This window comes from Petromyzon marinus, chromosome 15 (genome assembly GCF_048934315.1).
Source record: "Petromyzon marinus isolate PM22_M1 ecotype Great Lakes invasive population chromosome 15, UKy_Petmar_22M1.pri1.0, whole genome shotgun sequence".
Taxonomy (NCBI): Eukaryota; Metazoa; Chordata; class Hyperoartia; order Petromyzontiformes; family Petromyzontidae; genus Petromyzon; species Petromyzon marinus.
This window is the reverse complement of record NC_133681.1, coordinates 8,463,460-8,535,548: the sequence shown is the minus strand read 5'-3', so window position 1 is coordinate 8,535,548 and position 72,089 is coordinate 8,463,460.

Here is a 72,089-nt window from a genome sequence, read left to right as displayed (position 1 = left end):
TCCTGTTTCGGTCTTAAATATATATTTAAAAAAAAAAACTCTAATGTGGATACAGCGATTTTCTACATCGCAAAGCTATCCATGAGCTCCAACACATTGCGTTAAACTTTAAAACACGTGCAATGTACCAGTGGTGCATTCCTCAAGCACCGAGGAGGTTTCAAACAAGGTGTTTTTTTTATTTTTAAAGCGAGTCCCAGAGGTCAGGCTGTGATCGTTGGCATTCGTGGGTGCTACATGTGCACCGTTCTCCATTGGTTCTCGAACTCTTTGCAAATGCAGCCCAGCAGCAGGACTGCAAATGTCTTACTGGATAATTACTTTTGCATGCGCACAGAAGTTATGGGAAATAAAAAAAAGCAGCTTATTCACAAGATCCCAAACCGTGGTTGTCACGTGTTAAAACGCCAATGGTTTTGCAAATATTAACCCTTCTCTCTTTATTCAAAACAAGAAGACCATGTTTCTCAAGAAAGGAAACAATGTTCCAAATGTCCCTTGAAAAAAGTCAAAGTGATTCAACGCTCAAGCAAGCATGGCTCAGTGTTCCTCTGTTGCAGCCCCTGACACTAGCGGAGGCCAGTTTATCCATGAGTTTCGAGATTTATTTAGTTTGACCAGGTGAGAACTCAAGAAACGAGGATAGCATCACTTGCAAAACGTGACCCGGGTCACCAAAATGGTATATATAAAAAAAAAACCAAATCCAACCAACGAAGCAAATATAAATCAGGACAAACACATTACATGGCCACTGTTGAATTCCCATAAAGTAGTCTTTATTTTATCAAGTCCCAGAGTGGCCACGGTTTGCTGGCCCCAAAACCCAGATATGAACTTACAAATTTTGATTGCGAGTTGTGGCCTCTTATACACGGTATCAGCCAGGCAGATCCAAATATATCTGGTCTGAACAATATACATGCCGTGCTATTGCAAACGTTAAAACCAACAGTTTCCATATTTAACCGGACGGATCCAGCACTGGCCACCATTAAAAAAAAGTTTCTTACAGTCACATAAGACGAGCAAATAACTTGGCTGACGCTGCAGTCGCGTGCCGCGAGTTGGACTCTACGTAAGGGACCGGTGATGTCCTCATCGAGTCACATCCTATGCTGACGTCGGTTACAACTTTGGACTCTGTAAAGCAAGCCAGCACGCTGCACTGTTCACCGTCATTCGTTCCCTATTACGGCGCATTAGCTTGGTTTACAAACAAAACAGCGTGCAAAGCACACGGTATTGTGTTCCCAAACAAGGGCCCGACGAGAGCGTGTCTGTTGAAAATGAGGCGTTTAGACCAGCATTGTGGGTGAGGGGAGGTAGCGTGTTGCACAGCGACGGTGCGATGAAAGCCACATTCATTACATGGACAGAACGCATGGGGCAAACTCACACTCGTGTTCTTGCTTACGCTTTAAACATATTTTGGCAGCACACAATGGAGGTGCTACATCTTGTTTGCGTTGTGTACTTGATAACTACGAGTTTATAAGTCATCAGATAGTTTTGTGTTTATGGTGGTTCCAATTTTTTTTTACAAAAACAATAAAAAAATCATGAAATATGATCCAGCGACATGTTAGGGAGGGCTACATTTTACTTGGTTAAAGGGTTAGGCCTCAGCCTGACTTTCCAGAAGCAGTCTGAAAATGTGCACCACACTTATCAAAAGCAGCTTTGTGTTTTTAATCATGCGACCTATAGGATCCGTGAATGTTTAAATTGTGTTCCCTAGACATGCACGTAACATGTGATTGCATGGAAAGGGACGCTTAACAGATGTGAATTATATCTCAGTCTAGTTACAGGATTTTTCCTACTTTATATTGAATTGTATCTCGATCACGGTTTATTATTTTATACCTAACAACACATCTCAAGGTGCCAGTAAAAATAGGTATTTCAGAAAGGTACCCAGTAAGGAAGTTATTACAGACCAAATAACATTTTCAAAGACAACACGGTATTAAAGATATACACAACAAAGAAAAAAACACTCAATTGAAAACTAAAACGTCTTTGAGTCTTTTCTATTTAGCATCATATTCTGTGAGGACTAACCCAACGAATTGAGTGAACAAAACTCTGATGCCATATTTAGAGTTTTACAACAATCAGAATGTCCGAGTGAGAACATTGTAGATCAAAGGTAAAAAAAAGAAATATATTTTTGCCTCTTAGTTTGGAAGCGCCCAAAATATACAAAAAATATTTTTTCATATGGTTCAAGTTAAAGCAGGGATTGAACTACATTTGTGCAACATTTCAGAATTCTCGCTTTTCTTAAATACCATTAGAATTTAAACCACTCAGTCTATCTCTCTGTTGCCATACAGTATACGTTAATATATGAGCACACCTTACATGAGCGCAGTCCTCAAATAAGCAACATGTGTCCACATGACTCCCGTGGGCGAAAGGCAATGGGCAACTTCTGATGCAAGGGGACTGCGGCTAATATAAGCACTCCCAGTTTTGCTCCCTCCCAATGGCTGTGTTTATATCCAGGCTCTGCTGTATCACCTCGACAGTATGTATTTATGGATGGCCCAGTGTGTTCTCTTCACAATATATCGGTTGCAAGTTGAAATCTTGGTCTGGGATTGAATAAGCTCAGCACCCTTCCAGGATTATTGCAATGCATTGTGGACAGTGGTACATTGGAGGGACCACCAAAACAATGCTTAGATTCCCACTCTTGCTCAGTGCTGCTAATTGCATTGAGAGATCCTAACTTTACTGCTAATTGCATAGGGAGATGCTGGCTTTGCTTACTTTACAATGTGATGGATATCCTTGCATATTTCTTGACAACTTATTGATTCATGACAGTCACACGATGACATTTAAAATCTTCACTCGTGCATGCAAAACACTAGTTACTACAGCACTGCAAGGGAAAACACATGTATAGGAATTCCCTAGTCTAGAATTAGCACCAAGGAGCAAATAATGCTTCGTAAAGATGTTGCAAAAGACACCACATTCTCTTATACAATATAGTATAATATAGAATTTGTTAGTGCTTATAATAGACAATACATAATTTAAAGTTACATTTAATGATATGTTGATTCGTGTATACAGGTGTACTACATGTATGTATGATGTTTAAAACTGATTTATGAAAATATAAATGTTCAAGCACGGATATGACATACTAAATGACGATGATGATGATGTTTCATCAGGGATGAGCAGAGGGACTTTGGTGAGAGAATTAACTTTTTTTTAATATGCTAAATACTGAATGGCAATCACATTTTTATTGTGTATACGAAAAACCGAGCAAGAAAGCACGTGCGTCCTTTAACCATCACAGGTTGGTGAAGAAGGAAACCCAGACTCAGCTAGGATTTTACTCACCACTGACGTTAGCCATGGCCACGAATCAAACTCTCAGGTGACCAGATCGAGAGCGCAGTTTGTGCGAACCACTTTGGCGCTTGCTCTTCTCCCGTGGAGAGCACACTGGACCGCCGACCGTGAGATTAAACAGCGGACCTCTCTGTGGTGGTGCACACCTCTCCTCCGGCACTCTGGAGACGACCTGCACGCTGTAGAAGGCACAGCACGCAGCAAAGCTACAAGGTGCTCGCGACAGTACGGCAAGTAGGTCCATGACTTACGTGTGCAGATTGTGAAGCACTGCGCAAATACGTGCCACGGAATGTTTCCAGTCACTCCCGCGTCTTCCTGCATCAGACTACTCAATGTGCATTATTAGAACAACAACAACAACCAAGAAACGTCAATAGTGCAACTGTATATTCTTAGTTCTTTCGGTAAAGTCACGTTGAAGGGAAGCAATAAAATAATAAAATATATATAAAACAATAAAAATTCTCACGACGTTTCGACCATAACACAAACGGTCGTCATCACACCTCACACCTGATGACGACCGTTTGTGTTATGGTCGAAACGTCGTGAGAATTTTTATTGTTTTATATATATTTTATTGTTTCCCTTCAACGTGACTTTACCGAAAGAACTAAGAATATGAATTACTGCAGTCACGAAAGCTTTAAATCAAAATTTAGTGCAACTGTCTCCACGGTTTAAGACATTTTTTTTTGGGGGGGGGGGGGGGGGCAGTGCTTATATCAATTTCAAATGCTGCAGATTTTTTTAAAGCTATTTTTTCCAGGGCAGAAAGGCGAGAAGAAAGGTAGGTTGAGTAATGTGCGTGCAGTGCGCCTCAGACACTGCAGCGACATCGCAACGCGCTGACACACGCAGCGGCTTCATTTGCTGGCTGACGTGCAAGAGATGTTTGACACGTGTTGAAAGCTGGTGCAGAACGGGTAATTAGAGCACAATTACAAGCCTCGCCTCTCTCATCAGACAGTCGCACTGCCATGGGCAGAGGTGAGACCTGCGGAGGGAGGATTAAAGTCACTTCCCCATAGCAGGTGCGCTCGAAACGAGTTACAGAGACTGCAAAGTACGGCACCTTCTGCCATCTTACATAAAGAGTGCACTAATAGAGTTCTGGCTCTGTGCACACCTGCCGAGGGGAATTTGTCAACCTGAGATCTTTACCTGCTTCTTCTATAATTAAAGCAATGGGGAAATAAGTAATGTATGGCATGGTAGATGGGGCAAGGAACGTGGGCGTTGTGAATTGAGTGGTAGAAAAAGAGCTCGAGACATAATCAGCAATCGATGGATGTAAGGGATGGCACACGTGGAGGGGGGCAGGATAAGTGACACGGGCATCGGAGTGGCACCCACCACGGTTGGCAAGCCAGGTGGGGCGGACTCCTCACGCGAGTTGTCGAGACACTGTGACAGTGAACTTTGGAGGCCAAGTGTTGACTTTACAACAGCTGTGGGGCGAAGCAAAATGAAGCAATGGTGATGTGTGATTGCATCGGTGGCACTCTCCATGATTAAACCCCTTGATATTGACCTTCCTTTGCTCAGATTGCGTTTGGAACTCCCTTCCTTCATTTGTGTTACCGGCCTTTCTCGTATAAAATAATTTGCATTACTTTTTATTTTATTTTAGAAGGAAAGGCCCACTGAGCTATATAGTTAAGCGATCTGGCCACAAATGATAGCTCAACGAAGTGGCTTATCACGTTGACATTTATAGCAGCCAAATGCTCCTAAACGCGTGTTTATAACTGCGGAGGAAAAACCTGGAGGCACCGGAGAAACATCCACGCGACCACGGGCAGAACATGCAAACTCCAAATATACAGCAGGCGTCAGGGTCTGGATCGAACCCAGAGCCTCCTGTATACCAGGTGAGGGAGATAACATCTCGCCACGTAATGCCAAAGGCTCACCACCTCTCACCCATTGTTCCGACTCCATCGCTGTTGCTGCCACACTGCAGTATAACCAAATGGCGTGTGTATGCCAACTGTGATGCAAAATATGTTAGGGTCACCTCAATTGAAAGCGCACTGGTATCATGGTCTAAATGTCAGGCTGCATCGAGCAGGTGCGGGAATTGTATAGTGTTATCAACATTCAAGTTCCTACCAGTTTCTGCCAGGAGACAAGCAGATTTATTTGACTTATGATGAGATTTAAATCACTGTGGTGTGCATAGTTGATGCCTAGGCACCAAATAAGGTTACATAAGACGATTAAAGAAAAATAAAGGAATATTGGGTTGAGGCAGCAGAAGAGGAATTCACCCAAGCTTGCAGAAAGAAAACCTCAGAAATCAGGGGCCTGACTATAAAAGTGCCTCAAATCTGCCAGGCATGCGGATTGACTGAGGCTCTTAAGCTGTGCCATGCAACACGTGTGCCCTAGCGAGATCGCAACGCTTGACGCTCAGCAGTGCTCGCTAGGGATTACGTAATCCCCCCCCCCAGCTACGAATGTGTTGCACTTCTTTCGCACTGTACGTAGTTAAACGTGCTAATCAAGAGTCACGGAGGAAGGGACAGCCAATCAGCTGCCAGGAAGACCACCCTCACCTAACATGGCGGCAGTGTCGTCCCTGTGCAACATGGCCACATTCACACAATTGCCCCCATACATTCAGCCAGGCTGCGGAAAGCTGCATATTTATATTATGTTGTAAAAAAAAAAATTAACGCGAGTGATTGTCTTTGAATTTATTTAGGTGAGTGTGCGAGAGTGAATGTACGTCATTGTTCGAGTCTTACTTTGCATGGGAATGTCTTTGCATATGTGTCTTTGTGTGTGTTTGTGTGCTGTGCAGCCCTTACTTAGTATGTGCTTTACTAACAGTCTGCTAGAAGGCTAAATTAGGATTATTTTTTTTGTCTTTGTCTATTTATGAAAGTGCGTGTCTGTGTGGGGAGAGTGTCTGTATGCGATTGTGCACGCGTGTGGCTTGTGTTTGCGAGAGTGTGTGGCTGTATGCATTTGTGTCTGAGTATGTTTTGTCGAGGATGTGTGTTTTGTGAGCGCTCGCCGTGGACGGGCGTGGGACAATGGTTGGGACAATGGTTGACCCAATGGTGGTGTCGACCGTCGCCGGGTCCTCGTGGAATTGACCCAATTTCTCTTGCGGACATCCAAAATGTCTAAATCTGCATAGGTCGTTGGGTACTCGGCACTCACGGCATGAATCAAAGAGCGCAGCAGTTCCCTTCGAGCAATTCGTGTGATCGCAGTGGTGGCGGAGAAACGATGAAGGTGACAAGATTAACAATGGGGCAGTTGTTGGCATCATCTGTGAGAGTAAACAACAACTATGCACTGAATCCTATCTGGAAGAGCCACAGAGAGAGCTCCATCTGAAAGATCACAGCGCTAGATCAGCCTCAGCTGGGCTTGCGCAAGTTCCATTTTGGCGAGTGTCTATGACTACCAATGAAGAGATATGGGAGACAGAATCGATTATTTTTTACTTACTATTTTCAATTTTACCAGGTTAGGCCCACTGAGCTCTATAGCTCTTTTTCAGAAGCGACCCGGCCACAAATGATAGCTGTAACGAAGTGGCTTATCACGTGGAAAGTTCTAACAGTCGAATGCTCTCAACACATATCTCTAAACGTGGAGGGAAAACCCGGAGGAATTGCAGAAAAGTCCACGCGACCATGGGGAGAACATGTAAAATTCAATATAAACAGGAGTCAGGGTCGGGATCGAACCCCACGACCTCATGTATACCAGGCGAGGTAGTTAACGTCTCACCACCGTGACCCCACTTTCTTCCCCACTTCACTCACGCACGTGAGCACATGGTCGCTATACTTTATTAAATGGAGACTCTGAGAAAGGCTTCCGTTTCCAAGCAACTGTGAAAAAATAAATACATGCAGAACCGTGTTTGGGCAAATGTGGGGAATTGTTCCCTTTGGATTAAAACAGACATGGTTTGCAGATTGTTATTCTTGGGATAATGAGCCCACATTGCTAAAAACACGATGTTGTAAAGATGTCACACAGTGCGGTCAATCTGTGTATGGTCGGTGTATATTTGTTACATTGGCTTATCAATAATGCCAAAAATTAGTTACAGAGTTCCGCAGATTATTTTTTTTCAATGTTATTTTTGTTTATGTTTCAATATTACAGGACGAATGCTAATAACACTGCTTCTTTATAAGCACATTATTATGCATTTGTCGATGTTATGTCAATACCATTTTTCCAGGTTACATTTCATTCAGGGAAATAGCATGCAAGTTTGAAAAACCATTACTACAACAATTATAAAAAAACATAAATCTGAAAGGAAATTACATACATGCTGTATCTTGAAATATTTACGTGAACAGCTAGGCACACTAAAAAACACTGTGAGTGTACAGCCGTCCATCGCATAACGTGCAACATGCGTTCATGAAAAAGTGTTCGTAAGTGGAATCACGCTCTATGAAGCCTATTTATTTTAGCCCTGGATTTCCAAAATAATACGAACAATAATAGTATTGACATTACAAAATATACTTAAAAAGCAGTTTAACAACACATCATAGTTAAGATTAAAAAGATCGCCACTTACAAGGATTACTTAAGTAGGAGTAACTTCAGGGCTCCACTGCTTTCGCCTTTCACCTTGTCACTCATTTTAAATAATGCTCAGTTCTGGAAGGGGGATGTAAAATTACTTTGAAGTTCTTTTTTTTTCCTTCGAAAAAAGAAAGAGCAACCGAAGCGTGCAGCGGCAGCACGCAATGCAAACAAATGTAGATCTGAGGTGGCTGCGTCCAGCCCGTGACACCGGGCGCTGCCCTGATGCGGTGCCGTTATCAGATTGAGTTTGCAGTTGGTTAATCTGTGAAATATTATTATGACTTGACATTTTTTATCGTCGAATTTTTTTTCTTCTACTTTTCTTTTTGTTGTTGTATTTTCTTGAGCGCTTAACTGTGAAACGCATAGCGTTAAGTGTGAAATATGTCCCTAAAAAGATGAATCGCTTAACTGCGAATTCGCGCTGGGGGGCGGGAGGAGGGGGTGTTAAGGCGAGGGACGCCTGTATTATACAACCATGAAGACAAATACAGCCCGGTTGGTTACGTACGGTGTGAAAGAAGTTCAACACACATATAGTAATACAGACTACTGGGCAGAGTGTCGCCAGTGAGTACCAATTAAGGCCAGAAGGGAACCCACACCACTATGCCTACCTGCCTGCCTTTCTTTCCTCCAATGCTGAACTTTACGCACCCTGCGCCAGGTATTAATTTAAGGCTTCGTCAACATAAGGAGGGTTCAGGACAGGTTCAGATACCGCCTGACACTGACTTTACTCTGGCCAACAATTGAACTCAGGTCACCAAGTTCATCGGGCCGCGCACTCACCGCCGCAACCCAATTATATATATAGACACGCGCGAGCATTCTACTTAACAATTACTGTACATATGTAATTATGGCCCTCCGTGTATCAGTATGAACTCTTGGCGCAAATAAGTGCTGTTAGTGAGCGCTTATTAAGGCCAGCTTTGCACACCATTGCCAGCACCAAGCTCAGCTGGTTTAGACTCCTCAATGGTGATATTTTCTCGACTGCGCTAGGGATGCGATGCGGGCTGGCTTTGTATACAAGGGAGGGCTTTGGCCAGGTTAGGGTGCCAAATGCCGCTTGTACCGTGCACACCCAGGAACTGATTTTTCAGTGCAATATGCTGCCCGCTGCCAGTGGTGGAAATTACACAACCCCAGAGCAGAGGCCAGCGTATCCAAAGACGGGCTACTGTCGACCTCGTACAAATCAAGACACCACTTTATAGACATCACAGGGATGATCGGTCGAGTCATCTCCCCTGAGCGGAATTTTGGACGACCTTGAGAGTATGAATCGAGCTCTCTAACCACTTCCAGAAATTCCATTCACACCCGTTAAATACACAAATACTTACACGTATAAGCGCACACACGCACACAACCTCACATCCTCTCTATGTTCGAGGTTCTCACACAGTAAATCAAATATTTGGGTACAATTACATAACAACCAATTGGAATTAACAAACGTGGCCATTAAGGGCTAATTGAATAATACGAAAACAAAGGAGGAAAGTGGACGCAGCGCTTTGTTTCGCCAACAGCAGCCGTGTTAAACATTTAGCCGGCTCCAGCAGTGGTGAGCTAATGCCCACATGCAATAGAAATCCGCGGAAGCGCCCACCCCTTTTTAAGTGACCACGGTCCCCCCCCCAAACAAGCGGTGATTTGGGGCTTCCCTGCGTTTTCAGCGGCCTTGGTAATGACCGCTCCTCTGCGCCGGGCCCGCCGGGCGGCACTGTTTATTGTGCGGTGAAGCCTCGGAGGACAAAGCAGTTGATTGAGCGGCATTAAAAGCCACCTCCGGAATGCTGTCCCCGCGCGCAATTACATGAAATGAAGCCGTTATTTGGCCCACATGACATCATCTCTCTCGGCCCCGGCATGCTTGCACCTGGTACAGCCACCTAATTAAAGGGTTTCAAACACTGGTGGCTTTCCAAGACGGGGTGCCAATACTGCGGCAGAGCCAATTGGGGGCGCGTGGGGAGCTTTGTTGCAACCTTTCGGGGCTCAGGAGTTGTTTGGTCGGCTGGGGGCAATGGTCCAACTCATTCCTGCGTGATTCGGGGGCACGCGCATTTTGGTTCTTTCTGGCCGTGCAGTAGCAAAGAAGTCAGCATGCCACTGTATTCAGATTACCCGTGCCATTTGCCCTACTGCCCCGATCCAACGGTTAATTCATTGCTGCTCGATATACCGACAATGGAAACTGCATATACAAACGCACATAGGTATGCGTAGGCATGCATTTCTCACTGAATGTTTTCTGAGTCGCTGGTATAGAGTTGAGAAGGTACCTGACTAGTAGTAGAGACTGTGGAGACTGGAGAAGCAAATTCTGTTAGCGATGATCTCAGAACAAAAGGTGAGTATGGCCACAATGATGCATTGCTGCTGTTGTCGCTCTAATTCTGATGTACTTCTTTAAGACTGGTTGGCACAGGATATGTTCTTATACTGGGTCACTGGGTTTGCCGTGGAGTCCATGATCAACTCCACTATTGTTTCCCCACACGAAGACACAAATACCCATATACGTATACATAAATATGCAGTAAGGAAGTGGCAAATATCCCGGTCAAGACCCTTATATATATATAAAAAAAAAATTTGAGCCTTGGACTCTAAACAGGAATGTCCTGGATAGACACCGAACAGCATTGCAATGAAGAGCATTATTATTGTTCTATAAATTATGTGAGTGCTGCCATTGCAGGCCACTCGACTGACACTCACAGTGGTGCAAGTTCAAATCCTGGTAGGGGGTTGACTTGACCTATTATCCTTACTGCCGTCCTATGGATAAACTGATCCCTGCTTCTGGAATGTGGCTTTAGATCGCTTGTTTTAAAGTGAAAAGAGACACATTGATTCAATTGATTTATATGAATGTATATTGCAGGCGCACATACATGCGAACACAATCGCTATGACAAATATCCCTCATTAACCATTAAAACTGCAATGGCAAGTAGAGTTGGTGAGCACCTATGAAGATGAACACCGAACAAAGGGCGTTGGTATGGCCATCACTTCACCAAGCTTCCTGCAATTCCCTGATTTCAACGTACCACTGACAGCATCGTGTACCCATTTTAAGAAAAGTCAACCCAGGGGTGCTCCATGCAAGACTCAGATATCAATATTCACGTGTGTTGTACATAGCCATGCGTGGAACCTTGATCAGGAGCATTGCGTGGGTTGCTATCCTACGTATGGCAATGCATGCATCAGCACACACGTGCACGCTTGACAAAGATATTAGGTCACGGGGCAGGTTGACTCCTATCAGAGTTAATCTTTGCCACCACAAGCTCTAGTTTCCTATCTGCTGAGACAGACATTGGTTGAAAGCTGTTGAATGCAAGATATTTCATGCAATGGTATTTCCACCCGATGCCAACTCAACTTGACACATTCAATTGCATGGGGAATTTATCCTGCTGTTTCACAAATGGGTCGTTGTGAATCACACTGTGGCAAGTCCTTAAAAATGTGAACATAAGTAAAGAAATCATAAAAATTCAACAGTGCCTTCTTAATGAAATGCACACTTTTTAAAGGAATGTTTACAATCAAAAAAATTTGAGCGCAAAACAAGTGGTCATCTTTGTCGGCTTATAACTTCGTGTTTATAATATCAGTATTGTAATATTTCCCATACCCATTACGGCTTTCAGTGGCTGCTTCCATGGTGAACTTACTCGATAACGTTGAAAGGTAAAGGTGCAGTGCTGAAATTGCTTGTTCACAGTCACTGTTGGTAGAAGGGCCTCCTCTACAGGACCTTAAGGGAGCCTCTCTAAAGGATGTATTGGTCTACTCTTCCACATTGGCCAGACATATTTGAAGAGGTGGGAGTACCCACATTTTACCCCGCCACATAACCAGCCGATCGACGAACTGGGGCAACTGAAGTGGTAGATTTAAGAAAATATAAGTTTATATATATACAAAAAAAAACATCAAATGTACGTATCCAAATGCTACAGCTTATCACAGTTCACGTCAAGTAAACGCCTCATTGCTCAGGCAATGGGTCAGTCATTATCGCCATTGGCAACCCTGAGCCGGTGGTAGACATTACACATCTCCATGTCGAAGGGCCAGTTCCTATTTGGGATAAATACTGAGTCGCACCTACAGGACCTCAACCTACTGGACCACTCCACCCCCGATCGATGACCTGGCGTTCTGTCAACGCTATTGCGGTCAGAAGCCCACAATGTCTGGGAATTGTGTATTGATAATCGCAAATGAGTGCCGAATGAACGACCAATTTCTATATCACTCCCCCAGTGATGTTAAGCCATGGCCAGGAATCAAACTCATGTTACTGGGGTTCATAGTGTAATGCAATGCGTCGAACCACTGCATCATCGCTGCCCACCACCCCGCCCCTCCCCAACTCGAGAAATATTTTGTTTATATTTAAATATGAATATTGGACTGCACTTACGCTCACACACAAGAATGCGTGCATCATTTGTGAGAAAATATGCTCGTGTCGGGTGACATGTCCCACAGTCATCTCTCTGTGCGTGCACAGATCGGCCCTTTCCTGTGCACGCACGTGCGTGTGTGTGTGTGGGGAGAGTGGTGACACAGATTCACACACTTTGTTTACAATCACAGCAACATGGGAGAGAATGAAAGCCATGTATAAATGTCGCTGCAAAGTGGTGCATCCCCAGCTGTTCTCGGCCTCCCCCAAGTTCACTCAACCTTGAATATTTGCCTGGTGCGGTGGGTTAACGTCAACGATAGAGAGAATAAAAATCAGACAGAACATGATGCTAACCATACCACCTTTAATAGGTGTTCACTCACAGCACTCCCCCCTGCAGTCTATTGGGCTACAATGTGATTCTGTATTTTTATGAACTATGCAAAAGTTAATGCCAGAGCATCTGACTTTAGTCACACTCAAAAGCAATGCTTAGCACATCATAGTCAGGAAACCGCAGCAGGTCACATTTTCCTCCCATCAACAACATATGTTTGGAACTAGCCTACTGTCTTGGGGTCAGCGCAGGACCTGTGAGAACAAAAACACGCGATTAATTTGTTTTAGGGGTCAACATTTTCCTCTCAAGGGACATTGACAAACATTGCACACTTGCGAAGTAAAACTTCGTTTGCTCCTTTCCTATTCGCGATCGTCCGTGCATTCGTGTGTAGATGTTGGGACGTTTTTGGCTTTCGGTGATCACTGCTGGGTACACACGTATGAATTATGATGCGTAAATTCCATAGATGAAGAATTCTCGGAGGGGGGGGGAGGGGTGTAAGGCACCACCACCAGCCCAAAGTTATCCAATTAATCTGGCTGGAAATCTCTGCCGCATGCTGAATTCTGAATTAATGATGTAAGTTCGTGGCAACAGAGTACGCACAAGCAGCCTTCTTATTTCATGAAAGCAATTAAACCCAACACATAAACGATGGTGTCTTCAAGTTTACTTTGTGCAGATGTCGTAAATTATTTTCAACTGACAACCAATCTCATGCCTCTGCCCCCATCAGGAATTGCCGATAATTTATTGCAATGCACGCAAGCCGTGTACATTAAAACTAGAATTCCCTACAACCTAAAACAGAATTTATAGCAGAGCTGAGGATTTTTTTGTGAGAATCATAAAGACAGATTGCTCATCTGTGTGTGAATGTGTATTATAATAATGTTGGCAAGAGGGCTTTAAAGCTAGTTTTGTTGCAGTGAAGGCAAGGCAGCCGTTTGTATCCGTGTTGTCTCATTACAACCAAATAATAAATACTCACATGTGGGGCATATAACGACGCATCAGTTCACCAAATTAACGCGATTACTGCGCTGGCACAATGAGTGCACCAGAGCGTACATTTTATATCTGATTATTTATGACTCATACAAACTACACGCAGATGATATGCTCTTAGATTTTGACTCCTGATGGTAAGTGATCCTTGAATTTGAATCGTGACCTTGAATTGTCACAATTCATTCAATTGATAACGAGGTTGGGTGTGAGGGGGGCAGAATGAATAGATACATTCCTGATGAATATGAAAAGTCAGAGGAAGTTAGGAACGTTTTAGGTGGAAGGAACTAAGTGTCTTCGAATCGACAATAACTGCGAAGTGGAGATCATTTTGGTTATTGGTCATGAGCCAGTGGTGGAAATTCCACACATCTATGATAAGGCCAAGTCGGTTTACAGAACAACCACATGCTACTCAATTTATAAGCATTATTACAAATTAATGAATACAATTGCCAGCGTGAGATGATTGGCTCAGTGTTCATAGCGCACTGAGCTCAGCGATATCCGGGTCCTAGACTCCCCTTCACCAAACTCACGCTGCTCAGGGTGGTGAAGTAATATATTTTATGACACGGCCTCCGAAGGCCTTGATTTACCACAGGATTGACAACAGGACTGTACATATACATATATTGCTGTTTGATGTGTTTTCTAATATATTTTAAAATTAGAATTCCATTCATGAAGCTCATATTGCGTGTGTTTGTGAGCGTACGATATACGATATTTATATATTGGCATATTCACATCCATCATGATTGTGGTTAGTGTGTTCCCAATGAGCCAGTTGCCATGGATTCGAAGGTTCAACTCCCACCACAGCTGCCTGGAAATTTCCGTGTTGCATTACTAATGTATATCCAAGTATGATGTAATGTTAGCCAGTGTTAATAATCCTGCCGTGTCATTCTCATGAGTAGGCCGATAAACGCCTGCACCAAATCCCAAAATTTGAAAATTACATAACAAAAAAATGGTTATAAAAGTCAGAGTAATTAAGCACATTTTTCGGTGATGCTGCTGCATTGGTAACGCTGCACAAGCAACATTTACTTAAAAAGTAACACATTCATCAATGACACTGCTTTAAATATATATGCAAATGACCAAAAAGTTGCATTTTTTTCTTTACAATAAAATTCGGTTAATCTTTGGGTGGAACACTGGACTTGCATTCAGAAGGTTACAATTTAGAATCCCATTTGGAGTTGACTCATCCCATCCTGTCACCTTCCGATGTCAATTTTGGATTTTTATTTCCCCATGGCTTCGGCTCTCCGATTTCACATTAGCAGGTTGAATTTCTCGCGCCAACGTGGCCACCTACGGACGCCAATCTCGACGTCGCGGTGGCTCTGCGATCTCACATCAACATTCTAATCTCTCACATTAACATCACTAGCCCCGCCCACTACGTTTATGACCCTAGGACTAGACCCTATACAAGTCTGCATTCAGCAGCTTTCCTCCTCTTTCCTCCTGATGACGAGCGCTTGTGTTGTGATCGAAAGGTTGCAAGTTTTTTTTGTTGATTTTATATTTATTATTTTTTTATTATTTTGTACCTATCTACGTGACTTTACCGAAAGTCCCAAAGAATTTGACTCTTTAGCCCTCGTGGGTAGATTAAATAATTATCACTACATAAGCATTCAACAGGGGTTTTTCATTTGGATAGACTGGCCCCTGCCATGGGAATGTGGAATTACCACTTTTAGCCCAGATAGGGAGTACTTCAACTTTTTTACTTTGATCTCTAACATTTTAAAGCCAAAACATTTTGTTCCGCCAATTAATTGGCATCACCTTATGCAGCTTGTTAAACGCACATATCCAGAATCATTCACAGATGTGCCCCAAAGTGCAAAAGAAGCAGGAATAACAGGAGGGGGGGGGGGGGGGGGTGGAAGTAAAGTTATGTGCTAGGAATTGCAATGCAATGCGGCCGAACATGGAATCATAAATAAAGCTATGCACCTGGCGACTGTGAAGCCTGGCAGCTAAGCTTTTCTGGGTGGGTGAAACCTGGGTGGGTCCACGGGTTCTCTTTTTGCTACCAGATGCAAGCGCACGTCTTTTTTTTTCTTCTCCACAGCGATTGAAGCATGTTCCTGCTGCGGTGGCGCGCGTTCGTCGTCCAAGCAGTGGGACAGGCAGCGTTGGTCAATCGTGCAGTATTTTTTTTTTATATATATATTGGTTCTTCTAGGCTCCCAATCCACGGGATGCCAGTGTTTGGCAGTTCAGAAAACGGGCTGCCGCTTCACCCGGGTGGTGGAGCGGTGCCCCCCTCATATCGAAAGGGTTTCCTCTGACTACTGCAGTTTCCTCCTACATGCGAATACTCACCAAAACACAGTCACGACTCGCATGGTGTGGAAATGATCTGCTCCTCAAGACGCCCGACAAAAAAAATCTCAAGACGCCTTACAAAAATGGAGGATGCGTGCATCACGGGCAACCATAGACAACAGGAAGCTATGTACACGCGTACAACGAGGGGCCCTTCATGGATAGGAGACAGCCATTGGAAAGGCTATGAAGGTGTTGAGGTGGGAGACTTTGAGAAAATGGACCAAAAGTCATAATGCAGGACCCTCCAGGGAAAGTCTCAAGACTTGGTGAGGTTGTCCTGGATTTTAACAAATATGTATATACCACAAGTGAGCTTTGATGTGGGACTATCTGAGAAGGCATTCATTCTCTGGGCGAGTGCCACTAAGTTGGCTTACGACACTTAGCCAACTGTATTCATCAAGTTGGCTCACTGGGCACATCACTGGGTGTGTATAGAAGATATAGATTACTCTGTTGAATGTTGTGGTGGTGATGGTTATGGGTGCAGTACATCAGAAAAATGGAGAGATCGTCATGCGTATGTCTAAAGAAAATTATAACATTTGTTTGAACGAATATGAATTCATGAATTGACGATTGGCCACTGCGGTGACGCAGTGCTTAGCGCTTTGCCCTACGAACCCGGTGAGTTTGTTTCCCAGCTACAGCTAACGTCAGTGGTGAGTGACGTCACAGCAATCCTGGGCCCCCATTCCAACATCCCGTGCTGTCCAGTGTTGTGAAGTGCGGTCAAACAACCCCCATGACCAACACAGCATGGAGTCCTTCATCTGGCAGTGGATTAGGGAAGTGATTCAAATTATCTTATTTTTACATTATTATTTGAAATGGAATGCTATCTGTATATGCGTGTATGCTAAGATGGTGAACAAACAGCAGTGCACAAGTTTTGTCTATCGTACCGTACGTCAGAGGCACATAAAATCAGAATCACTTTGTGGAGAATGTAAGAGTGATCCTATGAAGAGACTGTTCTCTTCCATGGGAATGTGGAATTCCTAATTCTGGGCCATGGCCACCAATGGATATGAGCACCATCCAAATTGTTGTCTAATAATGTTGACTTCACTTTGCTGGGATCACAACACAGTAGCGCAATATGCAACCCACTAGGCCATCAATGCACCCCACGATGTACACGCATGCATACACTTCTCATGGTTATAGTACAATCTATGTGAGAGAGTACCTTTTAGTGTCTACACAGCACATAAGATGGGTGGTATTGCCAGCATCACTCCTGTCCACGTTTGTCTCCCCACTAAAATATATTTACCTACTACACAAGATACTCATTTAAGGATAAATCGACCTATAAGTGACCCGGAACGGGTTTAGATAACACCAACCAACGGTGGCATCCACGGCAGGATTCTGTGATTGTAGCACTGTGCACAAATCACCGTTCTTCCACTCTACACAGCAAAACTGAAATCCTATACACAAAAGACAATGATCCCCCTTACAAGCATAACCACTGGTGTGGCAAGTGCTGTTAGTTGCATAACTATGGAGCGTACAGGCAGTGCAACAATATCCGTCTACGAACAGAATGGAAATCGGACAGAGGACCCCGTTTAATGATTTGCACCAAGGCGCAAACCAACCACGCTACACTACTTTGGTTCGTCGTCAGTCCCTGGGGGTACGAGGATGATGTCCATTAGGTTTGGTGGTGGCCCTTGAGGTGGTTGAGGAGTCCAATTCAGGATACACAGATAGTTGGGCATTGGAGGAAACGCGGTCCCAGATATACGTGGAATCCGCAGTGCCTGGTTGGCTTCCTTTTTTTGTTGGCGGCGATCCACTTTGGCATCGAGACGTTGGGTCTCCAAGTGGCCCGCTGCCTGGTGGACACAGCGGCGCCATCCTAGGCAGTTGCCAGCCTGCTCCTCACAGTCCTGAAGGCCAATGTTTCTTGCGCTTCAAGGAGGACTTGCAGGTGTCCTCGAGCCACTTCCTTTGTCCGCCCCTCGTCCACTGCTGCCCAATGGAGAGCTGTCAGCTTCTTCTTTGCCCAGAAACATCCGAGGTTCAAGAGCTTCCCGACCAGACGGTACTGGATGCCGACGCCGGATGGACGGCGACCGTCCACGAGGACGGTGACCATGACGATAAGGAAGGTGAATTATGGAGGGACGATCACTCAGCCCTGTTTGACACCCACTCGGATCTGTAGTGCATTCGTGTCAGATCCCCCACCCAGCACGGTGGTGGTCACGTTATCGTGGTCACAAACGTCTCCGGACAGCCAAGGCATTGGATGACACTCCAAAGTACTTCCCAGTTGATGGAGTCAAACGCCCTGGCTAGTTTGATGAATGTCAAGAATAGTTCTTGATGCTGCTCCCGACACTTTTGAATCACAAAGCAAACAAATTCCCCGTTGTATACAGGTTGTTGGGACAAGGGGGCTTTTCGCGAGCACCTTGGAATGCTGGCATGGTGCACGAGGGGGTGGTGCAGCCACCATCTAGACTGGGCACCTATGTCTTCCCAGTGCTGGTGGTGTTTGCACGCGACATCAGGTTCCTTCGGTAAAGTCACATAGAAAGAAAATAAATTAAATAGTAGAATACGACGTTTCGATTGCAACACAAGCAATCGTCATCAGGTAGAAAACAAACCTAGTGAACTTAGAAATACAATGCAATACAACACAGAGAGTCGGCTAACACAACAAGCCAGCACCTTGCCTGGTTGATTACGTTCTTCCAAAGATTGCTAAATTTGAGAGCGAGATAAAACACAGACACGGGGACAGACAGACACACAAGCAGAGAGAGACAACACAGAGGCACAGAGAGAGAAAACACAGAGAGAAACAGAGAGACACACAACATAGACATGCAGAGAGGTACTTATTTCAGGTACTTATTTAAGGCTGAGTTGACCTAGCAGACTCCCAGGACCAGTTCTGATATCACTTGCCGTGGTCAGGAATCAAACTCATAGTTGTGGGCTCACCGTGCAGCGCGCAAACCACGATGCTATTGAAGGTAGCCAGTTGTCTGGGTTTGACCCGGAGAGTCCGGGAATTGGCGTTTGTGTTGGGTTTCAGCAATAGATACCGAGATATGGTATCGGCAATGTGTTGAACTGTATTGCAGTACACCGCACAATTTCCATAACAGACCTAGTGCTGAATGAGAAACATGTTGGTCTACAGTTGAAATAAGAAATATTTTAAAATAACTTTTTTTTAAAAACACGCTATAATGAAATATACTCGTAATATAAGAACTCCACGACTCCAGGAAGTGGCCCCGAAGCTTGCTATAACGTAAGGGGACCGTGGCCAATTACAGCCAACGTCAGTTGACCGTGGACCCAAGCCGAAACATCTAACCTATTAAAAAGATGGTTTAAAAATACTTGTATTATTTAGATGATAGAATAAAGTATTGTCATCAGTATGACATAAGCATACCAAGTTTGCAGTCGATAACACATTGGGAAGTGGGTTAAAATTGAGTTACAAGATTTGAGGATACAACAACAACAGAGCGAGTTAAATAAAAGCGTGCAACAATATACAAAAGGTGGCAACGCGAACGCTACCGCACCCACTATTAATCAGACACACAAACATTGTTAACCGCATCAACCACCCATCACCACGTGCTCACTCCCTCTCGGTAGGAGTACCACGGCCTGGACATTCGCTAAAGGCCCCTGGGATTGCAAGTGCAGCGTCTGCCTGGGTGGTACTGTCTCCAGCAGCCTCCCCATAGCAAAACAAAACACAAAGGCATCTCCGCCCCATGACTGCTGTGTCGGCCCACATGCTGCTGTTTACCGCGCTGGCATTTACTGAGTGTTTTGTTTTCATTTAGCTCGGTTCGCGCTTGCTTGCACGTTGCGTGCATGCATATGCGCGCGCGCGGCGGTGCCCGGAGTGGGCTCGTGGCATTGTGACTGGTTCGCGGCACCGCACCACGATCTCGGTGACCCGAGTGGCTGACATCAGCTACAAAAGGCATATCTTGAAACCTGGTCCTGAGACATCTCGAGGTCAACTCAGCCATAAATGAGCACCCGCTGCGGGTTTGTAAACGTCAGCACTTGAGAGTACTGCCCGAGCCTGCGGTGCATTCAATGGACAGAGCAATCCAGAGCACTCCAGAATGATGTCTTTTTTTTTCTTCCTATTGCGAACAACCTGTTAGCCCAGAGCACACCGTAACAGGAGCCCTAACGGTCACAGGAGCCGCCTCACTGAGCGTTAGGTGGACGCGTCAAAATCCAGCCAAATCGGAGGCAGCGTGCCATCCTGCAAGAGCCTCGGCTCACGGACGCAATTGTGCACGCTCGTTGGCTGAGCGGGTCCGTGATGCCACACACCACTGCGAGGCGCTCGGCGTGTGAACAGCGTTCAATAAGAGCCGAGGTTCGCCTCCTGGAAGCGGCATGGCAGTGCGCTCTGCCAACTTGAACGCACTCCTGGTTGCTGGCGACGCCATCCCATTTGAGCGGCGTTACGGCCCGAGAAACAGGCGCTTGCTAACAGCACTTTCTCCAACATTTCTCGAACGTTGTTCAAGGTGCTTTGTTTTCGTGTGGGGAGGAGTGGTGCAGCGGTTCATGCACCTGCTGAGAATGTACACTGCTGGATGAAGGTCTCTCTACGCAGAGGGGGTAGTGGGGGTTTGTCGACCATACCTCACCATGCTAGTCAGCATAGGTAGCTGAAAGAGGGAAGCATGGATGGGTAGTTCAAGGATGTTTGTTTCTAAACCGTCTTCCGCATCTCACCACGACCCTGCACTCGACAACCACGGTACCGATGTACCAAGCGCTGTCCAAGATAATCGTCATCGTCATCATCACGATCCATGGACAGATAGCCTGTAGGTGCCCACTGCGCATTTTGTCATTTGTTTCCACTTTCTTCTGCCTTGTGCCAACATCCTCACGGAGTGCCGCCACGTCTCTCGGGCACCGATTCTCTAATGCCGCCGTCGTCAAGCCAGTCTTTGAATTTTACGATTGTTGTCCATCCTACACACGTGTCCGACTAGTGCCAGTTTCCTTCTCATCACTGTCCGCATCATCAGGTCTTCTTCTTTGTGCAACCTTCTCCTTCTACGTCGGTCACGCTTTGTGTCCGGCTTCGATGCAGCAGTATCCTTCTCTAGCAAATGCATTTCTAGTGCCAATATCCCATCTCGGTCAGTCTGTTTTAATGTCCAAGTCTCTCAGGCATACAAAGCTGTATTGGACACGCATGTTCTTAAGATGTTCATTTCGGTCTTGTAGCTGATTTGCTTGCTTCTCCAGATGTCACTGAATCCTGCCATTACTCATTGGTCCTTTGCGACGCTCACTCTTATGTCTTTCGTGCAGTCGTTGTCCCATGTTGGTAGACTCCCCAAATATACAATTTCCTTTACATTCACAATCGTGTTGCTTTATATTGTTACATATTTCTCCCGTATTTGTCTTTTCCACCTTAATCCTCAGTCCTGTCTCCTTTCCTGGCTTATTCAGCATTTGAACACTTCCCTGCAGTACTGCGCAATTTTCTTCCATCCAGGCTCAGGAAGTGGTTAATGCCGATGACCTGTGTTCAGTCTCCATGCATGAACACCGCCACTCGCAAATGGCGTCTGAATCTCTCCCTGGCCCTCCCTAGACAGATTCAGCCTACACTGAATGCTAGATCCTGTGCATAAACTATCAGCCATCGGGAGACAGGAGAGTAGAGTTTCTCAGTCGACCATCTCCACCGCTGTGCTGTGGCATTGATCGGTGTTCAAATGGCACCTGCCTCACCAGTAGCCCTCTCTCATGCCACTAGCCAGAAGGAGGAGGCACTGCCAATCGAGCGGCTTGTTTGATCATTGGTTTACAACGCCAGTCAGCGTGGGTTGGTGAACGGGGAGGCAGGGAGTGGATATGACTGCTTCAGATATAACTCACCAGGATTCGCAACGCATGTCGTCCCGTTCATAGCACAGCGCACACACCACTATACAGCACTCTGGTTCCCCCCCTAATCAGAGGCTAAGAGGGAGACATTTGTCTCTGTGTTGATGTACTCCGTGTGTGAACGGGGAGTTTTTGAGTTACGGTTTTCACACTGTGCTGTGGATCCCAGTGGCCTAAGTTTGATTTCTGGCCATGCACATCATCAATGCTATTTGATATTTGAATGTGCTCTGGGCCTCCCTTAGGTTAACTCAGACTTAAAATAGTCACGGGAATTTGTAGTATAAACAATAACAACGGGGATTTTAATTAGGCCTGACGTGGTTCTGGTCACAGCACACTTTTTCATTAGGCCAAAGTCATGTGTATATCGGTGCTCTATAGCAACATTTACTAAACCAGTATCATCATCACCATCATTGTTACCCATCGGCAATCTAATGCTGGATGAATAACTCCCCAAGAATCCATCATCTGTCCCGATCATGTGATTCAACAGTCCACCTAGCTCTTGCCCACGAGCTGATTCCATCATTCCATCTCGTTAGCAGACGTTCTCTCTTGGAAATGGCTCCATTCTATGGCTGCCACTCCATCACACTCTTAACCAATGGCCATCGTTCCTGAGAGCGACATGTCCTGACCGAGCCCACTTTTCTTAACAGTTTTGGATTATGTTTTTAACTGGGGTATGTTCTCGAATCCATGTGTTCGCCTTTCTGTCTCTCAGTTGTAACTCCAAGCATGCATTTTTCATTGCCGCTGTGAGAAGTTGTCAGTGTTTGTTTAATATGGTTTTTTTATGACCACGTTTTTGAACCATGTGCACAGCAGGCAATGCACAAACTACAATGGTGACTACATGCATATTGCAGCACAGCCATATGTATAAACTGGATGCACAATAAGAATATTACATTTCCACCACTGGCTTCGAGTTACATTGGGAGTTGATCATTGCCTCGTGCTCTCTTATGCAGACATACTTTTTTTTATAACCTTTTGACGTTCATGCATGCAACGCAATTTACGCATCTATACACACAGCGCACATTTATATCCACACACAACGAGCACTCATATTGTTATAGCACAGCACGAAAGCACTCAGTGCCCGCGAATGTAGCACTCACTTTGAAAGCTTCTTCCTTTCAAGTGGTGAGAGATGTTTTTTTTTTGCCTTTTCTCGCGGGTCACTCCATTCTGGCCATGGCTTTGGCAAGATGCCCCATTTCTGCGAGGGGAGTCGCGAGGCATTTATTGTTCGTAAGAGCTTAGAGCGGCTCAGCTTAACATCCCTGCAAGAAGAGACGCCTTGAGCGATCCAGTCTGCAAACAGCTTTCCTCTCTAAGCCAACTTCGCTGTGCACCTAATGCCACTGGAGGTGAGGAAGGGCGAGAGAACACGAGCAGAAATGTGTAGTGGTGCGCGTCTCCAAATACGCCCGTGCATTTTTTGTTTCTCTCGCCGCTGCCCATTCACCGAAACGAGTCAACAAATTTGTTTTCCGATGTGCCACTGCTGGCTGACCTGGCCGTGGCTTTTCACGAGAAGACTCTGCCAACCGCATTCCATTAAAACGTTGATTTTCCTTAAAGCAAGTTCTAATCTCTCAGGCACGCGTGTCGCCGCTAAACCCTCACCTGGTTGCCGTGTGTCGGGGTTTATTTTTTTTTAAGTTTACTGTTCACATGTTACATAAGTATAAAATGAATAGCGATACTACGCTGACAGCGATGCACAAGCAGAATGAACAAAACGTGAACAAAAGTTCACTTAAAGCTAGCGTGACTGCAGGAATTCATATTATTTGGGTCTTTCGGAAAAGTCACGAAGTTTTGATCACAACACAAGCGATCGCCATCAATGCTAAACAATGCTAAACGGATCTTGTTCAGGGCTGGCTTAGCCCTGATCTCAGAGAGAATAAGATTGCTCTGATTTGAACTAGATAATTTAGACAAGACTCTCCTGAAATCACACTTAACATTGATGGAAATGTCTACACCTCATTGGGAGCATGCAGATAACATCACAGCCTCTTCAGCCGCCTCAATGTCAGCTAAATGCAAAGATTACCTGATTCCCAAGTTCAACCTCCTTTCCAAGAAGAAGCCAGATCCACACTTTAAAAAGTTAGACGTTGACAAGATTGTTATTATTCAGAGGAACAGTCTAATTTCAGAGAGCCTAAAATCGGTTCTAGCTAAAGGGCTGAATTTTTGCAGCCACCCCAAAACACATCCCAGTTGATGATATCATTGCCCAAGTTTACGTAGCCCTTAAGGGTTTGGGAGAGATCACTGCAGACGTGGCAAGATTGGAAATCGCTGCAATCCTCAAAAACGCTAAGACACCTATCAGCAACATAAGTAAGGATGAGCGCTTTGAGCTGTCTCAATTAAAAAAAGAGAGAGATGACAGCGTCATCCTCTCAGCCGACAAGGGCAATGCCACAGTCATCATGGACAAAACCACATACAATATCAAAATTCTGGACCTACTTAAAGATGGTATTCTATGGGTCTTTCGATCGCAATAGAAGCAATCGTCTTCACCTGAAGACGATTGCTTGTGTTGCGATAAAAACGTGATATTTTTATTATTATTTTTCTATCTACGTGGCTTTGCTGAAAGGCCCATAGAATATGTATTCCTGCAGTCACGAAAGCTTTAAGCCAATATTTAATGATGGTAGCTTTACAAAAAATTCAAGAGATCCCACCAACAGCCTCGTTACGAAAACCAACAATATCATCACCGATTTGACATCTTTAATTGAACCAACAAAGCGGTTCTCCTTAAAACCCTTTACTGCTAGACCACCCAGATTGTATGGCTTACCAAAAATCCATAAAGAGGGCACGCCCCTTCGTTTTATCGTCTCCACTATTGACTCACCCACCTACAAACTGCCCAGGTTTATGTCTGAGACCTTACAACCATTCACTGGTAAGACCACCTCAGCTGTACTTAACTCAGTTCACTTGGTATCGTTAATTAAGGACATCTCACTATCTCCAGGTGATTTTCTTGTTAGTTTCGATGAAGTCTCCTTGTTTAACCAAGTTCCTGTGCCTGACACCATTGCAATAATTGAAGACTTAGTCAAAACAAGGACTGAATGCTGATGTACCCGCCCTGGTGAGACACTGCCTTACCAATACTTCACCTGGAATGGAACTTTCTACAAACAAGTTGAAGGTACCCCAATGGGTTCTCCCTTATCTCCAGTTGTAGCCAATGTTTTCAAGGAAAATTTGGAGACAGATGCCATTCAGGCATTCACTCTACGTCCGTCCTTGTGGAAGATGTACGTAGATGACACGTTCGTCATCTGGCCACATGGCCGGCCAGCTTTGAACCAATTCCTCTACCACATCAATTCCATACACCAGCTATCAAATTTAGCATGGAGGTGGAAAAGGATGGCAACCTACCATTCGTGGATGTTTTAATCGAAAGGAGACCTGATGGCTCAATGAGACACTGTCTATAGGAAAGCCACCCATACAGATGCATATCTTAAACCGAATTCCCACCACCATCCTTCCCAGAAGAATTCCCTCATCAAAAATCTACACCATAGAGCTCGATGCATTTGCGACCATCATCACCTAGCCAGTGAACTGAAACATGTACACTAAGCTCTCAAGATGAATGGATATTCAGACTACACAACCCTTGGGAAATAACCATCTGAGGGACCAATCAAAACCATCACCTTGCTATATATAGCAGGGGTCAAGAAAAATATCTCGAAAATCATGAGCAAATACAAGATCCAGGATCGATTTAACACAGTACATAAAATTCGTGATCTGATCCCATCTGTGAAGGATGTGATCCCTGATATGCAATACCACAGCATCTACAAAACTAAGCTGTGTCTGTGGCAGTAGTTACTTTGGGGAAACTAAGCGACATGTCTCGGACTGTGTTCGTGAACGTAAGGCAGATCTGAAACACGGTAGGACCAATACCACGGCCGTGGCAGATCATTGTTTAATGCGGTGGGCTCACACGAAATTGATTTCTCTAAGACGTAGATGCTTTGCAAACTCACTGGCTATCAACAACGATTCGTTCATAAAGCCATCCGCATATACAGACACAGACACAACTTCAATTGAGATGATGGATATAAACTGAGCCATCATTAGAAAGACGTTATCAACCAGTTAAAGTCATAACTGGCTGTGATGTTCCCATCCTACCACCTTCCGATGTTAGTTGCTATTTTCGGATCTCTGATTTTACATTAACAGGTTAAATTTCTCACACTAACACACCCAACTCGCTTGTCGAGCTCGATGTTGCCGCTCTGCGATCTCCCATTAACATCCTCATCTCTCACATTAACATAGCCACCTCTGTGCCCTCGTGGAGGCCGCTCTCCAATCTTACATTAACACTCTCATCTCTCACATTAACATAGCCACCTCCGTGCCCTCGTGGAGGCCGCTCTCCAATCTCCCATTAACATCCTCATCTCTCACATTAACATAGCCACCTCCGTGCCCTCATGGAGGCCGCTCTCCAATCTCCCATTAACATCCTCATCTCTCACATTAACATAGCCACCTCTGTGCCCGCGTGGAGGCCGCTCTGCGATCTCCCATTAACACGCTCATCTCTCACATTAACATAGCCACCTCCGTGCCCTCGTGGAGGCCGCTCTGCGACCTCCCATTAACACGCTCATCTCTCACATTAACATAGCCACCTCCGTGCCCGCGTGGAGGCCACTCTCCAATCTCCCATTAACATCCTCATCTCTCACATTAACATAGCCACCTCCGTGCCCTCGTGGAGGCCGCTCTCCAATCTCCCATTAACATCCTCATCTCTCACATTAACATAGCCACCTCCGTGCCCTCGTGGAGGCCGCTCTCCAATCTCCCATTAACATCCTCATCTCTCACATTAACATAGCCACCTCCGTGCCCTCGTGGAGGCCGCTCTCCAATCTCCCATTAACATCCTCATCTCTCACATTAACATAGCCACCTCCACGCCCACGTGCAGGCCGCTCTCCAATCTCCCATTAACATCCTCATCTCTCGCATTAACATAGCCACCTCCACGCCCACGTGCAGGCCGCTCTCCAATCTCCCATTAACATGCTAAGTTCTCACATTAACATAACTAGCCCCGCCCACTTCGTTTATGACCCTTGGGCTGCACCCATTTTAATCCTTTTAAAACAGTCTGCCTCGGCAGCTTTCCCCTTCTTTGTTCCTCCTGATGACGATCGGTTGTGTTGTGATTGAAACGTCATAGTTTTTTGTTATTTTTTGTTATTTTCCAAAGAATGTGAACAAAAGTGTCAACATCACTGCCTTAAAAGGAAAAAAAAACATGATATTTTGAGCAATGGTACTTCTTCATAGCAGGCAAATGCACACACATACACAAGTATAGTCGTGTGTTTCGCTAATAACAATGAGAACAAAATAATAAAACAGGGACTCACATATACTATGTAGTCAAATACATTAAAGTGTTTTCCTACACAAATGAGCACTGTGGCAGTGCAAAATTTAGCTGTTTTCATCAGAGGACAGCAATTGTTGACATTGCATGAAGTGATACTCATTGTATTGACCCAATCTGTGATTTGAACTTGCTACCATCTGATTATGAGTCTTGTACTAGACATCTGTGAAAAAGAGCTTCATAGCTAATCGGATTTCTCCAGTCTAAATAAAGATTATGATTCTGAAGTCAAGTATGCTCACCACTGCACCAGCCAGCTGGATTTGGAATAAGGAAAAAACATATACATAGAGGCAACAACCTCTATGTATAGCGCAGTGTGCTAACCCGCTGAATCACCCTTCCACCCTGCTCATGTTGTTTACCCTCCAGGAAATTAGTCCAAGTGTCTCCATGCTCAAATCACTGATAGGCCAGTGATCGTATACATTGGTGGCCAGAGCAGTTGGTGGAAATCTTCTACATTCCAAAGGCGGTGGCCAGGCCGTCCATAGAAAAACTAATTTTGTCACTGATGATATGCTCACCCTGCTCAAGTGTGGAAGGAAACTGCCTGATGACATGTTTATACGTGTGTGCTGATGATATATATACACCCAATGACATGCATATATGTCATAAGCACATGGTAAAATTGAAGCCTTACAAACACATGTTTCACAGACACACTTTAGAATTATACATCATTGTCTGTTGTCTCACTCCACTTGTTTTAATCGTGCAATTCTTATTATTTTTAACGAGATTGAAGTCATGCTGAAGAACACTATATGTGTTTGCTTCCACATCGCATTAATCTGGAATGCGCTTTTGCCACATCTACAGAAGTGGAGCACAAAAGGACACAGATCAGGCCACAATGTGCTTCGGTACTTCAAAAACAAAGGGCCTACCAACGAGATTTCTCAGCTTCGCTTGTCATTTAAACGTCACCGCGAGGTTCTCTGGCACTGTGCTCGTGATCGAAGCCTGCAAACGATCTCCGTAATGGACATAAGCCTTTTCTAAGACATCGAACTAAATGCTTTCAGATGCCTTGCATGGGAGACGTTGCCAACTTTTCCCCACGCCTTGAGCATAATCTCTGCCTCTGAGCCCTCATGAAGCCAACCGCCTAGAACAAAGACTATCGATCCTGCCAAAGTTTCTCAATAAATGCCACCAGGTAAGGAAGACTCTTTAAAGTAACCTGGAAAGCTGCCAGCAGTTTAACAGAAACAGAACGACTGTGACGAGCACGTAAGACCATTATTATATGTTTGCTCTAGCGTAATTTGAATCTGACATTAATATTCAGCCGCTGTACGGTGGGTCGATGGTCTATCTCTTTTATTTCAGAAAGCAGATGAAAATCATCATCTTTAAAAAGCACACATCACAGTTTGTGCTTTCGCATTTATTTTACACCCTCGTATGCCACTTCCATGAATGACTCCAGGGATATGCTTCTAAATTATGTATATCTTACATATTGGGAAGATGCATTGTAAAGTCTCTGTCAATCCATTTAGCCAGCTTGAGTATAGCCTGTACCACGGTGCAAACTACCACAATGGTGCATTCAAAGCACATAACGAGAAATCAGATGTGACTATTAATCTATCCGCAGGAAGGCACTTATCTTTTCAGAGAATCATTCATAATTGTTTTGCATAAACACACATGAGCAGTAGAATAAGCGAAGTATATGTACGCACACTGCTTATACAAGTATATTAAAGTCAATATATATTTCTGGACCAAGAGGCAAGGAGCGGTATTGATCTCTGTTGGAGGCCTTAAGCTAATGGTAGAAATCTCACATACAGTGACTATGAATGGGACCTGTCTATATATAGATAACAACTATTATTTTTCAGCATAAAATGTCCAAGTCTCAAACATCTTTCTGACACACTTTCAAACAAGTGCAGGTTAAAAACGTGGAAATGAAATTACAATTCACGATAGTGGCCTAATGGTTAACACACTGCAACTATAAACCCAGAGTGTGCTTCTCAGCAATGACTTATATCAGTGATATCTGAACTGGTGCTGGCTCCCACCACTTCACCAACCAGTAACGACCAGCGTGGGGAAGTATGATCAATCAAACCCTATAACCGACATGGTGTGTAAATTTACAAAGGTCTGAACTTCACGATAATGAGTGCTAATACATCCATAGCATCTCCATTGTTAATACGGAATAAGGCGATGCAATTTTCATGGTTTAATCGCCATTTTACACACGCAAAGACAAACAAAGAAAAATATGCCCTGTGTAGCCTTAACAGACTGTTGGGGCAAGTTTCTGTTAGCGAGCAGTACCTATGAAGGCCGGAACCATACACGAGGGGGTGGGTGGCCAGCACAACGCCCGACCGCCTTTGTCTCCCCGGTGGGGATGTATACACATTGCACCAGGAACTAATTTGAGGCTGAGTCGACCTATGGGAGGCCCAGGACTAGTTCAGATTATCGTCACCGGTGTTGGCCGTGCGCGGGAATCAAACTCAGGTTGTCGGGTTCGTAGCTCAGCGCGCTAACCGCTACACCACCGTTCCACCATTCAATAGTTCAATTGCCCTTTTACACACATATACAAACGCACATCCACTACTTTTGTGCTAATCAAAGTGCCTCCCACATAACTGCGGGTGGGTTGTGGTGCTCATCTTCATTGGTTGTTCCGGGCCAGTGATGGAAATTCGACATTCCTTTGATGGAGACCAGTGTCACTTTATAGAAATAAAGAAAAAAACACCGTTAACTTAAATTTGCACTTATTGAATTAACATCAGAGCGATGATAGACCACTTATACCCCAACACGGAATTCAAATTCATTGTATTTCACCCCTGTGTCGAGTGGGCTAACCACAGTGGCACTTGGCTGGGCACATGTTAACACACGTATCAAAGGTAAAAGGTTTAAGCCGTGTAATTTCTTGCTCACACCACTGCTCGCGGTAGGGCTCTAGAGAGCCTCTCTGAAGGGCACTTTGGCCTACTCTTCTACACTGCCTGGACTTCTTGGAAGAGGTGGGAGTACTTTACCCCACCACACGCGGACCGGCTGTATGACTAACTGTGGTGTTCACCATGTATTTATACTTCCGCGTGGACAAACGCGGCGGGATTTAACAAACGTGCCAATTGTTTAAACTGTCGCGCCTGGAGCTCGATCCATAGACCTCTTCATTGCAAGCCGAGTTTGCTAACCATTGCACCGTGGCTGCATCCCCAACACACAGTATAAATATAGGAATTAATTATCACGGCCGCTTGTATTTGGACAAATCAAAAAGACAGCAGGCACAGTGATCTTGGAAATGGTGCCGTCTTAGTTAAGTCATCACGAACGCAAGTGTTTGCAGATGTTGGCAGCAGTGCGTTTTGAAAGCAAGTTATTCTGCTGCGCTAATCTATTTTTTCCCCTTGTTTTTACTGGCACGTCTTATTTCCACCACTTAAGCGGAAACAGAGTCGCTGTTTGAGCCCACAACCTGGGAGAAAGTCACCTCCAACGAACGGCGGCGGGCTTTGCTTAGCTTGGGCAGCATGGCAAAGGGCAGCCGGCCAACATTTCTGGGGCTTGCGCGCAAGAGCCACGTGACTTCCAGGCATGCCAACGGATGGCCCGCGGGGCAAAATGTGGGAAACGTGGGGGCAGAGGGCCATGTTGCCCTCACTCTGCCTGCCACTGGCGGTCTCACCGCGGCGGAGTCGGGCAGCGTGGTGTGAGCTCGTTACATCGCACACGCCACTTCATTCCAGTTGCGAGTCGCGCATCTCTCAGTTTGTGTGACTGCATTGTAATGTCCATTTTTATATCAACGTCACTTAAAACTAAAAAAAAGTCAACAATTATACCTCTAACGTACCGCATGACATTAGTTTTTATCGTTAGGATTTATCTTATGAAAAATTAAGAATAGGTTTCACCCTTTCTGGCAATAAACCAGTTGTTAAGAAGTTCAAACACCAAATATAAACCTTTTGCAAGCAATCATGTCTGCATTAACCACACATACTTGTGGTGAACGTGCAGACTAAACACATTATCTGATAATATATTCATTCTCTTAGTGAAACTCTTTTGTCTACACCAGAGACTAGTCTCACCAGTGACACTTTTGAGACACTGGTGAGACTAGGCCCGGACGAAGGATGTCCGGTGTAGACCAAACAGTTCCGAAGGCAATGCATATGATCAGAGAATGTGGTTTTGTTTGCATGTTCACCACAAGTACGTGTGGTCAATGCAGGCTTGATTACTTGCAAAAGGTTTCTATTTGGTGTTTGAACTTCTTAACAAGTGGTTTATTACCAGAAAGGGTGAAACCTATTCTTATTTTTCCATAAGATAAATCCTAACGAAAAAAGCTAATGTCATGCGGTACGTTAGAGGTATAATTGTTGACTTTTTTTTAGTTTTAAGTGACGTTGATATAAAAATGGACATTACAATGCAGTCACACAAACTGAGAGATGCGCGACTCGCAACTGGAATGAAGTGGCGTGTGCGATGTAACGAGCTCACACCACGCTGCCCGACTCCGCCGCGGTGAGACCGCCAGTGGCAGGCAGAGTGAGGGCCACATGGCCCTCTGCCCCCACGTTTCCCACATTTTGCCCCGCGGGCCATCCGTTGGCATGCCTGGAAGTCACGTGGCTTTTTTCATACTTTTATACTGCCAAAAAAGGTCGCAGGATCCATCTTAAACACGGTGATGTGGGGTGTGAACATTGTGGATCCTATTACCTGCGGAGTTGGGGAAAACAATATTCCAATTATTCACAGTAAAAGAGTTCTGGATTATCGTGGACAATAGGTAAAACACGGTCAATGATAATGCAAAATGACAACAGTTTTCGTTGACCATACAGTTTCCGCAGATCATTGGAGTCACGTATAGTATAGTAGTACTCTAGTATAGTCACGGGTAACATATTCAAGGGGAGTATAGTAACATAGCATAGTCACGGATAGCATAGCATAGTCACTGGTAGTATAGTGGTATAGTATTGTCACGGATAGTATAGTGGTATAGCATATTCACGGGTAGTATGGTCGTATAATATAGTCATGGGTAGTATAGTGGTATAGTATAGTCACGGGTAGTATGGTAGTATGACATAGTCATGGGTAGTAGAGTGACGAGGAGCATAGCAGTATAGCATAGTCACGGGTAGTATCGTAACATAGTATAGTAGTGTGGTGATGTTAAATGGGTTACTATGGCGCGTCGCGCCAAGTGCCGTAGAAATGGGCACAGAGGCTAACACACCATGCAGTACCATTCAGCGGGCCACTAGGGGCATGGTACTGAGTACTAGCAGAAGGAAGCCAGATGAGTCCTACCGACAGAGTAGGGGATAACAGCCTCCCGCCAGGGCCGCAGGTAATCGTCACAGAGTCGGTCACTGGGGGAGTGTGGTGTGGGGGCGGCTGGTGGTAGGGGAGGGCATGTGATGACGAGTCACCCCAGCACCGGGTTAAGCACGTGATGGTCCGGGGTGAGGAATGTGGGCCAAGGGTGAACGCGGGGACACGGGAAGAGTAGCAGAGAAACGTCTGGATAATTCCCGAAGGGGGCGTGGTTAAGGGCGGAGCCAGAGAGGGAACAGGTGCGGTGTAGCCTGGAACTGTCGGGAATATTCCAGAGGTAGGCGCGGCCGAGGGTGGAGCCATGCCGCGCTGGGAAGGATAAAAGGGGAGCTCCCATCACATATCGGGGCTGTCTGCAGGTGAAGAGGAACTCAAGTGCTACGTCTTCGTCTCCGTCTTCGACATCGTTGGTCAGACAGCACGTTGGCTGCTTTGGCCTGGTTATAGTTATCCTGTATGCGAGAGGAATGGGTGTATTATGGTATTATGGTCCCGTGTGTAACACAAGTGAGAGATAGGTGTATTTAGTTCCGTGAGTAATGGTGTTATGGAATAAACGTTGCCACCTAAATTGTGTCTCTGAATGATTCACTACAGTAGTACTATAGTCTAGTCACGGGTAGTATAGTCACAGGTAGTATAGCGGTATAGTATAGTATAGTCACGGGTAGTTTAGCGGTATAATATAGTCACGGGTAGTATAGTATAGTCACGGGTAGTCCAGTATAGTCACAGGTAGTATAGTCACAGGTAGTATCGTAGTATGTTATAGTAATGGGTAGGATAGCAGTATAGCATAGTCACGGGTAGTACAGTAGTATTGTAAAGACATGGGTAGTATAGTCACGGGTAGTATAGTAGTACTAGCCTTTTGCCTGTCCAAGGACGGGTGTACTTCAGTAAATCTGAAACTTGCAAGCGAAAAGCAGACTGCGACGTGATATTAATTGCATTAATGCGTGTGCAATTTGTAAGGCCGCAGTGACACAGACCTATTTCATGTTAAGGTTATAATCCCTTGTTCATCATGACGTCCTTTTTACTTTGATGTCTCAACAATAGCGTTACGGAGATCACGTGACGTGAGGGTTCTGCCTTTGTAGTGAAGGTTGTAAGTTGATGCTGAGGAGGGGGGAGGAGGCGCCTCGCCCCCCCCCGCCCCCCATGTGGAGTGACGTCACCCGCTAATTATTATAAATGGAGGGGGGGTGTCCATTTAGAAGACATCACCTCTTAATGATTATTAATGAGGGGGGCTGTTGGATGTGGAGTTACATCACCCGCTCATGATTATTAATGAGGGGGGGGGTCAATGTGGAGGACGTCACCTGTTCATAATTATTAATGAGGGGGGCTGGCCAACGTTGAGTGGCCTCACGCGCGGGACACACAGACATTATTGGCTCATTATAGTGGTAACTATAATAGTAATATAGTGTCGTCACGAGTAGTAGAGTCGCAGCGAAGAGGAGTTATACTGCATTGCACGGGTGGAGCGGTGGTACAGTGGTTAGTTCACTCCGCTATGACCCCGGCTACCTTAGTTTGATTCCCAGCCATGGCTAACACAGTGCTGCCTTTCCCTCCTTTCTCCCACTTCTTTCAATGCTTGCAATAATGAGTGTGATGAAGCATCGTCAAATAACCCACACTACCAACGCGGCGTGGAGAGGCATACATTCAGCAGGAGCATTATATTATAATTGTTTACGCGGTTCTTATTGAAGCAACACATTTTTACATCGCACAGGTGGATGGAAGGCATAGGGAAAATTCTGATACAAGCACACCACTTCGGATATACGCACAGCTGGCCTTGCTCCCACGGGGTGTGTGCGCTCATATCCAGCGGTTACTGCATCTATAATACAGCGGTCATTCAATGGAAGGAGTTGTCTCTGTCGTAGTAACGTGGAATGCGTACCGCTAGTGATGGGCGCTGCCCATTGATCATTTGAGCAAGGCAGCAATTTACTTTTTGACGACATAAATGTGACAACACAAACACACACACACGGACATGTAATGCACATATTCAAAACACTGAAGGCATTTCAGCAGCTGTCTGGAGGACTTAAGGGGCCTCCTTCTACCTGTGTTAGAGCATTGAGCCAGCTCCGCTGAGATCCTGGGGTTTAATCGGAGCGTTCACTCGCAAGTACTTCTGCTTGTCAAGTATAGAGTAGGTGGTTTCAACCTGGTCACAAATTACCGCACAATACACACCCATTACGGCACTCTATATGAATTTCATTTTTCACTTTTTGGCATAAGCCATCTCCTGAGAGGTAAAAATTCTCAATAATGCACAAAGGATGATTGATATGCTATTTAATGATTAACTGTCACCATAGGATTGTGGAATTTTCACGTCTGGCTTAGGGCGATATACAGGAGATGAGCAATGCCCCACACATGTATAAGCAGATAGACACTTAACATATTTTACATGGAGTCATCAACTCTTTACGGATCATGAAGGAGCTGTTCATGAATTTGTAAGAGACGTTTATCGAATTTATTAAAGAAGTGGTCGTGTCTTCTTATTGGGTCCGTCCTTGACATGCACTGCTGCGTTGACTGACAGAGTTCTGGTGAGACAATAATAATGTGCTCATTTTCAGCTTCTACTTATAGTATTAACTCAAATAAACTACTTATTAAATCGATATTAATGAATAAAACGCTCTTTTTTTCAAGGTTCGACATTCAAGACCTCTGATATCGAACAAAAACTCCAGCAAAAAATAAGAACACCACAACCCTGTGAAGAGCCGAGGGGTATTAAATGCACATGTGGGTAGCAGCTACAAATGCAACATGGCAATGCATGGCATCCTTCAGCCGCTTTAAAAAACGGCCTCAGATATCCCAAGGTGCCCCTTATCCCGGTACAGGAGGACATTACGGCCAAATTAGCCATACAGGCTGTAAAGTCTGCACTCCAGCAGGACTTTAACAATATCTGTAAGTGCTTATAAGTGGGTCATTTTCTCCCCAAAGAAAGCTAAAGCAAACCCCTTCGCTATTTATCTTCAGGAGCAAACGTTGTTTATTTTTAGTGCTATTGTGCGTGTGTGCACGCGAACGTGTGTGTGTAGCAGTGGCACAGTAGTCAACACTCTACGATCTCAGAGACCTGGGTTTCTACCATTGCCATGAATCTGAACTTGTTCTGGGCCTCCTCTACATTAACTCAACCTTAAATTAAGTCCTGATGTGGCGTGCAATTATAATTATCCACACTGCGAAGACGAATGCAACCATGCATAATGCTGTTACAGTGAGGGAAAAAAGTATTTGATCCCCTGCTGATTTTGTACGTTTGCCCACTGACAAAGAAATGATCAGTTTATAATTTTAAAGGTAGGTTATTTGAACAGTGAGAGACAGAATAACAACAACAAAAATCCGGAAAAACGCATGTCAAAAATTGTATAAATTGATTTGCATTTTAATTAGGGAAATATGTATTTGACCCCTCTGCAAAACATGACTTAGTACTTGGTGGCAAAACCCTTGTTGGCAATCACAGAGGTCAGACGTTTCTTGTAGTTGGCCACCAGGTTTGCACACATCTCAGGAGGGATTTTGTCCCACTCCTCTTTGCAGATCTTCTCCAAGTCATTAAGGTTTCGAGGCTGACCTATGGCAACTCGAACCTTCAGCTCCCTCCACAGATTTTCTATGGGATTAAGGTCTGGAGACTTGCTAGGCCACTCCAGGACCTTAATGTGCTTCTTCTCGAGCCACTCCATTGTTGCCTTGGCCGTGTGTTTTGGGTCATTGTCATGCTGGAATACCCATCCACGACCCATTTTCAATGCCCTGGCTGAGAGAAGGAGGTTCTCACCCAAGATTTGACGGTACATGGCCCCGTCCATCGTCTCTTTGATGCGGTGAAGTTGTCCTGTCCCCTTAGCAGAAAAACACCCCCAAAGCATAATGTTTCAACCTCCATTTTGACGGTGGGGATGGTGTTCTTGGGGTCATAGGCAGCATTCCTCCTCCTCCAAACACGGCGAGTTGAGTTGATGCCAAAGAGCTCCATTTTGGTCTCATCTTACCACAACACTTTCACCCAGTTGTCCTCTGAATCATTCAGATGTTCATTGGCAAACTTCAGACGGGCATGTATATGTGCTTTCTTGAGCAGGGGGACCTTGCAGGCGCTGCAAGATTTCAGTCCTTCACGGCGTAGTGTGTTACCAATTGTTTTCTTGGTGACTATGGTTCCAGATGCCTTGAGATCATTGACAAGATCCTCCCGTGTAGTTCTGGGCTGATTCCTCACCGTTCTCATGATCGTGGTGAGATCTTGCATGGAGCCCCAGGCCGAGGGAGATTAACAGTTCTTTTGTGTTTCTTCCATTTGCTAATAATCGCACCAACTGTTGTCACCTTCTCACCAAGCTGCTTGGCAATGGTCTTGTAGCCCCTTCCAGCCTTGTGTAGATCTACAATCTTGTCCCTGACATCCTTGGAGAGCTCTTTGGTCTTGGCCATGGTGGAGAGTTTAGAATCTGATTGATTGATTGCTTCTGTGGACAGGTGTCTTTTATACAAGTAACAAGCTGAGATTAGGAGCACTCCCTTTAAGAGTGTGCGCCTAATCTCAGCTCGTTACCTGTATAAAAGACACCTGGGAGCCAGAAATCTTTATGATTGAGAGGGGGTCACATACTTATTTCCCTCATTAAAATGCAAATCAATTTATAACATTTTTGACATGCGTTTTTCTGGATTTTTTGTTGTTGTTATTCTCTCTCACTGTTCAATTAAACCTACCATTAAAATTATAGACTGATCATTTCTTTGTCAGTGGGCAAACGTACAAAATCAGCAGGGGATCAAATGCTTTTTTTTCCCTCACTGTAACACCATCCCAATACCAACCTTAATAGGATCTCACTAATAACACATATCCCTATGTCCTACGAGGTTAAACAGATCTTTGTATGTTCTGTTTGTGCACCTCAGTGTTCGCTCATTGGCAAGGGTGTGCGGAAGTGCAGCGGTTAGCGCGCTCAGCTGCAAACCTGGCCGCCCAAGTTCAATTCCCGCTCACAGCCAACATCGTGGCAAATATCTGATCTGATCCTGGGCATTCCCTAGGTCGACTCAGCCTCAACCAAGTACCTGGTGCAGTGTTTAAACCTCAGTACTGATGTTGGCCATCCACCCTCATGCGTGCTATGCCGGCCTTCATAGGTGCTTGCTTACAGAGCTAGCCCCAACGGTTTGTTAAAGGCTATACGGGGGATCTTTATATTCCTACCACAGTACAACATCCATCTCGAGTAGAGTGTAGATTTTTTTTGTTAAATGCAGGTTTGTTTGTGCATTTGCTATGTGCAATTTCAATTTAGGCAATCTGGCTATGTGTGTACATTTTTTTACATTTACTCACCACTGAACGTTAAGCGAAAAGCTACAGTGTACTCACTTAAATTAAACAGATTGAGCTGAATCTCACAATGTGAGCTACACAGTCTGCTCCAAAGGTCAATGTCACTGCACAGGAATCAGGAGGTCACATTAGTTATTTTGTTAAGGTGGCCTAAAACAAGCAGAGCACAATGAACTTATTTCGGAACTGCTGGCTGGTTTTTGCATCATGCACAAAGGCGAAGTGCGTTTTGAACATGTCTGCCTTTGTTTTAACTGATGGATTTCTGGCCTACACTATTTTTCCTGTTATCATGAGGGTTTTCTCATAAGTTTCAGATTTGATTGTAGAAATCTCGGCATTATGTACGACAAAAGGTGAAATCCCTATTATCCATTATTGGATGTTAAAGATTTGAAGAAATGCACCCAGTAAAGTCAGTGTCTCGATATTGAATAAAGTCTTTGGAAGTGCTCATCTCTGTTACTAATTTTGAGTCAGTGGTGAAAATTACATATTATATGGCAGAGATTAGCTTATGTATAATATAATCAGGTGAAATGAAAACTCCCTTTCGTGCATTTAATATTAAAAGCATGCCTTAGCTGTTACAAATGAAGCGTACATTTTAAATTCAGATCTTCGTTTAAACGCATTAACCTGATGTTACCGCAAATATAATATATGAATACATATATTACACACACAAATAAATTCTCAATAAACATTACTGTTGGCTCGGAAATATGGTAAGGCACTTTTTGAAACCATTCCACTCCTTTTTTAATGTGGCCAAGAGGATTTAGATAATTGGTGGACTTGGAGAAGTGAGAAGACATATGTTTCTTACCCTTGGGAGTCATCAGCATTGTGTAGCCAATGCTTCTAGTTGGGGTATTTTTCCATGTACACATCACACTTGTCACTTTAGCTTCTATTAACAGAATGTACAACTCTATTCCGCCTTTTTAACTGTTCAAATGGCAATGCACGTCCATTGCGCAGTCGTTCATCAAAGCGACTCGCTTGCAAGACAGCGTTCATCTATCTTCTTTGGTGACCAGGAGCCAGTGGTGGAAAATTCCATATTATTCCGTTGGGGGGGGGGGGGGGGGGGGGGGGTGGGGGGCACCAACCCTCTCCATAGGCTAAACCGCTATTGACTTGCGAGCTTTCAAAAATACGCATTGAAGCGTACACAGAGGATGCAACTTGGGCAGCAAACACTGGCTCCCTAAGTAGAATTCAGTCTCCGGCTGCTTCGAGAGCTGCCGTCGTCCCAGAGCCTACAGCAGCACAGCGTGAGTAGGAAGAGGCATATCCTGCCATGGGCCTGGCTGATGGATGAGCTTGGCAGGTGTTACTGATCAAAACAGCTTTTGCCTTTTTTTTGTTGTTGGTACAAGTGGACCCTGGGGACCGTGCATTTTAAAACGAGGAGTGCACCTTTTTTTTTGGTATTGGGACGCAGAGGAGGAATTATCGTTCGCCCTCCCATTCCAAATTCCCCGCTCCAACGTTGCAGCGAAACTGCACCGCTGCAAATGCCGATTTTTTTTTTGTGGTTCGTTGTCGTGGGATGTTTTCATTATGATAAAGTGGTTCCATTGTAAAGTGATGAATCTGTTGTGCTCACATACCGGCGCGTGGTGCCGTCAGGCCGGCAAGGGACGCCTCGAATTCTACGTGAACCTCTTACGACAATGGGATTTTCAACCGCCAGCATCGTCATCGTGAAATATCATTCAAGTGTACATCTTTTTGCGGCAAAGAAGTACAATTTAAGCGCGCGGAAAATGCGTCTCAAAGGAAGACCCCTCTTTACGCCATTGTGAAATGTTGCGAGGAATGATAAAACGATCGCAATTGCCAATGCATGTGTTGTGCACTTTTAGTGTGGATAGATATTTTAAGGGGTCTCTTTCACGACTGAGTGCTCGCATTTGATGGTGTTCATCTCGTGTTGATGGCGCAGTGGAAATTCCATGTTCCTAAGACATGGACCAGTATATCCATAAGACAACCACTATTAACTTCCCATAAACTGGTACCCATTTTGTAAGTGCCCGAGGAGATGATGAGCTGGGATTTTTACAGTTGTAAGTTTGGCACTCTGCCGCGGCACCACTCGTACAAAATATCTAAATACAACACTTTATGATGATAATGTAGGCATTGGGTCAGTCCACTGCTGTACGAAGGCCTCCCCGTGCAGTGTTGTTCATGCGGGCTGTTTGACCGTACTTCACCATGCAGGTCAGGTGCCCGTTGGAGCAGCGGGGATGGGGAATCCATCCAGATGGCGCTCGCTACGGATGATCGCCTTGAGTGAGAATCGAACGCAGGTTGTAGCATTCACAGCGCAGCGTGCTAACGAAATGTCCCGCTACTCCTCAGCAGTACAGTATACTGCGTATAATGATTATACGTATACACAGTATACTGTGATCATACACAGCATCATCATTATAATAAAGCTCACTATTGTCAACAACCCATGCCTTAAAATAAATACGTATATATATATAAATTCCATCATATTTTGGCAGTGTGCCTTCTTCATAGCATATACAGAAAAAGAGTCATTGCCCAAAGCGTCGACAATTATATACAGTATATTGTAATTTTAAGGTAATGTTGATTACGAGTGTGTTGAGGTTTTTTCGTTAATTGTGATTGTGCACCACTAAGAACGCAGCATCAAATAACTTTAACAAAATTATTTAAACTGTTATGAATACAAAATATCGATGTCCTACATGCAAATAATCACGTTCTCCATGCAAATGCTGCTCAGAGTAGACTCAGTCAAATAAATTAACCAAGTTGGTAAAATGTCAATGCTGTAGTTGCATTAAGGATAAATACAATTCTCCCTGGTATAGCCATGCGGATTATCCACCACAGCTCCCAGAGCTGCTACAATACAAACGGGTACCCATTTTGTATATATATGTGCGTGTGTGATGTTGATATGTTGCATGAGCAGTGAACATTTGTGTTATTGTTTTGACACCGATATCTAGTGGCATTGAATGTTTTTCTGCACGCCCTATCATTAGAAGTGATAATAATATAATAGCAACGAAAAGATTTCCTAATGTGCTTGTACTGAGCATGAGGACCGACATTTTGCTCCACGTGCTGGGTGCTTCTTCATGATTATGATTATTATTGGCATTATGATACGCGATATTACATTTACATTGTTTGGCCACGTGATGCTGGTTCAGAGCGCTCCACTCACAATTGCAAGTGTGCGAGTTGATATGCTCAGGGTGTTCAACTCAGGCTGTCATCGCTCAGGCACTTTGAAAACGTAGACCAGATTATGAGAATCGGTTTTCCCCTTTTTTCTGGCAACAAAGCAGCTGTGTTAAGATGTTAAATCACCAAACTTAAACCTTTCCCAAGGAATCATGTCTGCATTAACCACAATACTTGTGGTCAGAATGAAAAAAAACATACTCTGATAATATACGCATTGTCTTTGAAACTGTTTGGTCCACCCCAGAGACAGTTTTCTTTTGAGCCTAGTCTCAAAACGGTGTTAGACCAGAGGACGCCTTTTAGACCAGAGGACGCCTGGTCTAACACCGTTTGAGACTGGGCTCGAAAGAAAGGTGTCTCTGGTGTGGACCAATCCGTTTCACAGAAAATGCATATATATATAAATCGAAATTTAATCAGAGTACGTTTTTTGTTTGCATTCTGACCACAAGCATTGTGGTTAATGCAGACATTATTGCTTGTAAAAAGGTTTCAGTTTGGTGTTTTAACATCTTAACACAGCTGTTTTGTTGCCAGAAAAAAGTGGAAAACCTATTCTCATATTTTGACAATGGCAAAGGAGGTCCCATGATGTAGACCAGATCGTTTGAATTTCAGTGCGTGGAGCTAAACGTCGAAAATCGTGCCGAACAGCACACGGTACAAACTGTACGCGTGTGTATGTATGTTGGACTTCTTTTGCGCCGTACATAACCAACCGTGTTAATCGGAGGTGCGGGATCTCCATCGGAGAAGCTATGCGGCACAACGGTGAAAACCTCTGCAGTAAGTAATAATGAAACGGACGTTTTAAGGACCTCCTCTCGAAGGGGGAGCCTGGAGTGTGGCTAGCGTCTGCTCACCCCTCACTGCCAAACCGGCACATTTTCTTCAAATGCCCCAGCGCGCAAAACAACGGCAGGCACGGACGACGGAGAAATAATTTAGCGTTCCTTCGCAAGGAAATGTGCCACACCTGGGAGGCATTGCAGAGACGACCCATCGACCCCCAGTTCCAGAAAAACCCAGCGTCCCCGAGCAAGAAAAAAAAACGAGAGGGAAGACAGAAAGAGAGAAATGAGAAGTTTCCTTGCAGCTTATGACACTGGCGGAATAACTGCACACTTGGCCGCTTCCGCAGGTAATTAGTTTAGCTCTGCAGGTGCCAGGCAATCCGCATGACCCCTTTCCCCACACGTGTTTGCAAGCTGGACACTGCAAGCCCACACGGCTTCAAGGGCTATCGCATTTCCTCACACTTAAGTGCTATCAAAAGGGCCTGCATGTGGGCGCAATGCACACCGCTCGCGATGACTGCTGCACACTCGCTACTGACTTCACCCAAAAAAAAAAATCCAAAACAGCGGCGAGGGGCAGAGGGGACACGCATATTTGCATGTAAACTGATCCCCGAGAATTTTTGCTTTACAATGGTGAAAAGATCCCCGCTTGGCCAAGGAAGAGGCACGTTCGACTTTTCCCCTATAAAATCTCGTGTAATGTACAGCGTGCTTTATTTAATGGTGTGTCTTGAGGACCACTTTAATAAGCGAGGCATGGAAATTAACGAAGGCTGTGAGTCATAACAGTGCACAATTAAAGCAAAATTGACTTTCAATGCGTGTGCGCTATTTTTGAACAAAGGGCTATTTAATCAAATTTGGAGGATTTTTTTTTTTTACAAAATACGCAGACCACAGCACTAATTGTAAAGAAGCGATTGATTGAATTTTGACATTAGCCTGATTATTCAAATATGCAGCAGGAGCAGCACGCAAGAAGGGCGTCGCACGAACGAGGGACAAAAATAAAAAAATAAAAACCGCAAGTGGATAGGAAGCAATGCTGTAAGGGTGCAAGAATCCATCTCGAATAACATAATTGTTTCCAAATCACACATATGGCGCAAATGCATGTGGGCAGCGTGGTCTTTGATGTCGGGAGACATCGGCGGCTCCTTCCACGGGGTTGTCCACCCCAGGGGGGGGTGGGATGTCAGGATGCAAGAAGGCACCATTTGCAGCGAGCGACAGGGCAGCGCTTGTTAAAACTTCGTGCAACCTTTCAGGTGCACTCGGGGTACTGCCCACCTCGCTTTTTCACAGCTTTGCAGCACTTAAAGTCTTTCGTCCCGCTTGTAAAAGTGATACTGCTTCAGCGCTGCTCCCAGTAGTGCAGAGCGACTCACAAAAAAACCTAGATGCTGTGAAATGACAACCACATGCCATGGTTTTTGCCCGAACAACCAGAAACTGGCATCGAAAGCATCGGTGAATTTTAATGGCATGCGACCAGCCACAGAGAGCCACTGACTGACTGGTGCACTCTAATTACAATTCAGTGTTTTATAGCGTGCTTATCTGGGAAGTGAATTTAGTCTCGCATGGCTCTGTGCTACTTTCTGTAATGTGGGCTTGAGAGAAATAATGTCCACAACAGTTACATTTTATGAGTTGTATAACTCACGTGTAATTCTCTTTGAAATGGAAGCCAAATTTGGTACTAAAAAAAAACTCTTAGTGGTAAAAATCATGAATAAATATATCAAAAAAAGGAAAGCATATATTTTTATTGATGATTTTTAAAGATGTATTCCCCAGAACATGTTTAAAGTATTTTTCAAGAAGGCCCCAACACAACTTTATCCAAATTCTAAAAAATATGATAGACGTTTAAACATTGACAACTTATTTCAACACAAGGCCCGAGCTGAAAATGGACAATAACATAAAATATTACAGTCTAAATCAAAAGCCACAGTCAGAATTAAGAATTGCCAACAGCAAAAAAGTTTCAGCAGTCTTGATTCAATCCAGATAGCTGTGCATAAAATGAAAAATAATTGAGCCCAGCTTTGTGCACTGTAAATAAAAGAAGCCATTTCTTGTAACCGCTCTTTTATTCAACAATCGCAGCAAAAATGTCCGTGGATACAAGGGGACGTTGGTCAGTGCTCATCACTATTGAGGAAGTGTTGGAAATTCCACATTCTCATGGTGGAATCCAGTCTCCCCATATGAGAAGTAAATTGTTAACTTCCCATTAATAATAAAAAATACATTACGTTATCTAATTATTAGTCGTTTCACTATTACTCCAATATTTTGTAACATTAGCCTTTCATCTTTATACGTGCATGGTGAAATCATCGCTCAGATATATGTTCGTCTTAAGCCCAAGTCACTTTATTGCATGGAGTATGCTGGCTTGAAGTTACTGGGAGGGTAAATTGTGTATTGAAGTGGAACTTATGGTCCAAGGATGGCTCATACTGAGTTAATGTGGGTGAAGCTCGCTGGGAAAAGAAACACATTTGGGAAAAAAAAAAACTACTTACACTATTAAACTATATTTTATTTTACCAGGTAAGGCCCACTGAGCTATATAGCTATTTTTCAGAAGCGACCTGGCCACAGAGGACCCGAAGAATAATCGACACGACCATCGGGAGAACACGCAAACTCCAAATTTACAGGTGTCAGGGTCGAGATCGAACCCACGACCTGTATACCAAGTGAGGTCTGCAATGAGCAATTGAGTTCTAGGAATCAGCTAGCTAAGGCAATCGACAGATCAATAAGTGGGCACTAGCATTAATTACGTTTAAAACGTTATTTAATTTGTAGTTTTTTATTTATATAAACGGAATGAGCATGGCTTAATCCATCACTCACTCAATATTTCCTTCAATACTGCTAGGCTGGCTAGGAGTAATGACTATTGGCATAAGGTACTCGAGTGTGAGGTATGCTTATCCACAATCATCCGAGATTACTGGCGGGATGGATATATTGTGCAAAAACGTATTCACCTTGATCAAACAAGACAAGATGGTTGTAGTGTGCTCAATTATTCCAGCTTGTTTACGATCATTTATCTTGTGATGTTAGCGGATTCGGGAAGAGATAGAAATGGTTTTATAATGTCTGAAATAAAACGCAGCCTATGACCAATTTACCCAGAATGCACACATTCTCATCGCATCATGGAAGGTAATCAGGTTTCAGCCTGGATAGCACTTGCATTAGTGATAGTCGTACATAACAAAGAGGTGTTGCAGGCATTTGTGTCAGTGGAAGGCAATACAGAAACTACACTGGCAGTACAGGCAGTACAGAACATACACTGTTAGTACAGGCAGTACAGATAATACACTGCTAGTACAGGCAGTACAGATCATACAGTGAGGGAAAAAAGTATTTGATCCTCTGCTGATTTTGTACGCTTGCCCACTGACAAAGAAATGATCAGTATAATTTTAATGGTAGGTTTATTTGAACAGTGAGAGGCAGAATAACAACAACAAAAATCCAGAAAATCGCATGTCAAAAATGTTATTAATTGATTTGCATTTTAATGAGGGAAATAAGTATTTGACCCCCTCTCAATCAGAAAGATTTCTGGCTCCCAGGTGTCTTTTATACAGGTAACGAGCTGAGATTAGGAGCAAACTCTTAAAGGGAGTGCTCCTAATCTCAGCTTGTTACCTGTATAAAAGACACCTGTCCACAAAAGCAATCAATCAGATTCCAAACTCTCCACCATGGCCAAGACCAAAGAGCTCTCCAAGGATGTCAGGGACAAGATTGTAGACCTACACAAGGCTGGAATGGGGTACAAGACCATTGCCAAGCAGCTTGGTGAGAAGGTGACAACAGTTGGTGCGATTATTCGCAAATGGAAGAAACACAAAATAACTGTCAATCTCCCTCGGCCTGGGGCTCATTGCAAGATCTCACCTCGTGGAGTTGCAATGATCATGAGAACGGTGATGAATCAGCCCAGAACTACACGGGAGGATCTTGTCAATGATCTCAAGGCAGCTGGGACCATAGTCACCAAGAAAACAATTGGTAACACACTACGCTGTGAAGGACTGAAATCCTGCAGCGCCCGCAAGGTCCCCCTGCTCAAGAAAGCACATATACATGCCCGTCTGAAGTTTGCCAATGAACATCTGAATGATTCAGAGGACAACTGGGTGAAAGTGTTGTGGTCAGATGAGACCAAAATTAAGCGCTTTGGCATCAACTCAACTCGCCGTGTTTGGAGGAGAAGGAATGCTGCCTATGACCCCAGGAACACCATCCCCACCATCAAACATGGAGGTGGAAACATTATGCTTTGGGGGTGTTTTTCTGCTAAGGGGACAGGACAACTTCACCTTATCAAAGGGACGATGGATGGGGCCATGTACTGTCAAATCTTGGGTGAGAACCTCCTTCCCTCAGCCAGGGCATTGAAAATGGGTCGTGGATGGGTATTCCAGCATGACAATGACCCAAAACACACGGCCAAGGCAACAAAGGAGTGGCTCAAGAAGAAGCACATTAAGGTCCTGGAGTGGCCTAGCCAGTCTCCAGACCTTAATCCCATAGAAAATCTGTAGAGGGAGCTGAACATTTTTGACATGCGTTTTTCTGTTTTTTTTGCTTGTTATTCTGTCTCTCACTGTTCAAATAAACCCCCCAACAAAATTATAGACTTATCATTTCTTTGTCAGTGGACAAACGTACAAAATCAGCAGGGGATTAAATATTTTTTCCCCTCACTGTACACTGTTAGTACAGGCAGTATAGAACATACACTGGCAGTACAGAACATGCACAGGCAGTACAGATCATACACTGGCAGTACTGGCAGTACAGATCATACACTGGCAGTACTGGCAGTACACATCATACACTGGCAGTGCAGGCAGTACAGATCATACACTGGCAGTACTGGCAGTACAGATCATACACTGGCAGTACTGGCAGTACAGATAATACACTGGCAGTGCAGGCAGTACAGATCATACACTGACAGTACTGTCAGTACAGATCATACACTGGCAGTACTGGCAGTACAGATCATGCACTGGCAGTGCAGGCAGTACAGATCATACATTGGCAGTACTGGCAGTACAGATCATACACTGGCAGTGCAGGCAGTACAGATCATACACTGGCAGTACTGGCAGTACAGATCATACACTGGCAGTGCAGGCAGTACAGATCATACACTGGCAGTACTGGCAGTACAGATCATACACTGGCAGTACTGGCAGTACAGATCATACACTGGCAGTGCAGGCAGTACAGATCATACACTGACAGTACTGTCAGTACAGATCATACACTGGCAGTACTGGCAGTACAGATCATGCACTGGCAGTGCAGGCAGTACAGATCATACATTGGCAGTACTGGCAGTACAGATCATACACTGGCAGTGCAGGCAGTACAGATCATACACTGGCAGTACTGGCAGTACAGATCATACACTGGCAGTGCAGGCAGTACAGATCATACACTGGCAGTACTGGCAGTACAGATCATACACTGGCAGTACTGGCAGTACAGATCATACACTGGCAGTGCAGGCAGTACAGATCATACACTGGCAGTACTGGCAGTACAGATCATACACTGGCAGTACTGGCAGTACAGATCATACACTGGCAGTGCAGGCAGTACAGATCATACACTGGCAGTACTGGCAGTACAGATCATACACTGGCAGTGCAGGCAGTACAGATCATACACTGGCAGTACTGGCAGTACAGATCATACACTGCTCTGCACATCCCGCCCCCACCACCCCGCATTCACCAACCGCCACTGACCAATGTTCTGAAGTATGGTCAAATCATAATCCTGAAGTAGACTGACAAAGATGGCCTTATACGTGGGCACTAAATTGCATTCAATAAGTCCCGTATTATATTGTAACGATTTGTTTTAACGTGCCTCACTGTTTAAATGAGTATTGATTTGCGCTTGTCGACATGTTCTCCTCTGAGCCAGCAATGGAAGTCCCACGTTCCTATGGCTAGGGTCTGTCTGCCATTGGGAAGCAGCTGACTTCCCAAAAGTGACATTTGTTGCATTGGTTTCATAGGGATCATGGGGATGGGTTAACCCCAGCCAGGATTTGAGCTGACCAATCACAGGTCACGAGTAAATGTGCCACATTACACAGTGCTCGTTGGCTGCTAGAATGAACATATTCAATGCTGCTACTGGCGACCACTGCGATATCGTGAAATGCCTCTCAACATCGTAACTGCAGCTGTTTTGAATGCAAAGACGAAGAGACGACGTCACCGCGCAAAACGACAAAAAAACCCACCGCATAACGCGCGTGGGGGCCTTACAAAGCAAACGATAAATCAAGCGGAACAATAAAATGTGAACTTGCGGGAGAAACAAGTGGAAACAATGGTTCGCAGTGAAAGGGTTTATTTGCCCCAGCACCCGGCGCGAGACAAATGAATCCTGCTCGAAGTGTTTCTAATTATGGGCGCGCAGATGTGTCCAGAGGTGTACATGGCGAGCGGCTTTTTTTTTATAACGCCAAATAAAAATGGGCTCTGTATCAGTAGTGGCTGGACTGCTGCAGAGCCGGCAGATGTGTAAGGGCATATGTGTCAAACATCTGGAATTTAAATTATATATAAATGCTTTTCAGAAAGCCACCAAGCTGAGGATTGATCCTCCTTATTTCCGTGCGAGTGGCAGATGTGACACGTACCACTGCTACAAGACTTTATCACTGCAACAAGACGAACGATGAAGCTAGTCGCAGCATACGCACAACATCAATAAGTAGGCAATATATCCTCACATACTCGTCTCTAAAACGAAAAGTACTTAACATGATTTGTTGCACAATCTGTCAGCCGCACGGTTTTCTGGGAGTGCGCAATTCAAGCAGCATTGGCTGAAGACAAGCCAACTCTGGACTCGTTTCGACAAAACATTGTCTCATCAGCAGAGTCAGGCTTGCTTGAATGAATGTTGCTGACCTGCAGATCTTACCCTCTCTTTACGATGTGGAGTCCTGGTTCGATGTGAAATTCAATAATACATAACTCAAAATAGCCATGAGTGTTGTTGCGGAGAATATAAATGTATTTTTACATATCAAAAATATATGTGTGTTGTGCATAAATATTTTTACATTCTCCACAATGACACAAATTGTTATTTTGAATAATATAAACAAATTGGGGAGCTGATAATCCTCTTTAATTACTGTTAATTAGCACATACCAGTTGATTACCATTCATGATAACAGTACAAGGTCAATGTGCCAGCAGATTTGATCAAACTAAATAAAGCTACTTAGGCTTTAAATGGGTTATTACTCAAGATACTAACTAAACAGAAAGTATTAATTTTAATGAAGTAACTAAAGTAGTCATAAATAAATTAATGAAAACAATATCCGTGTACTTTTTGAAACAATCAATTGTATATGTATATGAACAATAAAATTCCAAACCAAGGACACTTCGCGGCCAGAGGAGATGATGGACAGTGGTCGAAAGCACAATGATGGAGTGGCAATCAATTAATTAAACACATCCAAGAGAGATCGTCCAACAGGGAGACGGAGTCCTGGAATCAGCATGTGGGCAGGTGCTCGGTGAATTGGTACATTGCAGGCTCATGAGAGATAGCTAAGGCTTCGGTAGGTAAATGTCCAGCAGTGGATTGATCATGGCTGATGGCGTTGATAATGACATTAACAGCAATGCGCAACTTATGAACGTGGTCAAATAAACCCAGGGTCCACACAGAGTGTGGAGGCACTCATCCAGCAGCCGATTGAGTAATACTACTGCACAACAATAGATTTATAATAAAAATGCTAATATCCTATAGCATTCTACGAGATTCAACAATTAACAAGGTGATGATGAACAGCAAGTGGTTACCTTGACGTTCGTGCATAAACAAGGCGAGGAGACCCACAGTCCGTGTTTCCATGTAGCTCCCATGATGCTCACGCGGCATTAAGCTTATACTATATTTAATTACAGTAATTAACTTGCAAGGCTTCACCACCAATGACCACATACATACACACAATCAATCAAACCCGAGAGAAGACAAAAGTCACATGGAATACCGTGATCCCTGGCTTTTGTCAATGATTCATGGGATAACAGAAGCAGTCTCCTCCAAAGTGCTCACAAACGAAAATCCTGAATAAAATCCAAAATCTCGACGTTATCAAACCCATGTACGAAGGAGCCGCTACGATGACCTTGCACGAGGGGGAGGGGTGGGGGGTAAAACACAAATCAGAAGAGGATTGAGAGAGGACGATAGTCCCTCAGCGACGCCGTTTACAGCAATGTCACGAGGCGACTTCCGAATGTTCGATCGGATAAATTGAGTCTGTGACACGAAGTGGAGACAATTGTATCCACGTCATATTTGTTGACGGCGTAGTCATGTAACAAGTAACGGACATTGAATTGCAGGAAACAAAATACTTGGTGATGATCTCAACTACTGACAGAATCGATACAGAATTGCACACTAATATTTCCTGAGTAAAAGTAATACCCATTTATTTGTTGTATATCTTATGCTCAGGTTTGGTTAATCCACGAACATTGGTAAAACAAATTTCGATTTAAAGCTTTCGTGACTGCAGGGATTCATCTTCTTGGCTCTTTCGGTAAAGTCACGTAGAAGGGAAACAATAAAATAATATGAATAAAACAATAAAATGAAAATAAAACATAATAAAATAATAAAAAAACCAAGAAGATTGGTAAAACTGTGTTTTTTATATAAATAATTGTCCCAGAGATGGCATGATCGTCCCGATAGGAATGCGGAATGTCCATCGCAAGCTCGTATTTTGACTTACAGAGGACGCCTCGAGGGGAGCCCTGGGTGGAGCCCTTCTATGGGGTATGTTTTGGCCTACTCTTTCACACAGGTCGGATGTCTTGGAAGAGGTGGAAGTACCCGCACTTTACCCCCCACCACAAGCGACCTACAGGTAGACTGACTGAGATGTACCCGTTTACACGGCTTGGCAGACAGATTGGGGGGAAGGGATTTAATAAACGCGCACCATTGTGTCACCTTGCCACGCTGGGATGTTGAATTGGAGACCCTCCCTGCCTCACATCACAGCGGCGTCGAACGTGATAATATCCGCGTGAAATGTATTCTTGTAAAAATAAACACACACTTTCAAAATTGTGCCGACGAGTGGGCGCGAGCTTGTCGGGAATAAGGGATTCAACTGGTTTCCCTGCATAGTTCCGTTGAAGCCCTGAATCGACATCAAGAGGCTCATTGGGCAGCCGTCACGAGCAGCACAGATATCGCCCTGCCGTGGAAGCCAGGTCACTGAACAAACCAACTAACCCAAGCGTGGTCCTCATTGCTCGAATGTAAACGTAATCATCTTCTCATTATGCCACATCGCCTTGGCAGCTGCACAACGACCGGGGGTTGAAGAAATACAGTAACTGTCGAGAGGAGGGAGTGGGGGGTTGTAAAGCCAACACATTTCTCCATGTGCTTAACGTTTAGCCGGGAGACAGCTGTTACGCCTTTTATTTTGTGTTTCACAGCCATCAGGAGCTTCTCCAAACTTGTTACACTTTTTTGTGTGTGTGTGTGAATAAGTTGCTGCTGCAGGGAATGCATCTTACCCTCGCACCGCACTGCGAACCTAGCCACCCAAGTTCGAGTTCCCTTACACGACTCGTGCCAGTGACGAACGCTGCACGTGAACCGGCCTGGGCCTCCCCGAGATCGACTCGGCCGTAAATGAGTACCAGGTGCGGTGTGTGAATATCGACACTGGAAGAGGCGGAGGTGGCGTGGCTTAAAAGGTGACTGGGGATATTCCTGAATACCGTCACAGTGCCAAGACTTGTAATCCCTTTATAACCTCGCAAGGAATCACTGTCCCAAGTGTCTCTAAATCACATCACTCACTTTGCAATCACACTCGCCCAAAACATGTGTGACCATTAATCGTCAGAGATCTTGAACAATGTAAACTGAGGGATACAATCAACCTCCTTATACCTCACTCCGTTTAAATTCTTGCATGGTGGAGTAACAAGCCTGACTGAGCTAATGACACCTAGGTTGAAACTGGTCCATACTTTATTAGCTTTAAGCTGTTGCTGGAGAACACTGGTTTGCAAAGCCAATTGACCACTAGACTATGTTCTCCCCCCCCCACCAAATGTTCATATTCTATACGTACGTATTTGGAGACAAATGTAATCCTCACACCCTATCTACTAAACACGTCTTATGGCAGAGAACCACAGTGCTGCAGCAAACGCCCTCGTGACTCGGGTTCACTTCCTGGAACATAAACAGCATTAGTGGCATGGGGCATCTGTTTAATTGTCCTCCCCTCGTTGCTCATCGACATCGATGGCTCCTAGTGAGTCGTGGACGTGCCACGCTCCGATGATAGGGGGCAGTTTATTAATCAGAGAGTGAATACAAAGTAAAGCGATTCATGTTTTTTTAAATCAGCCATTCTCAAATCCACCGACGGGTGGATGCATCGTCTCCCTGCCGTGTCAGTAGTGGAGGTATTTATTGTCACCATACTTCGGCGTACTGGACAGTGCGGTTTGATGAAGGGGGGTGGGGAAGTGGGGTGGAGAGGACAGGACCGGTTCTGATATCACTCACCACCGATGTTAGCCGTGGCCTGGAACTGAAATCGGAGCACTGGGTGCATAGCCCAGTGCCATAACCATTTCGCCACCGCTCCAGCGACCAAATAGTTATTTAACACGTTTTTTTTTTTTACAAATATGAATCTAATTGGGTAATACGATTTCCCGGCAAAATAACATAATGGAAAGCAATGTCTAGATTATATGCTCCAGAATGTTCCAATCAGTGCCGGATTATCCTAGTAGCAAAAAGTAGCTACAAATGCTCTGGGCCACGCACTTTTAAGGGCCTCGCGCTAAATGCGTTCAAGCTATAGATTCCGGTTCAGTGGTTCTGCACTTGCTATATTACCGTAGTACTATACTGCCTTCAACTTTTATGAACGACTGGGTGTTTAAGGTTAGCGATTTGTTGTATTATCTAGCTGTATAGTAATTGAAAATTACAATTACTCTACTATGCAAGTAAAAAAAATTGTGTTTTAATATTTAAGTGTTTTTATTTAGGGCCCCTTTATAACATCATGCTACAGGCCCTGCACTAGCTTAGTCCAGCACTGGTTGCAATGCAATGCGATCATCCTTTGAGTAGTAACCGTGCGTCCTGGGAATCACTTGTGAGCTTGACACATCTTCTTTCCCTGGAGAAGTCTGATGGCAAAATAATTTTCACGGGCATATGCACGTCCTTGAGCCGGAGAATCTGGAGAGGAAAGCACCTTGAAGTGTGGCCAGATTGGACACATCACGTTTGTGTAAAAAAAAGAAAAAACACTACTTCAGAAAAACATATTTTAAGTATTGAATGGCAATTGTAAGCAAGTGCACAGGAGTCAATTTAAATGCAACCACTGGTGCCCGATGAACAACACGAATAGCAGGTGTATAAAATATCATGAACAATTTGGCTCAGCTCATGGCATGGGCTAATGTTGCAAGGAACCACATTGTCTCCATCCTCCCAAGTTCAACTTTTCCCATGACGAGTCTGATCATTAATCTTTGGTTCTATTGGGTAAAGTCACGTAGGTGAAAATAAAATAACAAAAAATCACGACGTTTCGGCCACAACACAAGCGGCCTTCATCAGGTGAAGGGACGAGACTGTCTGGAGGTCAGCGCTGGAGTGGGAGAAGCCACGCTTAGATCACGACCTTTAAGCTTGTGGTCGCGGCATCTTTTGAGGAAGGTCAGCGTCTCGATGAGCTGTGACTCCTTGTCCCGTTGTCTGTTAAAAGCTCTAACAGATAGGTGAAAGCCCTCCCCATAGAGGTTATCAATTCTAGATTTAAAGCTTTCGTGACTGCTAACAGACAACGGGACAAGAAGTCACAGCTCATCGAGACGCTGACCTTCCTCAAAAGATGCCGCGATCACAAGCTTAAAGGTCGTGATCTGAGCGTGGCTTCTCCCACTCCAGCGCTGACCTCCAGACAGTCTCGTCCCTTCACCTGATGAAGGCCGCTTGTGTTGTGGCCGAAACGTCGTGATTTTTTGTTATTTTATTTTCACCTACGTGACTTTACCCAATAGAACCAAAGATTATGGATCCTAGCAGTCACGAAAGCTTTAAATCTAGAATTGAGTCTGATCATTGCCATAGGAATGTAGAATTTCCAGCACTGCCTTAGGATACCGATGACCAAGAGCATTGCAACACACTCATTTCAGAATAGCAACTTTGAAATATCATTAAACATTTGGAAGTTTACTTTTAAAAGTACTGAAATGTAATGTGTGCAAAGACACACATTTACAACGTATTAATTACCTAGAATTGAATTTATGAAGATTTGTTTTTGCAGAAGACTAAGCCATGATGCAGTGTGGAATGGGTTTATATTCGAAGGTTTAAATATAGACTAGCTTTATTACCCGGCTTCGCCCGAGACTTGGATTCTTGTCTTTGATTAATACACGGCCTACGCGGAGGGTGGGGGGTGGGGGGGGGATGCGTGACGTCAGCAGGCACACTGCGTGACGCTGCAGCATGCGGGTGACATGACAGAGGTGACGTCACCGCTCACGCTCACTTGCCGTGCAAAATATTTCCATTATTGCGCCCCACCCCCCCCCCCCCCTAAAAAAATATGCTAAAGTCTATTTTTAGACTTTTTGCATTGTGTACAGTCTGGAAGCTACCCACATGACAAATTTCAAGTTTGTTGCATATTGGGAAGTATGATAAATATTTCGAACAGACACATATTCACAAATTTCCCTTTTATATATATAGACAAAGCAATGGACCACATCAGAATAATGAATAATGTCCATCCCTTCACCCTACTAGTCCTATACACATCAAACTCAAAGGGTCCCGATGCTCGCACAGACATTGGGGTAGTGGACATCTCCGTCGGCAGGACTTAACCAGTCGTGTAAATTCCACATTCCGATGGTGGGGAGGGCTATACGCACCTAAATATTCATATTTTATCCACGTTGTACTATCACTGTAGTAAACTAAAGGACCACATTGCACAGACCCCAATACCCGTGCAAGTTATAGAGTTAAATCGACTTCCAAAAAACCCTCCACACACTCGTCAATGGCCCCTCACCATAGCACAGACTCAGAGAGGCAAGAGAGACAGTGTTAATAAATGTTGGAGACTGCACGATGCATTGTGCCAGCAACGTTTTATAAATGTACTCACGTAAATTAGTTCATAAATAATTTTGATTGCTAAAGGCTTTTGTCTGGTACACAATAGCTACCTTTAGGTAACCATTCATTACCAAATTCAAACAAAAAACTGGTCATCAGAAAACATTTCAAATGTAAATGTTCATCAGGCCCTATTGTGTTAAGTGCAGTCTCCAATCCTTGTCAACGTTATAACTCTGGCCTCTTTGTAGATGGGTTATGAAGATGGACCATTGTTGCATCATGTATTTTTGTTTCTTTTCAGGCTGCAGTGTTGTTGATGGACTGTGTTGAGGTTTCATGTTGTTAATTGTGCCTGTACACCACTGCTAATGCAGCATCACTCAATCATTTATCTCCAAGAAACCTCTGCAAGTTACTCACGAATTTGAACTTGCCACGTCTTGATCGTCAACCAACGTATAAGCCATTACTTGCAAGTAACAATCAACAGCTCCTGTCTGTGAATTATTCCCATATCGGCATTTACTCCGTTATCACCATTGTCCCAATACCATTCGATACAATTGTATTCAAATTAAGTGATGTCATTGGATAGACCACCCCCACCCCGGGCTTAATTACCAGAAGCTAGAACAAAGCTGCTCATCAGAGCTTTGACACCCATTGTTGATCGGGTTACGTACAATGCAACCTCACCAGTTTAACACGTAGGCTTTCGCGACCAATATCATCCATAATATAGTTTTTTTGGGTTAGATCGTATAAATATAAACGCTACCACCCGACACAGCCAATTAGTAAGGTTTGTCAGGTAAACAGAACCGGTGTGTTGGAGAACAAATCTACAACATTTACAATCTGAGTACGACGTTTCGCCAGTAATTACAACTAGCATCATCAAGCTACAACCAGATGTTATGGGGAACCCTACCGTCTCATTTGCTGAACCGAGATGTTTTTATGCAGTTTGTTCTGCATCCAACTGAACCGATAAAACACCACTTCGCACATATCTAAAACTCAACACACTCTGTGCTCAAACCAAAAGCACCCATCGTAGTTTGAGCATGCATCTGGATTACGAGCAAAATCTATCATATTCCCTGCAGTCGTGATACTAGAGTTCAGTGGTGATACATGCATGGAAACAGCCCTGTATCCAATAAACAGTCTCCCTATGCCGAGAGCTTAGGAAAGCCACAATCACGACACTCATACATATAAGCTATCGCATGCCTGACGTTAACCCATTCTATGACCCTTTTCTTTAGCTCGGGACCTTTTCCAAATGTCCACCAATGTATAAGCTATCAACCGAATCGAGTCGGTAGAGAATCCCTCATTATTTACAGCACTGACATCGTGAAACTGAAACAAACTATCCCCACGCTCACTAAACAATTGGCCGGCGCTCATCTCAATTGGAAGCCCTGAAACAGGAGTGAAAACTGTTACTTTCCCTTTGGTGGGAGTCACACACAAACAAACAATTGAATCAATATTTTAACTGTCGAGGAGGTTTTTTTTTATTTCATGCACAAACTATGCTGATCTTTAATCGTTGTCACGCGCAATCGGCCAATATAGAGACCGATATTCAGTTTTTGAGGGTGGAGTGGTGGCATTGTGGCTAGCACACTGCTCGATGAGTTCGATTCATCTCTAAACAGGTGCCGGGCCTTCTCTTCACCGAGCCACACTCGCCAGCTTGGCGAAGTTTGATCAACCACCTTCCACCATCAACAGGCGTGGGAAAGCCATCTCGCAACAAACATTATTACGGGCTGTAATTGGAATTCATCAAGTCGGTATGGCCATATTGCCAATGCGAAAAAAAAGTACTTGCTGGGTTATTCCAGCTGTTGCTAAAGCCACGATGGACAATATTCAAAAATGGTGCCCTCAAGCCAGTTACATTCCTTCAGAATGAAACTCACTTTATTAGGCATTAGTGTAACCAACCACATTATCCGTACCGGATCCTGTAGATATGAGGACCGCCATAAATGGAATCCACCCACCTGTCCAGTGCCTTCCCACTCAGACGAGCAATTAAGGAGCGCTAATATTCACTTGGAGGTTGTGAGGCAGTGATACATATTCCACGTTTCCATGGCAGGGACCACGCCTTTTTCCATTCAGTCATGGCAGATTTCACGTAGAGTGGCACTCATTGTTTGGGCGCAGGAGGGACAAGAATTGGAATCAAACCACCAACTACAATTTTAAGAAGAAACGTTTTGATTTGAGAGTTCATATGTCTACCACAGCTGCACTTGGCGAATTCAAATAATGAGAAGTAACGATTGTTAATTTAAAAGAAGAGTTTTACCACTTCTAACATGACAGTAGAATGGAATGCTTATTGACATCAAGCGGTTGTACGTGGTAAATGAAAAAAAACATATTTTTGTTATCTTGAATTCATTATAATGCACGCTATTAAAATATAGCGTTTAGAAATGATGCGTCAACGAAGATAGTGTTCCATGACATTTAAACCTAATGCCTAAAGGCGGTCAAGATAAACTCTGTACACGCATGTTGGCATGTTGGCCAATGTCCACATCTGCCGGGTTTTTTTGGCACCATGAAAACAACCAAACGCCTCAACGTCCGCCACCACCGCCAGCAGCGGCTCAAATCGCCAAGGTGTCGTTTTCCCGCCGTTTCATCAAGATACGAATCTGGCACTTAAAAGTGTCTCGCAAGATTAGACGCGCACTACACGGAGGATTTTTTGTTTACTTTCTTTCTGTAAACCGGCACTTTCAGGCAAATGGGAAGGAAAAGAGGATTCAACACTAGCGATCGGATAAGATATCAGGATAGATACATTTTTTTTTACTTTCACCAAATGTTTACGATTCGTAAAACACACGGCACATTGTGATCCCGTCAGCATTTATTAAACACTTATGGGTGGGGGGGGGGGGTTAATATAAAATATCGTATCGTGGCTTCGAGCCACAGATGTTCGTCGCCAAAAGAAAAAAAAAGTTTCCCTTTGGAGATATGCGGTGAACACGTTGGAAAGGCTCGCCTTACACGTATGACTTCATGTTACAAGATACAGGGACCCTGCAGCTGCAAGGCAGTCAGTCGCCTCCCACACAAAACGCAGCACGGAAAAATATACTCAGCCCCCTCGGCTGCAGGGACAGGCGACTGAAATCAATATATCTCGCTGTCACAAGCACCCAGAGAAACACTGTGACTCCCATCCCTCACCGCATGTTTTTATTTGACAAACGCCGAGCTATAACAAATACTTCTTCAGTGAAAAGTTTTTCTCTTGTTTTCACTCTCTACCCACTTTTTTCCATTTGTTTTTTAAAAGACCATGGTTAAAGACCGGAAACAGTAAACAACTGTTGAAAAGTGTGTTTGTTTAATTGACGCACGCACACGCACACACAAAAGACAAATGCCCCCCGTATGGCCTTAACAGACTCTTGGGGCAAGTGCTGTTAGCGAGCAGCTTTGAAGGCCGGCACGGCACACGAGGGCGTGGATGGCCAACACCACGCTCGACCGCCCTTTCTCTCCCCTAATGGCGACATTTACACAGCACACCGGATATTCATTTGAGGCTGAGTCGACCTAGGGGAGGCCCATGACCGGGTTAGATAATCGCCACCGGTGTTGGCGGTGAGCGGGAATCGAACTCGGGTCGTCGGGTTCGTAGCGCAGCGCACTAACTGCTACACCACCGCCTGCCCACACACGCAAACACGCGCGCACACACACACACACGCATAAAGTTCAGTTGCTCAGCTTCGATCGCTGCAGATGTTTGTTTTTGCTTGAGTAAATAAACACACGCAAAGATCCTACATTTTGCCAAATCAACTGTTGGGAGTAAGTGGTGTTGGTCAGCTCCTGGTTATCTTTTTTTGGTTCTTTAAAAATAAAAATGTGTACAAACAGTCCATTCGACACTCTCGCAGAGAAGTAAAATAGCCCGTGTTAGACAATAGCTTGTGACAGTCCTGTGCTACCTCTGAGACCCCTTCATGAGCCTCGTATGCACCTTCTCGGTGCTGCACTCTCACATGCCATGCTTATTAAGTAAAACACATATATAATGATTTGTGGGCAGTCATTGGTAACCAATTTCAGATAATCAACTCACAACATTTGAAAATTTGGTTTAACTTTGGGTGGCTAAACCCCGGATTTGAACCCAGAGTCTCAATGGTTCTGGCTCTGAGCTCTGATACACCCAGCCACATCAACTGCTATGAAGACCAGCTTGGCACATGAATTAATGGTGGGGCTGCCACTTTAATTTATATTTTAGACACCGTGCCAGATAAGCATTTAAGGCTGAATCGATGCAGGTGACACCCAGGAACGGTCCGGATACCACTCAGTGTGCATGGCAGTGAATTCAATCCATGTCGTTGGCATTGTAGCGCAGTGGGATAACCACTGATCTGCATGCATGAACAAATACAGATACAAAGATGTCCCTGTGTAGCCTTTAACAAAATGTTGGGGCAAGTGCTGTCAGCAACCACCTATGAAGGGCTGGCATAGCACACGAGGGCTAGGTGGCCAATTCCATGCCTGGCTGTGTGTTTCTCCTCAGTGCTGAGGTTTAAACACTGCAGAACGTACTTATTTAAGGCTAAGTCAACCTAAGGGAGGCACAGGACTAGTTCAAATATTCACCACTGCAATTGGTCACGAGCAGGATCGAATTTTTGGTCGACGGTTTCTTAGCGCAGTGTACTAGCCACTGCACGACCGCTGTGATCATGCACGATCACAGACACACAGACAAACACAGACTCGGATCAATCGTAAATGTCTTGCTTGTGAAGCCTGAGAAGATGAAATACCAATATTATATTTTATCATGTGGGAGAATACCAAAGCATGTTGCCTGTATGAAACACGTACATTTTTGCGGTCACCGTCACGAGGAGCTGGCGTTTCGTTTTGCCTCCTACGTTCTGTTTTACATTTTGATTTGCATCTTCATCACGATCCCTCTCCCAGGCATTCAAAAATGTTCGGGCGCATTCCTCCTCATCTGCGAGTAGCCTAGGTTACACGGTGCAGCTGCTTAGCATACGTACGTTGAAACAAAAAAAAATGCATATACACGCGAGAGGTAGTCGAATTTATTTTGTACGCGTACACATATACACGCCGGGATGCTACCAAAGTCGTGTAAACGGTGAGCACACTGGACTTGTAACCCAGAGGTCGCCAGTTAAATCTTCGACGGGGCAGTTGAGATGATGGGGCCAGTTTATTAACCCCCCCTCGCTAGCACTGCCCCTGTCCACCCAGCGCTATAAATGGGCATACCCCCAGTTAGTCGATCGCTGGGTCACGTGCGGTCTGGTAAAGTGTGGGAATCCCCCACCTATTTCAAGACGTCTGACCTGCATGGAAGAGTAGGCCAAATACCCTATCGTGGAGTGCCCGTTTTGCCAGCAGTGGCGTGAGCAAGAAATTTCGGCGCTGCACTTTTACCTTTTTTACCTTGACATATGCTACATGCAGGTCAGACATACATATACATATATATGTGCGCATACATATAATGTAAAATCCACGGTGGTTTTGCCAAAGTGCACTCTATACATGATTTAAAGTCTGTGGGTTAAAATTCCGGTCAAGGGTCAACTCGGCCAATCACCTTTCCGGAGCATATGAAAGAGTACCAACACTGTGGACATTAAACGGTGGCTATTTCACAGAGATGAGACCGTGCCCGAGGAATGTAGACGTTTTAGAACTGGCTCAGGACAGCCAACGGAAGTGAACACCGCTCCGTACTAGTTTGAGCACGAAGACACCGATTTGATTCGTGAACTCTATGCGTGTTACGTTCAAGCTCAAACCTCATGAGAACGGGAGACTCAACAACAAGGCCCTCATAGCTGGCTGACCTTGAAGTCTCATTTTAAATCGTGGTTACACAATGGAATCGGTACATGAATGTTGCGCCTTACTAAACGTACTCAACTTTCTAAATTAAAAGGTAAAGAAGTGTTGCCAGTTCACAATAAGTATAAATGATATACGTTTCCCTCGCTTCATGCGGGTTCAATTTGTGCTATTTTGTGTATATGCAGCTATGCTGGTTCTACCCAAAATTCAATGTACAGTATACGGTTTGAACTAACTCAGAATGCGGCGATGCGGTCGGACGTGGGACAACATTGTGTGTGTACTGTGTGTGTGCACTGGTGTGTACTGTGTGTATACTGTGTGTGTCCTGTGTGTACTTTGTGTGTACTGTGTGTGTACTGTGTCTGTCCTGGATGTGCTACTCGGCACGAGGTGTCTCTTGCGATTTCACTTTGTGCGACATTTCTTTTCAGAACGCATCTACTACTAGCGCATAAACCGAGAGAAACCTGTACTACCATGTGACAAGACACACATCCCAAAATATAAATATAGATTGTTGGTGCAACAGTGTTACCGGGTACATAAGAATGCGAACATATAACACAACAGGGTTGGACGTTTCCAGCACCACGTCCAGTGCTGGTATTCGCATACCACACCAGATACTGGGGGGGGGGGGGGGGGGTAGGGGGGCACAGGCCAGGTTCAGATTACATTTGCTACTGGTGCTGTGCAAGGTCAAGCAACATCAAAGCCCTCTATCTACCTTCATATAAAAAATAAACATGCAAGTGTGTATGCACAAAGACAAAGATCCCCCGTATAGCCTGAACAGACTGTTGGGGCAAGTGCTGTTAGCGAGCACCTATAGAGGCCGGCACGGCACACGCGGGGGTGGGTGGCCAGCACCACGCCCGGCCGCCTTTGTCTCCCCAGAGGTGATATTTACACATTGCACCAGGTACTCATGTGAGGCTGAGTCTACCTAGGGGAGGCTCAGGACCGGTTCAAATAATCGTCACTGGAGTTGGCCGTGAGCTGGAGTCGAACTCGGGCCACTGGATTCATAGCGCAGCGTGTTAACCGTGACGTACACGCACATACAGTGAGGGAAAAAAGTATTTGATCCCCTGCTGAATTTGTACGTTTGCCCACTGACAAAGAAATGATCAGTCTATAATTTTAATGGTAGGTTTATTTGAACAGTGAGAGACAGAATAACAACAACAAAATCCAGAAAAACGCATGTCAAAAATGTTATAAATTTAATTGCATTTTAATAAGGGAAATAAATATTTGACTCCCTCTCAATCAGAAAGATTCCAAGCTCCCAGGTGTCTTTTATACAGGTAACGAGCTGAGATTAGGCGCACACTCTTAAAGTGAGTGCTCCTAATCTCAGCTTGTTACCTGTATAAAAGACACCTGTCCTCAGAAGCAATCAATCAATCAGATTCCAAACTCTCCACCATGGCCAAGACCAAAGAGCTCTCCAAGGATGTCAGAGACAAGATTGTAGACCTACACAAGGCTGGAATGGGCTACAAGACCGTGACAACAGTTGGTGCGATTATTCGCAAATGGAAGAAACACAAAAGAACAGTCAATCTCCTTCGGCCTGGGGCTCGATGCAAGACATCACCTCGTGGAGTTGCAATGATCATGAGAACGGTGAGGAATCAGCCCAGAACTACACGGGAGGATCTTGTCAATGATCTCAAGGCAGCTGGGACCATAGTCACCAAGAAAACAATTGGTAGCACACTACGCCGTGAAGGACTGAATCCTGCAGCGCCCGCAAGGTCCCCCTGCTCAAGAAAGCACATATACATGCCCGTCTGAAGTTTGCCAATGAACATCTGAATGATTCAGAGGACAACTGGGTGAAAGTGTTGTGGTCAGATGAGACCAAAATGGAGCTCTTTGGCATCAACTCAGCTCGCCATGTTTGGAGGAGGAATGTTGCCTATGACCCCAAGAACACCATCCCCACCGTCAAACATGGAGGTGGAAACATTATGCTTTGGGGGTGTTTTTCTGCTAAGGGGACAGGACAACTTCACCGCATCAAAGGGACGATGGACGGGGCCAGGTACTGTCAAATATTGGGTGAGAACCTCCTTCCCTCAGCCAGGGCATTGAAAATGGGTCGTGGATGGGTATTCCAGCATGACAATGACCCAAAACACACGGCCAGGCAACAAATGAGTGCCTCAAGAAGAAGCACATTAAGGTCCTGGAGTGGCCTAGCCAGTTTCCAGACCTTAATCCCAAAGAAAATCTGTGGAGGGAGCTGAAGGTTCGAGTTGCCAAACGTCAGCCTCGAAACCTTAATGACTTGGAGAAAATCTGCAAAGAGGAGTGGGACAAAATCCCTCCTGAGATGTGTGCAAACCTGGTGGCCAACTACAAGAAACGTCTGCCCTCTGTGATCACCAACACGGGTTTTGCCACCAAGTACTAAGTCATGTTTTACAGAGGGGTCAAATACTTATTTCCCTCATTATAATACAAATCAATTTATAACATATTTAACATGCGTTTTTCTGGATTTTTTGTTGTTATTCTGTCTCTCACTGTTCAAATAAACCTACCACTAAAATGATAGACTGATCATTTCTTTGTCAGTGGGAAAACGTACAAAATCAGCAGGGGATCAAATACTTTTTTTTCCCTCACTGTACATACACACAGTCACCAACCCTCACGTTCACGGCGTCACATCGGAGAGATTGAAACAACTGGAGGAGCTGCAGCTCTGTTTACACAACGGACGTCCTGCAGAAGTGACATTGATGTCACCGACTCTCGTGTTGATGTCAGGTCGCTCGACTCCAGTTTCTCCGCGCTGTTTTGGCAGGGGCGCCCCCATCTCCAGCAAACGTGCTGCCCATTGATTGCCCGTGCCTATCAACAGCCTTAAGATCAAGATCACGAGGTCACCACGGCCAGTGCCGTCGATACTGCCACGACCTCTTTCTTTCCAGCGGATCCCTGCAGCGGTTGCACATTCGACGCCCGACGTCAAGATCTGCTGTTGGAGAAATCTACCACCAATGTCTGCTGTTGGAGTTATCTGCCACCAACATGAGCGCCCGACTTCAGGTTGTCCCCTTGGCCGCCAATCTTTGGGTGGCACTCCACTTGCTTGTGCCGGTAATATACCCTCCCCTATCCCGAGTGCACTCACGCTCCAAATAAAGTGGGTTTAAAATCAATTAACTTGCCTTACTTTAACAGCCACTTCTTACGAGCACCGTGGCTGGAGAACGCGGAATCTTGAAAACGAATCCATCCTTCCCTGTTTACAACTCGTCACAGAACTGGCCGTGCTGGTTGTAAAGGAGCGAAGGGGGTGGATTACGCGGATGGTGGTGGTGGTGGTAGTAGTGGGCTCAAATGTGCCACAGTTGCTGTCAGCACATGGCTATCACCGTGGCTTTCATCAGACAAAGAGAACCCATCTGTCACCGTGCGACTCATAGCACCAACGCTGTAACCAAACAAGCTCCGGTTTTGACACCGCAGCCATCAGGTCAATGACACACAGTGGCCGGTTCTTAAGTGAGCAGGGGACATTTCTTAAAGGGATCCGCTTTGGGCCACAGTTGGCCACTTATGATTACACTCAACTGGTCATTGCCACGTTGTGGCAGAACGGCCATGATATACAACCTTGTTGATTGTACCCCAGTGTCAGCAACAGTGACACGAGGTTTCCTAAAAAAATAATAAAAAAGACTTTAGCCAGGACAAGAGCCAGGCCCTACACAGTTTCAGTGCAGTGCGGCATTTGTTATTGTGGTGGCAATGCATGAATAGGGGTGTCCGTGTATACATCTACGCACGCAATAACGTCTTGTTTTTCTCTTAAAAATTGTGAACACACATCCCAACAACAAAAAATGACGTTTCGGCCAAAAGCCCTTCTTCATAGCAGAGAGAATGGCCATTGATAAACGATTGTTCTATTATATATGTCCTTTTTGGTTAGTGTTGTTGGCACAGTGGTGAGTTTTAATTATGTATACTTAAGCACCACTCCCAATGCTGTATTACGAAAACTGAATGTTTAATGTCTGCCTGTAAGTCACTTCCTTTGCATCACTTTGGTGCACAACTTATCTCGGCAATTCAACAAACACAATGCTTATTAATAATAACATTGTTCGTGTGGTATTTATGCTGGCCGCTTAACGATTTGGGTTTTTGGGCCTGTGGTCAGCAACTTGTGTTTAAAACAAGAGGGCTGTAGACCAACTTGACTGTACATTATTTGTCTGCCCAATTTACACTCCAAGTGTGCTATTAGCACCATGTTAGAATTGTACAGAGAAATGTTACTTCAGAACTCCCGCAGTGAGCAGTGCATCACCCAGTGTGTACAGTCCGGGACATGATGTTAGTGAACGCTTTTTAAAGAAGACCCCTTTTACTTTTGTGAAAGGATGTATGTCGGACTTCTTTCGCACCATACGCAGACGATCGTGCTAATTGGAGGTGCGGTCGAAAGGACAACAAACTAAACACAAGAAGCAGTTCTAAAGAAATGCTAATCAAATTGCGCTTTAAAGCTTTCGTGACAGCAGGGATTCATATTCATGGTCCTTTTGGTAAAGTCACGTAGAAGGGAAATAATAAAATAATACAAATAAAACAATACAATTATCACGACGTTTCGATTGCTGGTGTCGCAATCGAAACGTCGTGAGAATTTTATTGTTTTATTTGTTTTCTTTTATTATCTCCCTTCTACGTGACTTTACCGAAAGAACCAAGAATATGAATGCTAATCAATCAATAATTTCACAGTGCATAGCTCCAGTGGCTTTCAAGGTCGTACCTTTTCTTATCGGGCCCCAGAGGGATGATCGGCTGAGTCAACCTCCAACCAGGATGTGAAGGAGCAAGTTTCTGATTATGAGCGGCTCGCTCTACCGCTGAGCCACCTGCCAACATTAACTTGTAGAGCAGCATTGTCAAGGTTAGAGTACCGTGCTATAACCGTGGTGACCGAGGTTCAATTTCTGTATTAATTTAACTACTATTTTTATTTTACCAGGTAAGGCCCACTTAGCCATACAGCTCTTTTTCAGGAGCGACCTGGCCACAAATGATAGCTTAACAAAATGGCTTATCACGTGGACATTTATAGCATCCAAATAATCTCAACGCATGATTCTACATGTGGAGGGAAACTGCAGAAGAAACGGAGAGAAATCCACACGGCCACGGGGAGAACATGCGAACTCAAAATATGCAGGCGTCAAGGTCGGGATCAAACCCAAGACCTCCCGTATGCCAGGTGAGCTAATTAACATCTAGCCACCATGGTGAGATGTTAACTACACCAGGAGTAGATGGCCTAGGTTGACGTTACCTAAATGAGTAGTGGTTGTGAAGATCACTGCTGAGAAAGATGACTGGGCCTGTTTGTGGTCATACCACTGCTCTGGTGTTGGCCATGGGCGTGAATCGAACCTGGGTCGCCGGGTTCGTAGAGCAGTGCGCTAACCACTACATGACCGCTCCCCATGTGTGCGCACACAGACACAGATGCAAACACCATGCAGAATTTAATATCTACTGGCACAACAGGGCCCATGCCACGCAAGGCATCACAGTATTCAAGAAGTTTTGCGAAACAAAACATAGTTGTTACAAATATGCGCTGACCCCCCCTCCCCCCAGGCTTCAAATAAAACCGAGGCATCCGAATTAAGTGTGTGCTTTGGAATAAAATGTCGTGTTATTCGAGTTCCCTTAATGGTAAACAACTGTTTGGAGAATGTCCTCATCGGTTTGAAATGCAGTTCTTTGTTACCACAATTGCAGCCAAAGGCGCGTCACGGTTCAACACTCGCCGAGAGAAATCGAAGCCCTTCCACGTTAACACACAACACGTTGTGTTTTTCTCAAAGCTACAAAACTAGAGACAGCATTGGCATGTTCACAGCAATTCCTGCTCTGCTATGCGGAGTAATAATGTGACAGATGTGAGTGTACATAGCAAAGAAATGGAGTTTACACAGATGTCAACATGTCATGCGAGAACAATGCGTGACCTGTCACATTTTTGGACGTGTATTGATTTCGAAAAATGACCAACACCTCGTGCATTCGTTCGTTTGCAGATGACCAAATGTGGTCAAGAAACCGCAACATTTACAAACATCATCTTCAAGACAGACTGTATTTGTTAGCCCTATGACTAAATGGTCATGCCATGTGAAATCAAAACAGCCACTTCTCCATCCCCTTCTGACATTTGATCCGATTGCCAGTCTAGAAAGTCTACTGAGCAACCCTTTGCAACAAATGCCATCTCGATTGATGAAAAAAAAAACATTTACCTTAACAGCACAGTACACGATTGCAAGCATGGTTTATTTAAACGTTGGTCCAATTTATAATTCAGTAAAGAAAAATTCTAGGAGAGATTTGGTCTTTTTTGGTTCATTTAAGAATAATAATTGTGACCACTGGAGAAAAAATATAAAAAGTAGAGACCAACAATGAAACTTGCATCAATCTTTAGTCCATATGCCGATATCGCCCTCAGTAAAGTAGGCATCGGTGCGCATTACTAGAGAACGGGAATGATGCAGGAGGTTGGACCCTCAAGAAAGATAAAACAAAACACCCGTCACGACCTCAGTGGCTGACACCGACTGAGCAAAAATAAATTTCAAGCCCCCGCGCAAAATAAAATAAAAACGCTCGCCACAAATATGCATCATAAGAAATGTACGTGATGAATCAAATGTATAATGCGGAGAGAAGCCGTTTTTGTTTTACTATTCCATGGGAAGGCAAGTCAGACGATGCTTTTCAGAGTGGGCTCTATGTCCTCGCCTCATCCATAACAATCTGAGAGGATAGAAGACGTTTAACTTGTTTCTGTGTTAATTTCACGTGAAATTACAATACGAAATTTCACATATGGTACAGTTTTACAGACTGCATATATATATAGAGAGAGAGATGTTAGGGTAATACATTAAAGTACAGTCATCTTGATTAAGCCCTTTAAGGACTGGAAACATTCTTATTTCAATAAATAATTTGCTAATTTGCAAACAACAAATGAGCATTTACCAACCGATATGCCACCTACATTTTCACTAACAACAAAAATACAGCATGCACATACACCACCATATTTTCACCGTATTTTACATGGTCACTATTTTTATTACATGTTCATATGATATTGTTGAATTCGAAAGAAATTTAAATGTGAGGAAGTCACATATTGTAAAAAAATAAAATAATAAAAACGTTAGCTCACTGCAGGATGAAGGCATTTCCACACCGAAATTAGTCATGTGGGTAGTTTGACCACACTTCACAATTCTGGTGAGTGTGTGTTTTGATTTAAAGCTTTCGTGACTGCAGGAATTCATATTCTTGGTTCTTTCGGTAAAGTCACGTAGAAGGGAAACAATAAAATAAAAAAATAAAACAATAAAATTCTCACGACGTTTCGACTGCAACACAACGTTTCGACTGCAACACAAGCAATCATCATCAGGTGTGAAAACCACAGCAAGAAATTTTTTGCAGTCGAAACGTCGTGAGAATTTTATTGCTTTATAATTTTATTATTTTATTGTTTCCCTTCTACGTGACTTTACCGAAAGAACCAAGAATATGAGTGTGGGTTTGTGAAGGGTGTGGGGTTATGGGGGGGTGGAGGCTCAGATATTCAATTGCCACTGATGTTAGCCGTGTCAGGGAATCAAACCAAGGTGGCTGGGTTCATAGTGTCTTACACCCACCTACTTCCCCCAGACGGCTCCATTCGGTGAAGATCGCAGCTTCATAAACCACCTGGACTGCTGCAGTGCAATACGTGGAACGGTGAGTCCATTATAAGTAACGTGGCAATTGTAACCGCACGAGGTGGGGCAAAGTTCAGGTGTCATCACTTAAAGGGCACTAAATCCTAGCAAGCCCATACAGAGCGCACGGCCAATGTTTATAAATCTGTTACGCCTGTTAAACACGTAGGCTTGCCTGTTTACATTAACACTAAATGAGAGAAACAGCTAGTTCCCACTGCTTACAAATCCCATAAAGTAGCGGCATATACTGAAATTACAAAATAAGTCAGTGACCACATTATCAACTTGGCTAAATGACACGACACAAGGCAGAGCATGGATTTGTAAATGGACTTTAAAATACATTCGCTGAATTTAATGGTTATATAGGTTAACTCTCAACAATACATGTTGCATTGGAATTAATCAGTCTATGAGGGATGATAAAAAATAAAAACAGTACTTAGTGGGGAAGTCAATTTGCCTGTCACATGGACTCATTCCCGCCATAGGAATGAGGCATTTCCACCGCTGACTCAGGGGCATCAACAGGAGGTGAGCACCACTTTGCATACGTTTTGTTAAATTCAGGACCACAAAACTTCGATCCAAATACAATTAAAATATAATATATACGTATTTATTTGGTTCCCTTCCCACCGTTGAGGTACGTGTTTAATTAATGAAATTTTGCTGCAGGCTCAAATTAGTTTTTTTTTTTCCAATGTGCATTAATTTTGTTTCCTTACACGCGCAGCCCGTATTCCCCAACGCTCACAATGCATATTCCCGTTGTTCGACAACAGCTTTACATTTTTATTTTAAAACACCATGTTTGTTTCTGCCCATAAATTTTCCATGCCTTTTTTTTCACGAATCCAACTCATATTTTCCATTTGCTCTACAGTAGCTTGATGAAGCAGTAACGGTCACAAAATAGCACGGCTCTAATGACCAAGATTTAGAGCCAGAATACGAGAAAATAATAACCAGAATGGCAAAAAGGGTCCCTTTGCAATGTTAATCACACGAGAACAAAGCCAAGTTAGTGAATCATAACACAGGTGGCCCATTGGAGTCATTCAAAGTTTAAATAAACAGCATGCTGAAATGTTCACCAAACAGTATACACAATACTGGCACTCAGGGTGCAAATCTGTTTAAAAGTGAAAGCAAACAGATACGTCACAGAAAGCTCTTTGAGGTGCACATGTTTACCTGAACTAAACCCACTTCTTCAACGCCCATCGTTTATGCCATTTTTTGGGGGGGGTTGGTCCCCCGCCCGATCGCTCACTGCCTGCGGCGGGCGCTGGTGCTAATTTCGTCTCCCGTGTGGGCGCCACGCACAAGCCTTGGTCAAACATGCCCCGGCAGCTTTGGCGACACCTCTCTCTCTCTGCCCGGGGCCAGACACGACGCTCCTCCTCCGTCAGAGGGGGGGGGGTTCTGTCTTTCAAGGCTTGAGGGTTACACAATGGAGCATTTCCCGCTCCGGCTTCTGATTCCCGCTCCTGCTTGATCTCAATTGTACCGCCACATCTCACCCTCCTGCCTTCCTCGTGCTGGTCAGCCCGGCTGGCTTGGGTGGGTGGAGTGGTGTCACAAGCTCACTCACTCACTCACGTGCACTGGACCTTTGCAAAACTACAATGGACGGGCACTTGCACGTGGCAGAGTTGAGCAGACAGCCCCGTATTGAATCTCATTTAAGCCAAACCGTCTCTCTCTCTCTCTCTGCTCAAATGATCAAGGTAGTAACAAAATAAGCAGACAATAGCATCCCCATCTCATATTAGTTTTTCCACATTATATGTTTTATAAGTATTTTCTTTACACAACCCATTGGCTTCATGGCCTTCTGGGAGTACATTTTTTCCAGCAGCAATAGTTTATTACAAGAAAACTCTGGACCGTCTTTTGACATTAATGGTCTCATCAGCGGAGTCAGGCTTGGTTTAAATGAATCAATAATGGTGAAATTCCAGATGCTTAGAGGCAAGATATGGGTCCTATTGTGATGCAACGCTATATACAGTAATACACGACACGAATCAAGCATTAGCTGTCGTTGCTTATCACAAAATAAATAAGTGGGCACCGGGCCTCTTCGCCACGCCAGTGATGACACCGCGAGCGCAGGCCATGGAAGTCGCGTGTCAACTCTGCCAACGGTTGCATGATTGGGCAGGATGCATGAAGCAGTGGGCAGGGCGTGGCACCATCGGCACGAAGATTGGCCACGACGACCTTTTTTTTTCATCTTGACCGAGCCCGCAAGCGAAGCCCGCAAGCCACCTCCGTGAGCGGATGAGACGGGGGGGGGGGGGGGGCAACACTTTAGACGGTTGAAGTCAATCGTGCGGCGGTGCTGCCGGATTATTCCGCCCCGCCCGGCGTTTGCGGCGTTGCTAATCCGCACGCGAAGGCGGCGCGGGGCGAACCGCGCGCGCCCCGACGGCGATTCGCCGCAGAGCGCCGCGCCGTGCCCCAGAGTGTGGGGGGGGGGGGGGGGGGCTCGTGGCGGCCGGTGCACGGCGACAATTGGGCGGCATTCGGTGCCGACGACAACAGCGAAGCGACCCCGCGCGGCTCCCCGGCTCGCGCTTTACTTCCCGTTAGCGCGCGCGGTGGTAGGATCCTGACATCGTGATGCATTTATTGCCCAGGGCAGGCAGCTGCGTGGCTCGTGGGCGGCGATGGCAGGGGATTTCTGCCCTATTTTTTTTGTTCGCCTG